Source organism: Varanus komodoensis, unplaced genomic scaffold (assembly GCF_004798865.1).
Source record: "Varanus komodoensis strain SLA01 unplaced genomic scaffold, ASM479886v1 scaffold80, whole genome shotgun sequence".
NCBI lineage: Eukaryota > Metazoa > Chordata > Lepidosauria > Squamata > Varanidae > Varanus > Varanus komodoensis.
Window position 1 is genome coordinate 955,708 of NW_025336482.1, and position 53,058 is coordinate 1,008,765.

General features: G+C 49.6%; 2 protein-coding genes and 1 non-coding gene across 11 annotated transcripts in view; 2 read left to right on the forward strand and 1 right to left on the reverse strand.

Moving 5' to 3' along the window:
* The first annotated feature begins 11,016 nt into the window (after positions 1-11,016).
* LOC123036589 (cartilage oligomeric matrix protein) lies at positions 11,017-37,510 on the forward strand. Its single transcript, XM_044455920.1, has 19 exons — positions 11,017-11,092; positions 14,782-14,867; positions 17,958-18,009; positions 19,415-19,587; positions 20,089-20,226; positions 20,821-20,898; positions 23,362-23,520; positions 24,235-24,339; positions 25,369-25,476; positions 26,221-26,380; positions 28,350-28,468; positions 29,783-29,835; positions 30,324-30,517; positions 31,318-31,496; positions 33,247-33,295; positions 34,361-34,557; positions 34,968-35,140; positions 36,654-36,793; positions 37,411-37,510. The coding sequence occupies exons 1-19, from the start codon at positions 11,017-11,019 to the stop codon at positions 37,458-37,460; spliced, it is 2,289 nt and encodes a 762-aa protein (XP_044311855.1). The 3' UTR covers positions 37,461-37,510.
* On the forward strand, positions 25,656-25,814 carry LOC123036649. The gene has a single exon (XR_006417177.1). It is a non-coding gene; the product is annotated as a U1 spliceosomal RNA (small nuclear RNA).
* An 8,906-nt stretch (positions 37,511-46,416) lies between the features above and the next one.
* The window catches only part of CRTC1 (CREB regulated transcription coactivator 1), a 37,128-nt gene continuing 30,486 nt past the window's right edge, over positions 46,417-53,058 (reverse strand). For 5 of the 9 annotated variants that reach the window (XM_044455872.1, XM_044455868.1, XM_044455869.1 and 2 more), the window contains 3 exons: positions 48,979-49,065; positions 48,229-48,409; positions 46,417-48,114 (listed from right to left, as the gene is read on the reverse strand). In XM_044455872.1, the coding sequence (XP_044311807.1) occupies positions 47,903-48,114; positions 48,229-48,409; positions 48,979-49,065 (480 nt within the window). In that variant the 3' untranslated portion in view covers positions 46,417-47,902. Of the gene's footprint in view, positions 48,115-48,228; positions 48,410-48,978; positions 49,066-50,841; positions 50,956-53,058 lie in introns of all 9 variants that reach the window. The other 4 variants (XM_044455865.1, XM_044455864.1, XM_044455866.1 and 1 more) reach the window with 1 other exon arrangement.

Sequence of the window (53,058 nt, forward strand, 5' to 3'; positions counted from 1 at the left end):
GGGGGGGGGGGGGCAAGGAAGCTGCCAAGCCGAAGAGGGAGTGCAAATAATATTTGCTTTTTCTATCCCCTTTTTTCCTTTCGAACTCAAGGCAGCTTAGATATTTATATATTAGATTTATATCCCACCCTGTTTCTTCCAAGAAACTTAAAGCGCCTTACATCATTCTCCCCCCCACCCCGCTCTCCACTGTATCCCCACAACAACAACCCTGTGAGGCAGGAACTAGCCCAAAGCCACCCCATGTGCTCCAAGGCTGAGTGGAGAATAGCACTCAGAGCTCCCAGGCAAATGGAAACATAGAAACAGAGCGAGTCAGAAGGGGCCTCCCGGGCCATCTAGTCTGACCCCCGGCTCCAGCTGGCTCCACTCACGACATGCCCACCATGGACAGCCGCACCGAAGGGGCCTCCACCACCTCCCCTGGAAGCCCATTCCACACCCTGGGGGTCCTAACTGTCAGAAAGTGCTTCCTGGCATCCAAACTGAACCTAAATTAATCTAAATCTAAATTAATTAAATCTAAGTCAATACTCTAACCACTACTCCACACTGTCTCTCAGTGCCTAAGAAATGCCCCATAAGCTGCTGCGTTTAACATCTGAGTCCGTGTGGCAGCAGGGAAGCTGAAACAATTTCCTCACTGCCTTGCTACACCGGGCAATTCAAGGGTGCTTCAGGATGACGGTTTTCCCCTGCCCTCGTTGTTCCTGCATCCATTCCAGCTGGAATTATGGGAACTGAAGATCAGAGGATGGGCAACTTGATTGGTAAGGCTGGAAACCCCTCCAGGGCTAAACCAGGTTATACCCGGCTGTTGACCAGCTCTTCACAATGCCAGTTCAGTCAGAAAAAAGCACCAGCTTTGGCTGGCTGGGATTCGCTGCAGTCACAGGACCCTTTTCTGCCGAAACATGCAGAGAATTCTGTCCTGAGCTGCTCCTGAGTAGCAATCGGAGCAGCGCAGGCCCCGAGCGAGTCTTCCCTGGGGAGATGGGCTCCATAAACAAGGTGCCACGACTTCAAAGTCTCCAGTGCGGCCATCACTGGTCTCAGAGCTTGGTGGGTTGGCGTTCCGACAACATTAGTGGGGTTAACGCTGGCATCACCCCCAAGGATTGTGGCCGATTCCACCTGAAGCAACCGAGGACCGGCTGGACCAGCTGCAGAGCAGAAAAAAACCGCCACAAGCCGAAAAAGGAAAACAGAGAAAGGGGCTCAGAGGCATCAGATGGTGGCGTGCAGCCGTCTGGCATTTGGATTCTGCTTTGCCACGAGCGAGCTGGAGGCCTCAGCCCTGCGGAAAGCGGCCAGTGTGGCCGGCCGGCGTCGTGGAAGTCGCAGCCACGAGCAAGTCCGCACGGGCGCAGAGAAATGGAAAGGTAAGCGAGACCACCTCCGGCTGGCTTCGAGAAGCCCAGGCGGCCGCACAAAGAGATCCCTTGTGTCTGTCTCTTTCTTGGGCAGCCAAGGATCAATGGAAACATTGGGTAGGAAAGTGAGAGAGAGAGAGAGAGAGAGCAACCTTCGTGCAGGCTTGGAACTCGTCGGATCTGCCCATCTTTACTGAATTAACAATGCTGGGTTTATGCTCAGCAAATGGCTTTCCGAGCTGGCCCTCAGGCTGAACAAGTGAGCTGCTGGGAGCCCTTAAAAATATCATTTCATAGATGAAGGTCGTTTTCTGCACCCTGGAGCCACTTCCTTAGGGAAAAGCCCCTGTGGGATCTATTTTGGGACATTCACATGGCTGTTCTGACAGCATCATAAACATTATTATTCTGCTCTCCTTCCAGTTCAAACTTTCTCCTCCTGCTGTGTTCATCTTACCTACAACCCTGCAAGGTAGAACTGGGTGAGAAAGATCCTGGCCCAGGAGCACCCAGTAAGTCTTTCATGGGTTTAGATCAGCTATTTTTACTCCTGAAAATTAGAAGAGACTGTACAATCCTGGATTAGGAGAGGCCATTCAAGCCCTGACTCAGAGCCTGTACTCTGTGAATGAGGGCCAATACAGCGAAGGAAGACGGAGTCCTTGTGGGTGAGCGCTTCCGGATTCCAGGGGATCGACTCACTGCCAGTCCTGGATGGGATTCAACTCCCTCTGAAACATCAGGTTTCAGTGTCTGGGGGGACTCCAAGACCCATTGTCCAGAAGTCCCCATGGCAATCATTATGCTTTCTAGTACTGGCATCCAAAACTCTGCACAACTCCGGAACAGGAGAGAGGGACCGAGTTCACACAAAACACTGACCCCGGAAGGGGCCAAACCTGTGCAAACCTGGGACAGGTTTGATAGGGTGGCTTATTCCAGAGACTTCTTTTTAATGTACAGTTTTTATTCTTTTATTTCAGCTTTATTATTCACCACCCTCTTGAAATGGAGCTGAACAGTGATGCGATGCGTAGGTAATAAAATGGAAGACCTCCTTCTTATTTGGGGCTGCCTGTCCCATGGAAGCTTGTTTTTAAAGCAGTAGAGGCCTTCACAGGTGTACGACTACAGCACCCATCACGCTGTCACTGTTGTGGCCACCTGTCTTGGGGTGTCCCTTCCAGAGAGATCCCCTGGAGTCTTCACAGCACACCTCCAGGTCTAGGTTAGGGCATGACATCCCTAGCAGGCTTCCATCTGTCCATTTATCCCATTGTTTTTCCATCCCACCCATTTCATTCCCAACACAGCACTGTTATTAGACAACACCTGCCATATTCTAATCGATTGCTTTTTTATTTTTGGAGAGAGGGGCTAGGAGTAGAAAACCCGCCAAGGCCATTTGCTAGCTGGGTGATATTTTATTTATTTATATTTATTTATATTGTGATTTATATCCTGCCTTTTCCCTACAAAGGGCTCAAGGCAGCTTACATCATCTCTCCTCCTCTCATCTCATCCCCACAACAACAACCCTGTGAGGTAGGTTGGGCTGAGAGTCTGTGACTGGCCCAGAGTCACCCAGTTGGCTCCATGGCTGAGCGGGGACTAGAACCCAGATCCTCTGAGTCCCAGTCCCATGCTCTTAACCACGGCACCACACTGGCTCTCACATATATATCAGCTGAATCAGTGAAACGAGGGGCTAATTGGCACCCTGCTTCCCAAGCACCCCAAAAGCCAACATGCCACGAAACCTTCCACTAGCCAGTCCTAAGCTGGGCGGGCTCCTAGAGCAAGGGCGTTAAACCTCTTCCAAGGCCCAAAGGTTGTTGCAGAGCGATTCTTGCGAGCTGGGGTGGGCAGGGGGTGGAGCCAAATCAAAAGGGGTGGGTCCGGCATATAGAAAAACATCCACCTATTTTAGCTCCAGGCTGTTCTTGCCAGTAACTAAGTCATGGGACAGACATTCAGTCTTGTACAAAGGGGGCTAAAGCCAGGAAAACACACACAATATTTTGGTGAAATGGAGACTGACCTGGGGGTGTGGGTGGGGCAGGGGGGTGTGGCTCATAGAGTATGGATTCTGCACCCCTGCTTTTTTGGAGGTGTGAATCCCTTGGCTTATTTCCCCACAGCTGGACTGTGGGATGCTTCCTTGCCGATCTTCCGGTGGGCTGTTTTGCTTTGGCCCCGGAGGATGCTGACGGTTGTGTTTGTCTGCTCGCTTTCCCACTTTCCAGAAGGTCTGTCCTGATGAGCTTTGCAGAGGCCAACGTTTGCCAGGACTTGCCTTCCCTACCGCCACCCAGGGCTCTGAGCGGTGTAATGGCTTGCCCAGAGGAGCCGTTAGAGAAGGGCCTGGCAGGAAACGTCAGGCATTTTTTCCACTGCTATTCATGCCGTTTTCGATTAAAAGACAATCGCTTTTTTCTCAGAACTGGACTGAACGCCCCGGCGGCTGCTCAGCTACTGCTTGGATGGCGGGAACGCAACGCCCCGTGGGGCTGAGAGGTGGGTTGCGAAGCAGGTGGCAATGAGATCACCACATGGGCTGACCCTGGACAAAAGAAGAGGAAGTCTGGAGCAAGCAAAGATGGCCGAATCTTGCGGTGGATGCTTGATTTTCTTGGCCTCTCCGCTCTACACACACTTCTGGGCTTCTGACCGAATTCGATCAGGTCATAAGCACACACTTCAGCATTGCGTTACACCTTCTGGATCCCAGCTTTAACCAGAATGCACACACAGAAACAACAACACAGCATTCCATTCCTGCCCAGCTTTCCAACTGACTCAGTTTTCCCGTCCTTGCCCACTGTCCTGAGTTTAAAGAATGCAGGTTGGCATTTGGATTTAAGTCTTTATTCACTTTTTCCCCATGCATTTAATTGATAAAACACCCAGGGGCTGAAGAGCAGCGCATGGAATATGATCAGAAGGTGTATTATATAAGGAAACAATGCAACCACAAAATTGCAGGCCTAAAAATGATTCGGCATCCAGCCATGAATGTGCAAATCAATGAATTCAGAGCATGTCACTTTTCACATCTCGCAACAAGAATGTACACCAATGTTCTCATGGCATTTTAGTAAATAACATCAGCTCCCACACCTCTGTTCCAGGAAAAGTATCATCCATCTCCCCAGGACTCAGGTGTCTAGAGCATCTCAGACCCGTGCATTCAGAAGACATTACTGTCCTGGGACTCAGAAGTCCTGGGTCATGTGGACACGTGCTAGCAGAGCCATTCCTAAGCTGTGCTACGACTGCACAGGATAGCACCTGTCTTCTTCTTCAGGAGAAGGCTTGGTTGGTTCAGAGAGGGTGCAAACCAGCCAAAAGCAACCTCACTCTATTTAAGGCTCAGTCTTGCTTTTCTGCTTGTTGGAGCAACACAGAGACAAGCCGGGCGGCCTTCAGGTCCCACTCGGAGTTTTCCGTGGTGCTGGAACCCGAGCTTGTGGGAAAACCCCAGTTTGGAGGAGACCCTGCCCTTGGAGCGGTCCTCTCCACTCCTCTGAAACCTCCAAGTTCCTCTGTCTCCCGCTGGCTATTCCATGCGTCTCCTGTTCCCAGCACCTGCCTGGTCCACCACTGCTGACCGTGTTGCATTGACCGTAGCCCAGGCTGTAGCAACCAGCCCACCGTTCAGACAAGCCACCAGGCAAAGCGGGAGGGGTTCTTGTTGAGAGACTGCCGTGAATGCAAAAAGAGAGAAATGTAGTTCGAGGTGGTTTGAAGAGGCCCCTGAAGGAGACAGCCTAACAGGCACACCATGCCCCTCTTCAGTCAGACGGCTGTTTTAATGCAGCTGTGACAAGCCCTAACAACGCACTAGCTTGGACTGGCAAATAACAACAGCAAAACTATGCTTGGTCTATGCAGGTTCACGTTGTACACTTTCTTACATCATAAAGTTCATCTTGCTCTTTCTGCCACCAATTCCTGGGGGACGCACAGCACGAATCCATGGAGAAGGGTCATGGCTTCTGAAAAGCAGAATACTAATACCAACATCATCCTCAAGGATTGTTCCAGCAGACGGGTGTCCTGGGACTGAGAAGCAGGCTGCTTCCATGTGCCAGAGCACCAAGCTCTGCTGGAAAGCGGCACCCTGCGGCCTCACAGAATAAACATCCCAGCGAGGGGTAGGCCAGTGGGAGAAGGAACAGCTGCCGGGAGACTGCTTTGCCCTTTCAGGGTGGAAAGAATACATAACTAACAATTGTTGGCCAAATCTTGCGCTCTTCCCCCACTCCGGATCCATTACCCGTTCACGTCTCGTGGTCTCTGAAGTTCAAAGGCATGGCGGGTCTTAATTTTCATCTTGGTAAGCCATTTTGGGACGAAGAGCAGTGCTGTAAGATAAATAAAATGTCATCCCCCCGGTGTCTTGGCTTGCTTGGCGCGGTCTCCCGCTTCCTGAGGGCCTTTGGGCAAGGCATCCTTGATGGAGCCCTTCCTCAGTAGTCTGACCCTCTCACAAGCTGCTTCGGCCCTTCATCTTCATCATGGCTGGGCGGACAAAGAGCCCAGCGGGTGAAGTCGCACCATGGCACCTCCTGCTGTGCAAGAAGCTGTGATACAGGAAAAGTCCAGGGAACAATTCTCAGTTGTCCATGCCAATGCCAGCTGTGGGCACCGCGGCCCCTTCGGCCGTTGCTCTCTGGGTGGTCGTTCAAGGACAGAAAACTCCCAGAGCTTGGATATCGGACAAGGGTACACTCAGCTCTGGAATGCAACAGCAGAACTGTTCGGAAACGACAAATGATCCTCAGCGTGGTGGGAGGGGGGAATTGATCCGACCATTTCGCGGAAACCTCACATTCACAGACATCACACGCCAAAACAAGAACAAAATACCATACCCCTGAGCAGAGGCTCCTTGAGGATGGATGACTCAACTTACCAAAAATTGAATTAAAAGACAATGTTTTGTGTCCAGGCGTAGCTACACTTTTAGTAGGCCTGCTAGCATCACTGAGACTTGTGCTGGTCATGGCTAACGTACAGGGTTTCTGTGGGTTTATGCTAAGTTGAGTTAAAACTGGGTACAAGCCAGGGTTTAATACCAAGTTAACCGATTGTACTACTACATTCTACTTTACAGATTTCCCAAATGCAAGTCATTTTCCTGCACTTCTTTGTCTTTTCTCCCTGCTCCACCCATATTATTTTTAGTGCCCTTCAGTTGCTCCTCCGGCAGTGTTGTCTTCACAACAGCCTTGTGAGGTAGGCCATCAATGGATGCCCTGTCTCGCGTTCTGCTCGAAATGTGGCCAGGGTGGGCTTTGCCTCTTATGCTGCATGTTGCAGCCCCCACCTTGCCCACAGCCAGGAGACCCTTCTGGGGTATCACAAAAACTCAGCCAATGGCTGGGGGAAAGGGAGTCTCACTGGTGGATAATGGGAAGCCGGTTATATGGACACCCTCCCTCCTTTTGCGCCTGTAAGTTCTGGCTTTGTCTGGAATCAGTGGCTCAGGAGAGATCTTCAAGTTCCTTGACCCGACAGAAGAACGATGCAGGGTGAGTTTTTTTCCAAGGAAAATAAAACAGGGAGTGATCTCACCCTGCTGAGACGCCGCATGTTCCGAAAGGCCGTCCACGGGGGCTCTGCGTTGGCTACCCAGCCTTGATGGTGCTCTGCCCCCAAAAAAAGGGAGAGAGCAAATAGCTTCCAGACCCCTTGTCCTGGAGGCAGGAGCAAAATCACCTCCCTGTTACTGAAAACCTACATCTTGGAAGCTTTGCTTATCCTGTTTCCTGGCGTGGTGATTCTGGCTCTCACGCACCTCCTATTCCAGCCGGGTTTGTCACTTCAGATTGGGCAACCGGGGGTGGGGGGGGGTTTAAATTGCCCCACAACAAAGAGAGTTCCGAGAAAATTGAAAAATTTGGGGTCCGGGCTCCCTGGCTCCAATCTGCAATCTCTCAGGCTAAACCTTTCTGTACATATGACCACTCAGAGACACTTGGTAAGATCGATTTCCACCCCGAAGGAGCTTGTGACGAGAATCTCAAATACGACTGAAGCTTCCTCGAAGGGGTCCCTTGCCCCCTTGGCCCATCCCAGTGGAAAAGAGGGTGTCTTATTTTACACAGATGCCCCCCATTTCCTTCCACAAGGGCTTCCAAGGTGCTCCTCCAGTCTGTTTCGTTCTCACAACAACCTGTGAGGTAAGCTTGGCAAGTCCGTGGCTTGCCCAAAGTCATCCTCTAGCCTACATGGCTGAGGGGGGATTAGAACCCAGATCTTTCAGGTCCCTCGTCCCACACTCCGCCCACTATACCGCACTGCCTTTCCTCATTTTCTTCCCCTTCGAAGCTTACTTGCTAGGTAGAAGGGCATTTCCAGGGATGGTCTGGCAGGGGCAACTTAACAATTAAGCAGCACTTTAAAGAACATCCTTTCCTGCCAAACTGGCTTGCAGAATCCCCTTCTCCGTTTTATCTTTCGGTGTCAGCGTTGCTGGCCCTCCTGTCCACTTTCGGGATTGCCCGATGCCTTCTACTAGCGGGACCACATCGCAAGGGCAAGCGAGGTCCGTGGAAGCATGGGTAAGCAAGGCCAACGTAAGCAAGCAAACTCTTTCTTCAAGGAAAGAAAGACCCCTGCCATGCGGGCAGCTTTTAGCGGCCCTAAGAAAACACATATGGCTCGTTTCCATTTAGTCCCTTGCCCTCTTGAAAGAGGTGCTTGGCCCTGCCAGGTTGTCCCAGCCCAGACTTCTATACCAAGCCAGACCTACTGAAATGTCTCAGCAAGCGAAGAATGCTTGCTGTCTTTTAAAAACCCATCCGTGGACAACAGCTCAGGTGTTGTCCTGGGGGCTGACTTCAGGAAGGGTCACTGCCATGCCTGGAGAAACTCCATTTTTCCTTTCCAGAATCGGGAACAAGCTGGGCCATGCCTTTCTAGCAGCGAGAGTTTTAAACTAAAGCAAGCTGGGATTTCTCGAATGTTGCGCCCTGTCCAGTTTTGTCCACCCCACAAATGCAGCCCCTGAGACTTTCTCCAGAACAGAATTCAGCCCTCAGGCTGAAAGGTTCAACACCCTTGGGGGAGACTGTCAAGAGCTCCCCAGGCCAGTTAAGAGCACCCTGAGCTGGCCTTTGCTGTGGATGATGGGTCACCAAGTGCTTTTGCAGTTCCCGCTCCTCCACATGTACTATCAGTGTGGTGCAGATACATTTAGCAAGGGGATGTACATACCACTTCATCTGCTGCATTTCGGCCAAAATTCCTGTTAAAACCACAGGAGCCGTTATGGTTGGGATAGTGTGAAGACACACCGACCTAAGCCAGATGCAGCTGTCTGCACTGGGGGGGGGGGGGGGGGGGGTTGGACAGCACAGAGCCTCATCACCCCCCCTCCTTTTACGAGGTGCCTGACCTTTAAGATTTCAGGGGGGCTTTCCCCCACCAAACAATCAATTAACACCTCACTTGGACGAAGAAAGTCCCTCTTTCCACATGGCCCCATTTTTACTGGCGTCAGGTCGGATGATTCCAGATTGTCGCGTTTTTGGGTTTTTCTAAGCCGGGCTTTGGGGTTGGCCCGTCGGTTCGTACGGATGCCTGTGACAAGACGCTGTTGTGAGCCCTGGCCATGCGGCCTCCCTTCTCCGTCTTGACAACAAGCTAAGTTTTTAAGACACACATATATCTAGACACCTTGTGAAAATGACGTGCCCGTCGGCAAAGCCGGCAGCTGGCGGGACGGCATTTGTCAAACACGGACGGCTGAGCCGGGGAAGCACAAGGCCAGAGGCGGGGCGGCTGGGTTTTCTCTCCCACTCCCCAAAATAACCCGCAACTTTGGCAGAAGTGAAGATGAAGAGGGTGAGGCAGGCTGTGAAGGTTTGGCTCTGAGTGCAGAGAGGCAAGAAGGACCGGCGGGGTCTGGCTTGGCCAGCTTGCCCAAGCAACCAAGTGGCAGCCATTTTGAAGAGGAGGACGAAGAGCCCTTGGTGACAGTGGAGGAGCAAAAGCCATCTTGCGGCTGCAGGGGTCCTCTCCCAGGGCCCCCCATACTCCAGAGCCAGCACAGATCAGAGCTGTCCTGCTCAACCAGACCCTAAGTGCCCATCCAACCCCAGCATCCTGCTTCCAACAGAGGCCAGTCAGATCACTCAGCAAAGCCCACAAGCAGGACATTAGGGAGTGGTGGGAGGCAGCAGCCGGTTCGCTAAGGTAGACTGCCTCTGAGTGAAGAGGTTCCATTAACGATGGCCTCAGCAGCATCTCTGGGCATTTGTGCAGCTCTTTCTAAGTCAGAGCATTAAAAAACCTCACTGGATCAAACCAAAGGTCCTGCTAGTCCATAATTCTGTTCACCACGAGCAGCTGGGCACTTCCTGGAAATCCCTAATCAAGCTCGCCTCAAAAAACTGAGATTCAACCCTTCACTTGAATCTCCTCCCCTGGGTGTTTATCTTCAAAATTTCTGGCATTTGCAGATTGAGTACTCCTGGACATGGAAGCTCTACTTAGCTTGCTACACCTCCAAAATGCCCTTCTCAGCACAGCTGTTGCAAGTACGGAATTCCACTCTCCTTTGCACCCAGTGAGATCTTGGAACGCTAATCATGAATATAAAAAGTCCTTCAGCAGCAATTCATTACGAAAAGTCGAAACTTGCCCCTGTGGCTGGCCTGGGCATCTTTGGTAGAACAAATTGGTTTAATTACCCCTTCTGAGCAAAGCTAGCCCAATATACGTTGCACTGCAACAGAGTTCACTCATGTGCTTGCTGGGAAAAGCAGTTTTCACTCAGTTCCTGGAAAAAGTTGCAGCCAAACTGAGAGGGACCAGGGAGGCCAGGAGGGGTGGCAGATTGTGCCAGAGATCAAAAAGTCCTGGAATTTCGGCCCTGCATGCTCTGGGTACAGTACACCCCTGAGCTGTAGGATGTAAGCAGACCCTCGGTTCAGCCAAGCATGTGGCACCTCGTAAGAGAGAGTGAGAACAAAGCAATGCTTCTCTGCCCCACAGAACTTAGCCTAAACTTTGCAAACTAGGTAAGGGTAGAGAAATGCTAACCTGGGAGGGAATTGTGGCGCATGCACTTGGCCAAAGGTTTCCCGGCCAGGGCTAAGCAGCCTGGTGCGCTCCAGAAGGTTTGCTGCCGCAACATCCTTCATCCCCCGCAAGCAGGACCCTGAGAGTTGCAGGACCAGAAAACTTGAGAACGGCCTATTCCCATTTTACAGGGTCTAAGGAGGGTGCAAAGGGAATCCTTCCATAAAAAAAGCAATCCCTTTTAATACCAGACAGCTTCCCCCCATAGGCGGCTTGCATATTTTTTCCTTGTTTGTTTATTTGCACAACGCAGTCCTATTAAGTCGTTATCCTGGTTATTTTCTCACTCTGTTTATTTTTCTAATTCAGTTTCTCTCCCCCCACCCCACCCCCTGCACCCCCCACTCCCTGGACCAGGGCTAGAAGTGACGTGTCTAGCATCCAGAAGCGAACCAAAACTTCAGCGGCTGGAATGTGGTTTCATAAATAGCAAACCGCAAACCCTCACTCATGGGGGGGCGGAGAGGAGGCGAACCTTTCAAAAGAGACGTGCAGAGAACGATTGCTTCAGAAGGTAACACGGCCAGGCGCACATCCTCAGGTCTTGAGAATGGCTGTCCTTCAGAGTTTGCTTTTTCTGCTGAGCTTCTGTTCCTTTGCATCATGTCAGATGCCTGGTGGAAGAGGTAAGCTAAATCGGCTTTGCTGTCTTGCATCTTCTTAAGGTCTGTGGAATGTAAAAATTATCACTGATTTATTTCATGCAACAGCCAAAGTTTGCTGGGCAGCACACCAACAAGGAGAAAACTAAATTTCACACATGAATTTAAAACAATTGTCCAGGGTGGGAGGCAATGGCGGATTTGTCCTGTCCTGGTCTTTTTTCTACCCACCCACCCTGTGCCTCCAATATCCTGGTTTTCCCATTAAATTTCTGATTAAATGCTTGCTAAAATTGGCTGCGTGGAAGCAAACGGGAAGGGTTTCTCCAGACTGGGGGGACTGACACGGAATTGGCAAGTGTGGTTCAATCTAAGCAGGAGTGAAGTATTAGAAGCCGGGGCTAAGAAATCCCGCTGCAGGTATGAGTGGACGGGGTGTGCGTTCACAGAGGCTGATCAAGACAGGGGTCTTGGGGTGGGTGGACAGACCCATGGAAATGTTGACCCCGTACGCAGCTGCCGTGGAAAAGGCAAAGTCCAGGCAATGCACAATTAATGAAAGGGGCTGGAAATGAAACAGCCGAGCGCATCCTTGTCTTCATTGGAATCTGGGATGTGCCGGCACCTGGAATGCCGCATACCATTCCTGTCAAGACACCTAAAAGGCGTCTTGTAGGCTTGGAAACAGAACCCAAAAAGGCAACTTAGACAATTGAGGAGTTGGAGCGGCTCTGCTGCAGAACTTCAGGGATTATTTAGCCTTGAAAAAGCTGAGGAAGTGGAAACAAGACAGAAATTTGGGAGGGGAACTTCTCCCTTTCTCCGAATACTGGACCCCAAGGAGCCCATCCCATGAAGCTGCTTGATGGGACGTTTGGGAGAGCCAAGGAATGTCTTTGCTGCCCAGCCCAGAGCTGAACTACAGAATTCACTTCCACAAGATACACTGATTGGCACCCATGTGGAGAGCTTAAAAAAAGCGTCGAACAAATTCATGGTGGAGCAAACAGGTATTGAAAGCTACTAGTCCTCATGGTTTTGTGCTCCCTCCAATATCAGAGGCAGGATGTTGCTGGGGAACGTGGGCGGGAGGGAGCTGGACCCAAGGTCTCATCCTGCACTGCTTTTCTGACATTCATTTCGTTCCGTTTGCACCTGGTGTCATATTCCAAGAGTCACAATCTGTCTTAGGGGCAGATTGTGTGTTTGGTGGGATGGCCACATAGGCAGGGTCCAGGGCACTTCTCAATCTCTGGAGGCCCCCTACTCAAACACCCTGCTGTAATTAGCTACAGTCACTCCAGAAATGCGAACTCCTGCGTGCTTCCGATCCCACCGAGCTGCCTCCATTCAACGAAGCGCCATGCAAATATTTTGGATTCCTCCTCTCAGCATCCCGGCGACTGAGCATGGGCTGAGTGCACATACGTGGTTGTGGAAATGTGGGTGTACATCCATCCCCCAAAGTTCACCGCAAGCAGGTTGAAGCGATAATGTTTTCCCCGGGCTGGGCCACTTGCAAACACAGGGTGTGCGCGTGGGTGTGCATTTGTGTCCTCCCCAAAGAAACCATCTTAGGGAGGCACACATGGAAAAAACTGAGCTGAACCTTCTTCCTGAAAGGCTAGCTTTCTGCATGTGGGGAGTTTGGTTCACAGGGAGCCCTCCAAGAAGCAAAACCCAAGGGCGCTGTACCGTTTGATTTCTCAAGCTCATGACATAAACATGAGTTGGGGGGATCGGAAACAGCCTGACTCCTGACTGCGAGCAGGGGAAACGGGATTGTGAATTAATTTGGAGACTACCCAAACACCAGAGAAAGCAATCTAGTCAAGTCAAGGCAGGAGGAGAGAGAGAGGCAGAGAGAGCGCGATTCCATAAACGGTGCCACAAGAGCTGAGCAGGGTAGTCCAGGACAGGAAATTTCGGAAAACCCCTATTCATATGGCCACTATAAGCTGGAGACAGCTTGATGGCAACACTAACCAACTGATTTTTTAAGGCATACCTCAAAGGAAAAAAGCAGAGGCAGAGGGCGGGAGGAGACACAGAACAGTCACTGCTCCTGTTTGAAACTGGGAACCGTTTTTGGCACGTTGTAAGAAATTTCCCTTGAAGGGCAGATTTGAAAGGCCTTTATTTATAAATTGATGTACAAGCCTTTATAAACAGCTTACATATGTATGGGGCAAAGAGAGGAGGCATTTTCTATTCTCAGCTCCCCTCCTGGGGGAAGTGGTGACCTTGGAAGGCTTTGGCCCAACTTGCAAAATGAGCAACAGAGCAAAACAGAGCAAACTTGCAAAATGAGCTTCTGGGCGATTTACCTTGCTGGCAGGGTGGATGAAAGATGCCCAGTGAAAGGTTTAATTGCAGCGAGACTTGCGTAATTGCAAACACACGTGCCATGTAATCCCCAAATTATAGCCACACAGAACATACCACAAGAGACCTGTGGTTGTACAGTCACAGGGTTTAGGACCTGCTTGCATTGGCCGTGATAACCAGCAAGGATGGAAACTGTTCTCCAACACTTTGGAGCGATCTTTAAAGCATACTAGTTTGTGGGGGAAGGTAAATAAGAGAGGGCGTAAGAAATGGGTTATGGATTCAAGCATGGTTTGGAGATGGAAGAGAGATTTCCCGCAGTGCGGCTCCAGCACTCCCCTTTGAATCCATTGGCAGCCAATTCAGGCCAGATCGAAGGAAGTCATCTTTCACATGACATATCTTATTTTATTTACTGTATATATAAAGAAGGCTTGTGAAATGGATTGCATACAATCAGTAAAAACAAGGCTGCCCCTGCCCCTGCCCCTGCCCCTGCCGGCTCATCACCTAAAAAAGCCACAGCACACAAGGAAAATTGGTGAGGAGGGTAGAGGGGGAAAAAAAGTAAGCAGAGCAGGTAGAATGGCAGTCACTGGCAGAAGATACAGTGATAGCAACAGATCAGATGACTTTGAAATAGGCATTGGGGAGGAGGAGATCTATCTCTGAGGAATCACCAGGAAGGGTCAATAGAACCTCCTTGTTTGGAGCAGTCTACCAGAGGAGAGGGGAGAGCTTATTCCTGCTTGTGGTCTCTCTGAGAGGTACATGACAGGCCTTTGAGGAAGAGAACAACATGTAAATCTCTGATGAGGGGTAATTAATTAATCACCACATTTTGTAGCTAGTTGCATTAGATTTAAACTGGCCCATGCCTGGTTGGGGGACTTCCTAGCTGCAACCCCACCCTCTGCTTTTAGTGCCATCTAGCCAAAAAAATGCCAACTTCAGGTATCAACTAGCTTGCAGGAACTGACTAAGAAAGCAATTTGGAGGTCATGGCTGACGGCCTGGTTTTAAAATTTCTATTTCGCTTGAATTTCTTGAAGAAGCACTTTCGTGAGATTTCAGCACCATTGAAATTTTCACTGATTCACCCATTTGGAATGATTCCTGGCCAGTTTGGGTCTCTGCCCCAGCAGGGTACTTCAACTTCCTTTTTGGGCTGATGCATTTTAACCATTTCCCAAACAAGAAGGCAAACAAAAGAAAAGAAATTTGCATCAAGTGTAAGTTGAGTTGATGGAGGGTAGCATATTTCATATATCCACCCCCTTCTCCTGGACTGATCGCTTTTATTTCATGGTTAAAACAGTTGGCTGGTTGGAAATTTTCTCAACAGATCTTTGCCATAAGATATTCTGGTGTTTTTCTTGCTGCAGGGGGAGACCTTTCACCCCAAATGTTGTCAGAGATGAGAGAGACGAACAAGGTGCTGCGAGAAATTACAGAACTCCTGAAACAGCAGGTAAAGACCAGAGCACACACCTCACATCCTTAGGAAGGCCCTGTGCCCTTTTTTCCAACTAAAAACCTCAGCTTCAAAACCACCCAAGATTTCAAAACACAAAACGCAATTCTCTCCCTGCTCCCCTTTCACAATCCCCTGAATTAGTTACGGAAATGCTGCTTGAATTGGTTTTTTTTATTTTTTGCACATTTTTATTAAGATTTTAAACTAAAAAAACTAAAAAATAATCAATCATCAAATACATCGGACGTACTGGGTCACCCCCTATAACATATCTTTTTAACATTCTATAATCATATTCAAATCAATTTATAAAAACTTAAAGACATCTTTAAATCTAAGCCAAGTCCCATTTCTCCAGCCAGTCGTAAAAAAGGTCCCAAGTTTGACAGAAGTCAGTATCTTCTTTCTCCTTCAATAATAGAGTCAATCTGTCCATTTCTGCACAGTCCAGAATCTTTTTAAAAATCAGTTCCTCAGTAGGTAGTTCCTCACTCTTCCAGTATTGAATAGTTTGAATTGCTAAAAGTCAGCACTCCATAAATGTTGGATAAGAGTTTCCATTTGGAGCCTCACAGAGGTTATTCGGGTGTTTGGCAATTCAGTGGCGCCTCCCCAGCCAGAGGTAGGATATCTTGCAATAATCAAGCCTTGATTTGTTACCCATATATAAGCAACTTCTGACATTCCCAACTGGTACAACCTTGTGTCTACTTTACCCCTTCAGTAAGAACTGGGATGGAGTCTGAGGGCAATGGGATACCTGGGTAGCAGAACTACTTCATTTAGAGCCCTGAGGACTAGAACCTTACTTTATCTATTTAGAACCCTGAGGGAAAGGACAGAACACTTTTTCTGCATGTCGGAAAGTCCTGGGTTTGATCCCCAGCAGCACCTCCCGTTATGGCTGGGAAATAAACTCCAGTTGGCAACTCTGGCCTGGACAAACCAGCATAAAACAAGATCCTAGGTTTCAGTGACCCATTTGGAGGCACAGTGGCGACCACAGGGAAGCAGAACGGGTGGAGCGCTGGCTCGGTCTGCCAGTGCCGCTCCGCGTTCCCACTGCTTCGGCAGCTCCTGGCTCTGTTCGGGCGCTTGTGGTGGCGGTTTCGCTCCAGGCCCAGGTTGCGTCTGCTTTGCTCGGCCGGCTCTTGTGTAACACCAAGTTCCCGTCTTCTGTTCCACCCTCCCCCGTTCTCTGCCTCCGACTGCCAGCTAAACTGGAAAACCAGACTTGACCGGCCCTCGGTGCCAGGACAAACTGTGGAGGGAGATCGGGGGCCCCGGGGGACGAGGGAATGGCTTTCTGCACATTCCTACAGGCCTCCTGTTTGCTCGGGATGAAGTCAGACCTTCCGCTGCCCTTGATCTTGGGCTGCCGGGTTGCCTCCGCTTGGCCAGCCGCCACCGGAGACAGAATGCTAGGTTCCAGCAAGAGATCCTCGGATGTCTCTTTCAGAAAGACCAGGCAGAATTCACAGCAGTCTGGGCTGCTTTCCCAACTACAAATCCCATCTGCCCCAGCCAACACTGGGTGTGTAAACATTAAAAACCCCTCCTCTCCATTCCTTTCCAACCACACTTCCCTTCTCTTCCAGTCTCTGGCCTTGTACAAATTACTTTTAAAAACATTTTTCTTAAATTAAAGCACATCCCTCGGTTGCCAGAAGACGCAGGTAATTTTCTTGTGGAAGAGACCGAGTTTTCCATCCAGCAACCCCTTGCTTGGATACCGCCCCCAGCAAAATGATTTTGGCAGGGGACGCAAGGCACTGGTCCCCGCAGGTCCCTTCTGCCCAGGTTTATGGCGAAGTCTGGATTAGATTAAAAGCCACTGCAGTTGTTGAAATGCAGTCTGGAAAGTCACGGCAACGCTTGGGTTTCCCATCGGCTAAGAGACGGCCGCGAGCACGGGGCCTTTTCTCGTGCTGCCGGACGGCTGATTCCTACCGCCACGGGGAGAATCGAGTTGCACCCGGAGCCATGCAAGTCCCTCCGTGCTCTGGCCCCATTCCCTCTCCAGGGCCCCCCAGCTTTTGGGCAGCTCCCCCTTGCCCTGTCCCGAGCGGTGATACACCTCTCACAGTGAGGAAGCTGAGGGAAACGACGCTGCTATTTCTGGAATTTTGGGTGCACCCACCACTCAAAGGCAGCCCCAAAGCATCTTCAAAATGGCCGAAAGTTTCCACATCTTTGTAGCTCCAGCCCCTTCCTGAGGGTACCCTGGAGAGTTGTTAAAGAGGGAATCTCCTCTTTCTGCAGCGATAAAACTTCAGTTGCTAGAGCTGGAGGGCCAACCGTGAGGGATCGCTTCTGCCACCATCCCTTGTTTGTGAACTTCTGGTAGGGTGTGGACATTTCAAAGTTTTTCTGATGGAGGACGATTATATTAGTCCAACAGAACCTCCAGGTATACAAGCAGTCTACCTTTGGCCTGCACAGCCTGGCAGTTAGCAGGGGCCAGAATCTTGTCCTCATTTTACTTATTTATTAATTTATTTACTCGTGAACCTGGATGCCATCTGAATCCAGATGAATTATCTAGGCTACTTACTGTAAAATACTAAAACAACAACAACAACAACAATAAAACCAATTAAAATCACAGTGAAAAGTTAAATAAATAAATGTCATAATTATGCCAAGTAAGGAGACCGGCAGATGCCGGCCTAAATACCAAGTTTCAAGACTGTTTTTGGAAATATTCAGAGGAAAGGAATGTCTTTGGTGCCGAAAGGAAAACAAGGTTGGCGCCAGGCGAATTTCTTTGGGGAGCCTATTCCATAGTTGTGGGGCGCCCCTTCTTCTATTGACTGTCTGCTTTATTTCCGTTAGGCATGGCTCTTTTGGAAGGCAGGAGGGGCTTCCAAAAGAGCCATGCCTAAAGCAGACAGCCCAGATCTTAATGGGCAGGTAGACGCAGACAGGAGAAGACGGTGCTTTAGGTAAGCTTTAGGTCCTAAGGCGCTGAGGGCTTCATATGTCAAAACAAGCACTTTGAATTTGCCTGGGCCACAACTGGCATCCAGTCCAGGTTATACAAATATGGACCCACATGTTGCTGTTGTTGATGTGATTTTCTAGATGAAGGAAATCATCTTTCTGAAGAACACCGTGATGGAATGCGATGCCTGCGGTAAGTCCATTGATGGGACAAAATTCATGCATTTAATCTGGACGGGCAAAAGTGTGGGCCCTTTTCAGTGAGCCCCGCTGCCCCACTGGGATGCAAAATCCACCATCTGGCAGGCAGTTCTGTGCAAACAAACCCCATTGAACCAAATAGGATTCATGGAAGAGAGGTATGATCATTCCTGCTCTTTGCAAGGGGTCTGATGTGGGATGAATGGTCCTTGTGATGGGTCCCATGCTAATCGGTCTGAATTCCACCTTGGGGCTGAAATGACCTCTTCCACCTAGTCCAGTCACATTTCCTCCTCCTCCTCCTTATATTTATTCATATCTTGCCAATTCCCAGACTTTCTTTTCTTTTCCCCCGCTCAGCACAGGTTTCTTGAGCAAATGCATGCATAAACATCTATATACCTCGGTGGGGCGGCGTGGCTGCCACAGGGGAAGGGGAGCAGGTCTGTTTTGTAACCCCGTTTTGCCCCACTGCCCAGGTGCATCAGGCCAGCTGTGACAAGCTGGGGCCACCGCCTGAGAGCTCCACCCAAGGCGCGGCCGATAATTGCCCAACAATGCGGAACTCGATTCACACAGAGCTTCCAGCTGGATGCAGTGGCAGCTTAAGCCTTGCAGTGTGCTGTTCTGCTTCAGCTTCTTGGTGCAGCCGCTGCTCTTTTGCACTGAATCTTAGCCCGCAGGACACCCTCACCAGCACACAAGCACAAGTCCCTCTTTCACTGACTAATGCGGGCATCTGCGTACTTACCAAGTCCCGAAAGGGTTAACTCTGTTTGTCCACTGAGGAAATGGAGGAATTGAGGAAATCGTGGCACATTAGACAGGCATTACGGTTGGTCTTGAAAGTGCCACGGGACGGTATAAAGTGCCAGGAAATGCTACAAGATGCATCAAAGTGTTACGTGACTCTTTAAACTTCCACGCAACTAATTAATCCATTAATCTTTAAAGTGCCACGCAACACCTCAAAGTGCCACGCAATGCTTTTATATTGCCACAAGATGTTTTAAAGTGCCACGTGACACTTAAAAGCGCCACATGACGCTTCAAAGTGCCATGTGATGCTTTCAAAGTGCCACGTGACACTTCAAAGTACCACGCGACACTTCATAGTACCACATGATGCTTCAAAGTACCACATGATGCTTTTAAAGTGCCACACGATGTTTCAAAGTGCCACGTGAAGCTTTAAAGTGCCACAGACTCTCTTGAAGTGCCAGGAGATTCTTCTAAGTAATTATGTGAGCTGCCCTGAGTTCTTTGTAAGAAAAAAGGTAGGGTATAAATCTAATAAATAAGTTTGATAGAACGGAACTCACACGAGGAGACCCGTTTGCCTGCGGAGGCCGAAATGAGTTGGCTCATCTTTCCTTTCTCTCTCTCCACTTTCCCAGGAATGGGCACAGGTGCCACGGGCCCCGCCATCAGCGTGACAGCTCTGAACCGGTGCTTCCCCAACCCTTGCTTCCCGGGGGTCACCTGTACGGACACCCCGACCGGCTTCCGCTGTGGGGCCTGTCCTTTGGGTTACACAGGCAACGGGACCTATTGCACTGATATCAACGAGGTCAGTTTCTCTCTCTGCCTCCAGCTCATGACACACCCGCACGTGGCTGAAATACCAATTTGCTCCTTCTGTAACAATAGCTGAAAACGTGTCTGTCTGTCCATCCATCAGCCCCGTTGCACCAAGACCTAAGAACCTACGCAGCTGAACCTTGGCATGGATGCTAAGGGGAACCTGGAAGGATGTGCCTTAGATTACCATGTTGAAAATGCACAAATTAGTGCTGATTAATTTAAGTAAGGCCACGAGGGAGGCCGAAGGTTGCAGTAACATCTTCACTGGAGGACTAAACAACACATTTTCCAAAAAATATATATATACCCATTTCCACTAATAATCAATAAATTTCTGCATCCCTGTTTTGAGTGGGGAACTCCCTTACAGAACTGAGAGAGGTGGGAATTTCACGGGGTAACTATGTTTTGATTCTCATGTGCCTTCCCAATTGCATGCATTACAAACACATTTTTCCCCATCCGTAAGTGAGACTTCTTTTTCTAGTGCACAGCAAATCCGTGTTTCCCCCGAGTCCAATGTATCAACACGGTTCCCGGTTTCCGCTGTGAGTCCTGCCCTCCCGGCTACACTGGGCCAGTTCTTGAAGGAGTTGGCTTGTCATTTGCCAGGACCCATAAGCAGGTAAGCCCCAGAGGAATGGGTTTTCTTCTGTTAGGGATGGCAACTCTAACATGGCCCTTCTGGGTTTTACTGGGAGTGGGAGAGAGATCTCCTCTCTCATATTCATCTATATCTATATATGATTCTCTTAATAAAAGAGGCGAGCAAAGCCCGGCAATGCACTTCAATGCACCCCCCTGTGTTCAGCTAACTCCAAGGAACTTTAGAGAGCTGAGTGCTATGGCAGTTGGGGGCTTTAGTCCGGTACTGCAGTATTAAGTAGGAAAATCTAGAGAATATGATCTGATGGGAATGTTGCACAGTGACTTAGTGTGTAGTTGCCGATGGAGCCCCAATTTCCAAAGTTCAGTGAAGATCCCCAAACTGCACAAGCTCACAATGTAGCAGGATTTTCCCATTCCTAGCAGCAGGGAGAAACAATTTATCGCAAAGTCAACAGAGATGTTCCATTCCACATAGGCACCTTATTTGCCCACAGAAAACCAAAATACTTTGCATTGCAAAAAGGAACCTTCTCAACAGAACCTTTTGTTGCTGGGAAAATCCATCCCCAAGTGAGTGTGATGATCTGCACACACTCTGTTTTCCATACAGGTGTGCAATGACATCAATGAATGTGAGACAGGAGCGGCCAGGACCTGCGTCCCGAATTCCATCTGCATCAACACCAGGGTGAGCATGACTTCTGAAGTTATTTCAGGATGGAAGGGACTTGGGAACTCAGAGTCTGACTCTCCCAGACTGCTCAGGTGAAGATTCGAACAGCATCTGCAGCAGCTCCTTTCTATGAGAGGAAAGCTGTCCAGATTCAGCTTAATAGAAAGATTTTATGATATTAAATTCCTTTTGGAGTGGGACATTTTTATAGATGGACTTTGGTCCTTCAGGAGCGCGAAAGACTGTCTGAATTGTTTGGCCACCTGCTTCGATAATTAATGTTAAGAGTTAGAGGAAGAGAAACTAAAAGGGGAAGCAGAGACCAAAACGGTTGAAAAACCCATAGCGGTTCTGGCAAGCAAAGAACTGGATTTATCCTAATGGTGCCGCTATTCTCAACATTCCTTTTGGAAGATTCATTAACCAAATACATTTTGCTGCATTAAAAGAAATCTTCACATTTTACTGGAGTTTGTACTGAGGTCTATTTTGAGTTTTAGGGAACAGGGGCTGAGTATTGAGGCACTCGGATGAGGAGGGTTGGTGTAGTATAAAGCAAAAGACTTAGTTTTGGTATGATTACCTGGAATAATAAAATATGTGGCTGGGGAACCATATTTACCTACCTTACACCAGGCCGAGGTCTGGGCCCATTCAACAGCTATACCTGAGAAACTCCATCTTGTTCCGTACCTATGTTTGGAATTCACCTTCCATCCGACTTTCATCCCAACAGAGGTTGGTTGGCAATATTTGGCAGTCAAATAAATTTAGCAAAAGTGTGGATAAAGTTAGATAAGCTCTGGAAGAATTTGCACCACACGAGCGGCGATAAAAGGTGTCTACATTTAGCTGAGCCGCCCACCTGGGAAAGTTCCTGGTTTTGGAGGCACGGCAAAAAAAAAAAAAAAAAACAGCAGACAGTTTTCTTGCTGAGACAAAGACCCCATTGCTGTTCACAATGTCATCCAAGAATTTAGGATAGAAATAAAGCAGGGTATTTATTTATTTATTTATTTATTTAAAACTTTTATAGGCTGTCCCATTACCGAAGTCTCAGGATGGTTTAACAATACAAAATGTAAAAAAAAAAAAAATTAGAACACAGCAGCCTAACATTTGGCTAATAATAAAACTCCAATTAAAACAATCAGGTCTTAAAACATTGGGAAAATAAAAAGGGTTTGGTCTTTGTTCTTGTTGTGGTTAGTCGCAAAGTTGTGCCCAATCCATCACAAGCCCATGGACAACCTTCCTCCAGGCTCTCTTGCCCTCAACCATCCCCCGGTGTCCACCCCATCCAGCCACCTCGTTCTCTGCCATCCCCTTCCCCTTTTCCAGTCAATCGTTCCCAGCATCAGGCTCTTCTCCAGGGAGTCCTTCCTTCTCATTAGGTGGCCAAAGTATCTGAGCTTCATCTTCAGGATGTGGCCTTCTAAAGAGCAGTCAGGGTTGATCTCCTCTAGGATTGACTGGTTTGATCTCCTTGCGGTCCAAGGGACTCGCAGAGTCTCCTCCAGCACCACAATTCAAAGGCCTCAATTCTCCAGCGCTCAGCCTTCCTTATGGTCCAGCTTTCACAGCCATACATTGTTGTTGTTAGTTGCAAAGTTGTGCCCGACCCATCGCGACCCCACGGACAACACTTCTCCAGGCCCTCCTGTCCTCCACCATCCCTCGGAGTCCACCCAAGCTCAGGCCGACTGCTCCAGTGACCCCATCCAGCCACTTCATCCTCTGCCGTGCCCTTCTTCTTTTGCCCTCCATCATCCCCAGCATCAGGGTCTTCTCCAGGGAGTCCTTCCTTCTCAGGTGGCCAAAGTATTTGAGCTTCATCTTCAGGATCTGGCCTTCTAAAGAGCAGTCAGGGTTGATCTCCTCCAGGACTGACCGGTTTGATCGCCTTGCGGTGCAAGGGACTCGCAGGAGTCTCCTCCAGCACCACAGTCCAAAGGCCTCAATCCTTTGGCACTCAGCCTTCCTTATGGTCCAGCTTTCACAGCCATAAACTGCAACTGGGAAGACCATCGCCTTGACTATACGCACTTTTGTTGGCAGGGTGATGTCTCTGCTTTTTAGTATGCTGTCTAGGTTTGCCATAGCTTTCCTCCCCAGGAGCAAGCGTCTTTTAATTTCTTGGCTGCAGTCCCCATTTGCGGTGATCCTGGAGCCCAGGAAAATAAAATCTGTCACTACCTCCATCTCTTCCTCATCTATTTGCCAGAAAGTGATAGGCCTGGATGCCACAGATTCATAAGGATAAAAGACAGGGCAGGGGGAAATACTGGGGCAGGTTTCCCGGATCACAGCGGTGGTGCATGAGAGCGGAGAACAGAAACCCCTTTGGCTCTTCAGACCCTCCCTCTGGGCACCAACCGACTCTCAATAGCTTTGAGGAGCAGATCTGAGGCCCTGGGAAATGGATTTGGGGCTGGCTAAAGGCACGGGCGTGGGATGACACGACTTCTCTTCTGGCAGGGCTCCTACAAATGTGGGGCGTGCAAGAGTGGCTTTGTTGGAGACCAGGTTTCTGGCTGCCGGAGCAAGACTGAGCGGCGGTGCCCCAACGGAGAGCTGAGCCCGTGCCACGAAAAAGCAGAGTGTATCATTGAGCGCGATGGGACGCTTGCCTGTGTGGTGAGTCCATAGATTTATCTGGCTTCTCTCCAAAAGAGCCAGGGATCCGGAAATGAGGGTGGCGTGGGTTTGAGCGGCAGAGCCTGCTGGTCTCCCTTTCAGTGTTGCCTTCTGCTCCAGAAAGGCCTTCGAAATTTGAAAGGCAGCGCTCAGGTGCAGAGTGAAAAGGGAAGCGTCCCTCCAGACACCTTGGGCTGAGGGCTGGTGTCGAGGGCCCCTTTAGAGTCGCTGTCCTTCTTGCAAGTTCAGCCTCCTGGCTCACCTGCCTCTTCTTCTGGCCCAGGTCATGGAGGTGGGGAGGGACAGGAGATGCCCAGCATGGCCCTGCTGGCTGGGAATGATGGGAGATGCCATCAAACCCATCTCCGCTTTTGGATCTAGTGGTGGGCTCTCTCTCTCACTTGGTTTGAGGGCAGGCGGGGTGGTAAACCTGAAATTTATCCCCTTCAAGAACAGAGAACAATTTGTAGACCTTTCAAAGACAGAGTTATAGTCGGTTTGGCAATTGCTTGAAAATAAAAATAAAGTGGGGAACAGAAAATTGAGGAATCGGTCCCCCTTAGCCCTCCCTGGCTTCAGGCCCAGAGGCAGGGCTATGCAAATACTTGCACCTGATTTCCTCCAGTGGGGGCAGCCCACCCTGGTCCCAATCCTCCAGGGGCTTCTCTCACCTGGACTGGGAATTATTACTCACGAGCAGCTTTCTTTGCCCAGTGCAACGTTGGATGGGCTGGAAACGGCTACATCTGTGGGAAAGACACGGACATTGACGGCTTTCCGGACGAGAAGCTTCGTTGCAGTGACAGGAAGTGCCACAAGGTAAGAGTTCTTCTCTGCCACACCACAAGCCCTCCACCCACGGGCCAAGTCAGACTGTGGGTCTTTTCCGGCCTCCCCGGTTCTGCTGGCCGACTTCAGGCTCCCTGTTAATGCAGCAGGCTAAGAACATAGGCAGCCGGATGGATGCAGGTCCTAGGACAACCAGCATGCCTGAGTGGGCAGAAAAAACCCTAAAATTCCCAGGATTCCCAAGCTGGGAAAAAAGCCCCAGTGTGCCCTATATATCCCACTATGCTGGGACATCAGAAACAAATTTATTTTGTGAATAACTGCCAGGTTACAAAGCTGAAGAACCGAATCATAATCGGTTCCAACGATGCGAACCCTTTTTTAAAAATAGCATTTCTACACCAGTTTTGCTGCCATCACAGCAGTGAAATGAAAACCCTAAGAAGGTAAAACAGGATAAAACAGCAAAACTGACACATTCCAATGTTAATCTCGTGTTTTTCCAACTGATTTTGTGATCTTTCTTCTTTTCTTGCACCCTCACAAAAAAACAAAACAAAAACGATTTAAGGTGCAATCCAGTGCAAATTTAGAGAAAAAAGCCCTACATTTCCCCTTATGCAACAGGACTAGCAGGAAAAGGCTTGGAGTTTTAAAATGTTCTGTTCTTTTGAAAAACAAACATCTCAGTAATATAATATCTTTATTTAATTAGGCATCTTCTGCTGCCAAAGCTCCCTGGGCTATTCACAACAATTAAAACCATAACATACCATGAAAGAGACAACAAAAGTTTAAAGCTGCAGCCTAACCTGAAAAGAAAATAAAGCCAAATCTAAGAGCAATGCAAAGATTTAAAACGCAGGAACAGGTTTCGAGCGATGAACTGGAGGAGCAAAAAATGCCTGGGGAAATCAAAGGGCTTGCGTGGCTGCTCCAAAGGGCATGAAGTGGGTGCCCAGCTGGCTTGCTCATCTCCTTTCTTGGCCTCCTCCAGTGCGAAATGAAAAGGTTATTTCCTTTCTGCTCCTAACATTTGGCCCTCGGTTGGCCCTTCAGGATAACTGCGTGACCGTTCCCAACTCCGGCCAGGAGGATGCCGACCGAGATGGGATCGGGGATGCCTGTGACGACGACGCTGACGGGGACGGGATCAAAAACACCGAGGTCAGGCCTCATGTCCCCACCCCGTGCGCTACAGAGCCACCCACCTCCCTCCAGTTCTATTCCCAGGATCTCAGAAAACAGCCATGTCCCATCATCCTTCCATCGTGCCGTGCTTGGATCCAAGGAAGAATGTGATCCAGTGGGATAATTTATCTTTTTTTAACCATTTAAATGGGATCAGACAAGCAGGGGAGACACCTTGATCACGACGGAGGTTTTCCCAGGGTGGGGCTCATTCCTTGCACCCCGGGTGCGCTGACCCCTGTGATTTCCCCAAATGCGGGAAACTCGACTGCATAATTTGTGCTACTGGGGGACTGCATTCACGCTTATTTTTAGGGACTGCAGGTGGCGCAGTGGGTTAAAGTGCTGTGCTGCTGGGCTGGTAGATCGAAAGGTTGCCAGTTCGAATCTGCAGAACGGGGCGAGTCCTGTAGGTCCGTCTCAGCTCCTGCCAAACATAACGTCAAGGGGAAACCTTTATCGAGCCGGCTGGAGCCGGGGGTCAGACTAGATGGCCCGGGAGACCCCTTCTGACTCGCTCTGTTTCTATGCTTCTATGTTTCTAAGCTGGCACAAAAGTTTGGCCAGCTATGGGACAGCTCGCCCTAAACCGCCGGTTTTGACATCCTGGGAATAGGGCAGGGATGGGGTGTGTGGTCTGACGCCGACCTCCGGCAACAGCCCTTTTCTCATCTCTGTGGCTCCTTCCTCATGGCCACTTGTGTCTCCTCCGTGCACCAGGACAATTGTGTCTTTGTGCGCAACACGGACCAGCGCAATGCCGACCAGGACAACTTCGGGGACGCCTGTGACAACTGCCGGCACGTGAAGAACAACGGGCAGCGAGACAGCGATGGGGATGGGAAGGGGGACCTGTGTGACGACGACATGGACGGAGACAGTGAGTGCCCTCCGGCCACCTGTTTATTTATGGATTTATTTATTTAGGGAACTTCTATGCCGCCCCATTTGCCGAAGCCTCGGGGAGGCTCACAATCATAAATAAATAACGTAACCTAAAACAATATAATTTGACAGTATAAATTACTGTTTTAAGCCTTTTAAGCCTCCCAACACTCAGGTCCTGAGCAGAGAGGATAAGAAGATGGAAATAACGGCAGTGGGGTGGGAGAGAAATAGAGTTGTCATCATTAATGACAGCTTCATTTCTGTCCTATGTGGGCAAGCCGTCCTGAGATGCCACGCATCGAGGATGGCATATAAAAGTTTTAAATAAATACATAAATAAATAAAATATCCTGCCTAATGGTAACAGTTTTGTTTCTGTACTGCCCGTTATTAATATCATTTATTTATTAGTACAATATTTATTTATTATTTTATTTATTAAAAGCTTTTGTATGCCGTCCTATTATACAGGATCTCCAGATGGCTTACAATATTTAAAAACAATTAAAACAACAATTTCAATAAATAATAGAACAAAAGAATAAATCACAAAACAAACAGAGCGACTAAACTTAAAAGCTGTTAAATTTTAAAATACTGTTTAAATACTAAGGTTTTGGCCCGGCACCGAAAAGAGTATAATGAAATAATATTAACATAATAAGTCTCAGCAGCAGAACATAATCACCTAATAATCACATAATCAGGTATTCATTCATTCGTCTATCATGTTTATATACCAAAGATAAATAAATAACCAAACCTCTGTAGGCAGTTTAAGAAGATTAAACAGCTTAGGACCTGGATATTTGGGGGAGTGTCTCCTTCCCTATGTGCTCGCCCACCCCATAAGAGCTGCTTCGGAGGTCCTTCTTCGGGAGCCCTCTTTGAAAGAGAGCAGGAGAGCGGCTACCCGGAGCGGGGCCTCCTCTGCAGTGGCACCCCAGCTGCGGAATACACTCCCCAGAGAGGTTTGCCTGACACCAGCCCTATTTCCATTTTTGTGCCCAGCCAAAACCTGTTCATATTCCTGCTACTTAAGTGCTAACGTTGTTTTAAAGATGTGATTTCCCTTGCTCTATTTGATGTTGATGCTTACTTTTATTTTATTTTATTGTATCACCATCCTGGGACCTAGTGGAGGATGGCATATAAAAGCGTTAAATAAATGAATAAAATCCATAGAAAACGAATTATCAAAACCATATGCCTGCAGGCATACAAATGGACAGTACACACAGAGGCACACTCATCTGTCCAAACCATTTTAAAGCTATGTTCAGATGTTCTCCAGAACTATTTAAATGATATTCCAGGAAAGCCAAACTGCCCCAACCCGGCATCACAAACACATCCCGAGAGCACAATTTTAGTAAAGACTCGGGACGGTCTTATTATTTGTGATTCTATGCTATCCCGCCTTTGTTCACCTTGCAAGGAGTCTAAGGCAATTCTTGTGATCCTCTGTAATTTATCCATACAACAGTCCTGCAAGGTAGGTCAGGCTGAGTGACCAGGCCGGTCCTAAGTCCCCCAGTGAGTTACTCAGCCAAGTGGGGACTAGAACCCGGATTGCCAAGGCCCAGTCTGCTCTGCACCGGCTCACCTAGAGAAGTTTTAAAAGGAAAAATTCATGAGGATATCCATGGTGACTAGTCCTCATGTCTCTACGCTGTCCTCAGTATCAGAGGCTGTGTGCTGGGAAACATGGCAGGAGGGAGCTGTTGCAATCCCGTCATTGGAATAGAATGTGAGATCAGATGGACCCCTGGGCCTGATCCAGTGGGGTTGCTCTTAAGGGCTCAAGTCCACTCCCCGAGCAGGGCATGCCACGCTCTTTTCAAGGGGAGAATGCGAAGCGGAAGGGGATGCTTTTTTAAATATCACTGGAAGACGCAGTTCAGACTAAATAACGCACACAGCTTGGCTGCTGGTCTTGACTTCCATTTGCGCCTCTGCAGAGATCAAGAATGTTCTGGACAACTGCGTGAGGATCCCGAACCCAGACCAGAAGGACAGCGATGGCGACGGTGTGGGCGACGTTTGCGACAGCTGCCCGTTGATCAGCAACCCAGATCAGGTAACTGCCGATCCAAGTGGGAAGGAGACGGCAGCGGTGTCTTGGGTCTTTTCCTGAGTGGTAGCCGCTCTCTTACCAATCTGTAGAATCCCGATATTTCTCATGCGTCTAGGTAGAAAAAAAGAAAAAAAATTCCTCCACTGGTTTGGTTTTTCCATCAACATCTGGGCTTGCAAAAGAGCGATCGCGAGGCGTTTCTTTAATTAGACAGAGAATTCGGGATGCAGACGGGATCCGTTGGCACGGGCTGCAGCCGTGCCTGTTTTCTCGTGGGCTATCGGCTCTCATTTTCTAACATGTTGCAAAGTATTTAGGGAAAGCAACTAACTTCCAAAGTACTGAGTGGTTTTCACATTAGCTAAATTTCATGTGACGCCATGCTGTTGTTAGAAGGCCAATATGGAGGCGAAACCTTTGCTATTAAGTCTCCATCCTTGATGCTCTGGGGGTATTTGTGGCATTGAGAAGTTCTAAATTTTAGGGCACAACTGAAGCCTTCTGTGGCAATTGTGGGATGAGGGGGCCGAGGGGAAATCTCTGAGCTCGGACCCCCAGCTCTGAGGTCTTTTCCAACCTGGTATCTGGGGAACTGAAGTCTTCTACGGCCTTCCAGGTGCATCCAGGGGAGAATAGGGTCACCCAAGAGCTGCAAAATTTATTAGGGACCAGAGCAATTTTGATTCGGCTAACTCAAACATCCTTGTTTAGATGCATTTCTGCTTCCAGGGTCTCGTGTCAACAGTTGTCTTGTTTTTAAGTTTTAAACTTTTGACTTCACACCCTTGCCCGTACCTGAAGCCGACTGTTCTAGCATTAACATACACAATACACGTGACAAGCATATGTGAACAGTTCACATGTGCATTTTCTTTTGATCCACAAAGCTGTCTTGGGAAAGTGCAAACGCATTGCCTGGACGGCACCATCTTCCTTTGAGGAAATGCAGCGTACACATCTTTAAATTAAAAAATCAGGATGGCTACAGACTTGAAGGCCCAGTGCTTGAAAATCACAGATTTTCTAGAGACTTGCACTAGGGAGTTGAGGTAGCTTGTAAGATTTCGAACTTTTAAGAAAAGAGATATTGTAAGCCGTCCAGAGACGAAAGTGGTGAATGGCATATTAATGTCCTAAATAATAAATAAATAAATAAATAAATTTAAAATAGGAGGTGAGGTTAAAATGTGTACTCTTCTCAGTCAACAGTCAAGAAATGCAGGGCCTAGAGTTTCTCAAAACACTGTAGGATATTACTTCCTAAAATGTATTTTCCTTTTTAAAAAATGTAACTCGGTGGTGCTTCTTCTTGTTTAGAAAGACACAGACCACGATCTCGTCGGCGACCCCTGCGACACCAACCAGGACCGGTGAGTTGTGCAAACAGGTTGGCCTCGTTCTGCTTGCCACTGGTTTGGGGTTCCAGACAGATCCCTGGGTAACTGCATTACAAATCCAGAAAGCAACCACTGCAGCCATGGGTGTGTGTCTTTGGGGAGGTAGAGGAAGCAACCCCAGAGCAGCAAGTCCTACAGAGATGCGACAGGCAGACTCCTCCAAGGGAAGGTCATACTCTAATCCTGAACCATCCAAAGGCACTCAGTGTAGAGACTTGGTAGAGCAGCAAGCTGACTGGAGGGGAAGGGACAAAGGAGAGGAGTGACTCATACATAATTGCAACAGGCATCCTCCCATGTGGGCAAAAATGCCTTAGACTCTCCAAATTTTAAATGGAATAAAAGACACCATAATGGCTCTGAGTGGAAACCTCACTGGTTTCCTTTGGGCTGGGTTGTCCTAAATTGACATTCACTTCACCTCAGGCAAATTCCCTCCTCTGTCTGTCCCCGAACCCTAGAGATGGAGATGGTCTGCAGGATTCCCAGGACAACTGCCCGTCGGTGCCCAACAGCTCCCAGCTGGACTCAGACCAGGATGGAATCGGAGATGAGTGTGATGACGACGACGACAACGACGGCATTCCTGATAAGAGGGCCCCAGGCCCGGACAACTGTCGCTTGGTCCCCAACCCTGGTCAGCAAGATACAGACGGTGAGGACTAGGCGCATGCTCTGCCTCCAGTCGGCCCAACAATCCAGCACAAAGTGCAGCGTAATATTTCAACATCCAGCATTTTGACAAGTTTAGACTCCTGCAGGCAGCTGACCTGTTCCACTGTGGGCTGTCCAATGGCCAGGAGACGAGGGCAGCCCTAATCTGGCATCCCAAAGATGACAGAGGTGGCTCCAGAACCTGCCACAGTCAGGGAGCCACCACAGCGAAGGCTCCGCACTTCCTCTCCTGGAAGAGGTGCTGGGGAAGGCCTGCAATGTCCAGGCAGATTCAGCTCGGGAGAGGTGTTCCACCAGCAACCGCATCTCCCACCGTGTAGGGCAGCGGTCCTGTGCCGTCAGGTCACCTCCGCTGTCCGTGAAGCCCTCCAAAATGTTCCGTCCACGGCAGCCCTGCTCGGCTCTTGCCGATTCTGGGCTGCGTCTGCCTTGATGGACCCCACCCCTCTCCTGTTTGGCCTCGTCCCCTTCTTCTGCCTTCGACTTTCCCCAGCAAGGGAGGAAACCTAGACACAGAAACCCGTAAGCTGCTGGCAGACTCAGTCTGTCCGGAGCAGATTCCCCCGACAAAGAGGATCACTGCCCATATGCCACAGGCACTCAGAGCAGAGACTTGGTAGAGCGGCAAGCTGACTGGAGGGGAAGGGACAAAGGAGAGGAGTGACTCATACATAATTGCAACAGGCATCCTCCCATGTGGGCAAAAATGCCTTAAACTCCCCAAATTTTAAAAGGAATAAAAGACACCACAATGGCTCTTTCACAGTCCTCTTGTTGCAGGCGACGGCATCGGGGACGCCTGCGAGGATGACTTCGACAGGGATCAAGTCATCGACCGGATTGACGTCTGCCCCGAGAACGCCCAGGTGACCCTGACCGACTTCCGTGCCTTCCAGACCGTGGTGCTCGACCCCGAGGGGGATGCCCAGATAGACCCCAACTGGATAGTCCTCAACCAGGTGAGGCCGCGAGGCAGGTTTATTTATTTATTTCGGAAGCTTCTATGCCGCCCCATTTGCCGAAGCCTCGGGGTGGCTCACAACAATAAATAAATAATCATAATATTTGCCCAGCCCTGCATGGGGATGGGGGGCTCCTGCGCCCCACACTTTCTTTGCACGCTTGGGAGTGCAGGACCCCTCTTCCTGCTACTGTGGTGGGGACAGCAGCAAAGTCCCGGGCAGAATATTCAGCAATGGGCAGAGCAGAAATGTTAATAATTAGTTTCTAAAAAAGATCTTGGACTGTGCAGAAATGGATAGACTGACTTTATCATTGAAGAAAGAAGATACTGACTTCTGTCAAACGTGAGACTCTTTTTATTACTGGCTAGAGAAACGGGACTTGGCTTAGATTTAAATATATTTTTAAGTTATCATAAATGGAAAAAGAAGGGTGTGGGGGCTGACCCGGCAGGCTCGATGTTTTTGATGACTGATGTTGTTTGTAGTTTTCTTTTTGTTTTTTAGGATTATAATTTCAAATAAAACTTACTATAAAAAAAGAAATGTTAATAATTAGTAATGGTGACCCGCGCTCTGGTAACCTCCTGTTTGGGCTACAGCAATGGTGTTTTATGTGGGGCTGCCCTTGAAGGTGGTCCGAATATTTCCACTGGTCCAAAATACAGCTGCCAAGTTATTAATGGCAGATATTAATTCCCATATCACGCCAGTCCTGTATCGCTTACACTGGCTGCCAATTGAAGTCCGGGCCCAATTCCTATAAAGCTTGGGTCCTGGATACCTGAGCGAGCGCCTGCTTCCCTACGTGCCGGCCCACCCCCCTGAGATCGGAGGCGGAGGCCCTTCTCCGGGAACCATCTTTGAAGGAGGTCGGGAGGGCGGCTACTCAGAGAAGGGCCTTCTCAGCAGTGGCACCCCGACTGTGGAACACGCTCCCCAGGGAGGTTTGCCTGGCGCCGTCGCTCTCTTCTTTTTGGCATAACCTTTTTATTTTCGCGGTATTTTATCAATTAATTGGATTTATTCTTGTTTTTATCATTATTTATTGGGTGAGGGTGTTGCATGTTGTTCTTATGGGTTTTTTGTCCTTTTGTTCTTTATAAGCTGCCCAGAAACTTTGAGCAATGGGACGGCATAGAAAAACTTTAAATAAATAAAAATAAAAATAAATTACCAGGCTTCTTTCCTCCCTGTGCCCCCTTGCTTATCTGGGGGATGCTGAGCCTCAGCTCCCTGCCTGACAAGGAGCCCACCTTGTCTTTGGCCCACTTTCCTCCCTAAAAGGGAAGGGCCAAACGGCCCTCAGACGGACGAGCGACAGCTTGGAAGAGCTTTAATCAGAAATAACGCTGGCACTGTGCCCCTTCCATCTCTGGGAGGCGGCCCCTGAAAGCTCCTCCATAGTGGAACTCAGCCCTTGCTTGGAGAAGGCCCCAAACTTCATGACTGTATCACGTGCTGGGGGCTTGGAGGCAAAGCGTTGTCAGTTCAGAGACCCAAAGTCTGGAGATGCCTCCGTTAGCCACAACCTGCAGCTAACATGAGGAAAGGCCCAAACAAACCTTGCTCGTGGGGTCTCTTGGAAATTCCAGGGTAGACTGCTCTTGAACATGGAGGTTAGCCATGGATAGTCCTGCTCTGTCTAGGCCCAAGGATATTGCGTGCCAATCCAATATCCTCTCTTGTGAGATGTGCTTAGAGCTTCCATACCACCGGCCTTCTTTAAAAATGCTGTTTTTCTCAGGGTATGGAGATCGTCCAAACTATGAACAGTGACCCAGGCCTGGCTGTCGGTAAGCGAGCCTTTCTTCTTAACCAGAAGTGCTCCTTGCTTATTTCTGCTTTAAAAACACATGTGCCTTTCAATACCTACAAATGCACTAATGTTGCGCTGTCTGAAATTTAATTTCTCTGACCGTCCTTAAACAAAGATGGATTTTGACTAACTTGGTTACCTTGCTGGCTTTATATGGCAATGGCTGCCCAGAAAGGATGTTGCTTAATGGGCAGCTTTTAAACTAATTTAATAAATAAATATTGCTTTGTAGCCAGGAATAATTAATAGGCCAGTTCTGATTAAAAAAGTAAATGTGTCTGTTTCATGGGTTTGTTGAAGGATGAGTAGAAACCGTGGTTGCTTTTCAAAACAGATGCTATTGATTCCGTTCAGCCACCACCCTTAACCCCCACTATAGAGGCCACGACCAACCCAAATTGTGGACTTCCAGATGTTTTGGCCCCAGGTTGGCCACCCTGAGCTACCTTGTTAAAAACCCCAAAATGTGCCCATGCAGAACCAGAACCCGCTGCTTGTTTTGTTTTGTTAAACCAAGTATCTAGCCCTCATGATTGTGAAAACAGGCTTAGAAGTGTGCTGGCAATGCTATGCTGGCTGGAGTATTCTGGGAGTTGTAATCCCACACACCTGGAAGGCATGTTAAGTCCAAGGGCCAAATCCACTGGAGAGAAGCCCTCCGAGGGCCACATCCCAGGAGCGTGTGAGGCTGAAGACAAAAGCCACAGAGCCAGAAATAACAGATGCTCTAGTTTAAAGCACTTCTTCCCAGGAACTGTGCCTCTGGAGCGGCATTTACGCTTCAGAATGGAGGAACAAGGCTGGATCTGATCGGTGCAGGGCGAGGAGAGACGGTTTGGCTGGGGAAGGGGGTGTTATCTGAGCTCCTGCGCCCCTGCTTTAGCGGCTGCTCTGTGGATGGAGGCCTGAAGCCCCCCCCCCAACACACACACACACACACACACACACACACACACACACACTCCAGCCCGGAGAGATCGAAGCACCCAGTCGGGTTGCTGAGCACTGTGTGACGTCTCCTCTGCTTTCTCCCCCGGTTGAGGGTACACGGCTTTTAATGGGGTGGACTTCGAGGGCACCTTCCACGTGAACACGGCCACGGACGACGACTATGCCGGCTTCATCTTCGGCTATCAGGACAGCTCCAGCTTCTATGTGGTCATGTGGAAGCAGATGGAGCAAACGTACTGGCAGGCAAATCCGTTCCGGGCAGTGGCGGAGCCCGGGATTCAGCTCAAGGTATAGAAGCCAGCTCCCGGGAAGCTCCGAGGGGCCGTGAGAATGGGGAGAGCCCCACTTCCAGGCACAAGGACCTCCCCGCTCCAAGACCCACAGCTTGGGGTGTGTGTGGGCTTGTTCCTTCCACACACCAGGCCTTCCCGGCGTGGTGCATGGTGGGCCGTGTAAATGGGGGCGTGGTCCTGCAGGTCAGGGGCAATTCCCGCCTCACCTCAGCTGTCGGCATCCTTAATCCAACAAGCTTTGCCAAACCTCACACTTTCCTGAATTGCGAAGCCCTAAGGGTGTGTACAGGAGAGAATCCCCAGATGATGACGAGGCCGCTAGGGTGTCGTGGCCCCACAACAATGAGAAGGTTACAAGCTGCACTTCCTAAATGTGTCCTTTGCATCGCTTGCCCTCCACCCCAGGCGGTGAAGTCCAGGACGGGCCCCGGGGAGTATCTCCGAAACTCGCTGTGGCACACAGGGGACACGGCTGACCAGGTCAAGCTGTTGTGGAAAGACCCCCGGAACGTGGGGTGGAAAGACAAGACCTCCTACCGCTGGTTCCTGCAGCACCGGCCCCAGGTGGGCTACATCAGGTAAGCACCGATCCCGACAGAGCCGGCTGGTATTGTTCTTGGTCCACCCACAGCTGACGTCCTGCCTGGATTCGGGAAAGGGCCTTTTTGGTGGTGGCACTGCTGTTCAGGATTCTTCTCCAGACAAACCCAACTGCTTCTTTCTCTTCCCATTTTTATATGGTGAAGAGTTTTTTATAAATTTCAAGAGGCACTTGATGGATTCTGGTGTTCTTAAATGGTTTTTTATTCTCTTTTAGTGCTGCAGTTTGCTTTTAATTTGCTCATGTGAGTTTTAGATGGCATTCTTAGGAGATTTTCCCATTTTTAAATATAAGAAGCTCTGCCAAATCTGACTGAAAAGGTAAAAATAAGAAATTCAATGAAGTGAGCTCAGGATAGCCTTAGTCTTGGCCGTTAATGAAAGATGTTTGAAAACTTCAGTAAGCATTCGGAATGAACGAACAGGAGGAGTTTAAAGCAATGCAGAGGTAGGAAAAGAGGCAGCTGAGATGTCCCTGGGAATCCTGAAGCGGACTGGGAAGGAATGACTCCCATCCAATCCCGCATCATCCAGTTAAAACGAGGAAAGATTTAGGAGACTGGGGGTAGCTTATTTTGTGAGTTCTGCTCATTTCTGGTACACAAGATCCTCAAGTTCACAATTCTGTAAATTCTAGGTGTGAATCTTTTGCACCAAGTTTTGGTAGGTGCCTCTCCAAACTGTCGGAAAACATTAAAGCTGTTGATTTTGCAAGCCTGGAGTCCGTAAAGCCCCAGCTTTTGGGAGCTTGGCTCTTCCTTTCCAAAACTAAAGACAATGCCCATTTGATTTCATTATACAAAATTTGCCTGGGCTTAACTCTAGGTTTGCTTGTTTGGGGTTTTTTTATTAATAAGCTACTAAGATCTAGAACAGTGATGGCAAACCTTTTAGAGTCCGAGTGCCCGAACTGCAACTCAGAACCCACTTACTTATCGCAAAGTATTTGTTTTTTGGCGCCAGGCGAAGACCTTTTTATTTAAGCGTCATTTTAATTGTTAATATTATTTGCTTATTTTATCTGGCCAGGGCGACTTATTTTATATTGTTATTTCTTGTATTTTAATTTATGTTGTGAGCCGCCCCGAGGCTTCGGCGAATGGGGAGGCATAGAACTGTTTTAATAAATAAATAAATACGTAAAAGTGCCAACACGACAATAAACCTGAATTTGCTGGCCACCAGCACAAGGGGGCAATGTTCCGCTGGCCACCAGCTTTTGGCGGGCCCTGAAAAAGGCATCTGAACGTATTTCCTACCTGAGTGTATTTCCTACCTTCTGCTAAAATCACAGTCCAAGCAAAACCCTGGCAGCTCACTGCCGGCCATGTGAAATCTCGGAGAGTCGTGGCTAATGAGTGCTTGTATGCTGTCAGAGAGGGCTGTGTGTGCCCCTTTGGGATCACCATCACTGACCTAGGCCAACCAAGGCTAAAGCTTGTGCTGGCCAGAAATGAGGTCCACCCATCCTCCTTCCTCCTTCCTTTCCAGAGCTCGCTTCTACGAGGGCCCCGAGGTGGTGGCGGACACAGGTGTCGTCCTTGACACAACCATGCGTGGAGGCCGGCTGGGCGTGTTCTGCTTCTCTCAGGAGAACATCATCTGGTCCAATTTGCGGTATCGCTGCAACGGTAAGCAGGTCGTATTCCCTCTGGGTTCCCCGTCTGGCTACATTCACATGCTTACCATCTCAGAGAAGCAACACAAAAGGAAGCGGGATGAGGAGGGAAGAGGAAAACATAGCTGCCCAAATGCTACAGAGAGATTGCTTGGATATCCCAAAGCAATTGCTGCACCAACCACAATGGGTTACATGCACCATTGTGGCACTTAAGGAACGGTGCTAGTCCCGGATGTCCGTGACCATGATGCTCACACTGACCCCCAAAGCTCCTCCTCCACGTTCTCCCCTTGCAGATAGTTCTTAGCGGGAAGGTGCGGGTGAGCCATCAAGTCACAGAAAACAGCCGGCAACGCTGCTTCTGCACATCTGGCTCTCCAGCAGAGCTTGGACACCTGAGAAAATGGCTGGTTTGGGGATCTTTAGGCCTGCCACCAGGAGCCGAAGCTCTTGGCTGCTTGTAGCCACAGGGCTGAGCACAGCTTGAGCCCCTCTGGGATTCCTGGAAAGGCAAACATCACAGGCACCGTGCCCGTTTGGCTCCGGTTCCTCTTCACTGGAAATGCTTCCCTTGCCTCTCCTTGTCAGCCACACCTTTCAATCACTCCTTTCCCCTTTCAATTGCAGACACGATCCCCGAAGACTACGCGTCTTATCGGAACCAGCAAGACTACTAAATGCCGTTGCCCAAGCTGCACAGATTTAGCTTGAGAGAGACAGCCCAATGCAGGCGCGCAAAGCTTTTTGCTCTTACGATATTACTGCGTTGTGCCGCACACAACGCCTCGCAAGCACCCCCGTCTTCAAATGCACCTTGCCCCCACCCCCCTCCAGCCGGTGGCCTGGCTCTCTCTCTCACAAGCCTCCCTGGAGCTGCCTGGGTGTGGACAGAGACTGGCTTAAAGCGCATTCCTGCCCACGTTTCCTGTTACGCGCACTCTGGAAGAGCGGTGAATGCATTCACCGCTTGGAACACTGCTAGCAAAAGAAGGGAAATTACATCGCCGAAGACTCTGGAATGCCCAAGCACGGATGAATTTGTCAAGTCTTTTCTTCTGCATTTGCATTTTTAAAATCTCGCGTTCCCTCTCTTCTCACATTTCAGTAAATCCATATTAAAAGCCCCTGAATAGAAGCCCCCCAAAGTTCTCTAGGGAGGAAAGGAAGCCCTTCCGTACCAGCTCAGTTCACAACATCACCTTATGTATTCGAGAAAACTGTCCAGGGGGGAAAGATGGCAATGCCATATTGGCTGAAGACACAGGGATTCCAGCCCAGACTTTTAAGAGCTGAGCACCCAATGTCCTGGGTCTGGATAGAGTATCAGTCAGCTTTGCTTTCAGCCATATTTGATTCGGCTTTTTATAAACCTCAAGTTCTTTTGTGGCCAAGATAGCTTTGCGAAGGTCAATAAATGCTTATCAAAGTCAAGCTGAAATAAAAAGCTCACCCTCCCCTCAGTCACCCACAGAAAGGGTCTGCTTCCTGTATTTTGGCTTCAGCAAGGACTGTGAGATTTGCTGGCCCTGGGCCAGGCTAGATTAGTCCTTCAGCCTGTCTGGCATCACTAGGCACCACTGCCCTGGGCTCAGCCCCATCCGGTCAGGATTCAAGTGCTGATTGGTGTCTTTCACAAAAAGAAGAGGCACAGTTTCCAGTGAGGGTGGCCCCTTTGTGATCTCAAAGAAAAGCTTTCTGGGAACGCAAAATCAAGCTGGGCCTTTGCAAGTGGGAACTGATTGTCCCAAGACCCGAGACTGCACTGGATTCAGCCTGAAAACTTTAAGCACCCTTGGAAAGTGCCCAGCTTGGCGCTTCAGGGCAAAGCCAGTGCTGGGGCCCAATACCTTGCAGGCGGAAGCCCCGCTTTCCTCCAAAAATAGTGCCAGATGGGAAGACTTTCCAGAGGCATGCCGGCTGGGGCTGATGGGAGCCGGAGCTCTACTCGACTGGGGGGGAGCCCTCTTGCGGGGGGGGGGGGGGGGGATGGTACAGGGCTGCAAAAACTCGTTGATGGCAGTTCAGCATCTTATGTTGATCTGACTGCAGCTCCATGCGAGACCAGCCTTGCCCAAGTGGCCGCCCTTGAGATGTGTTGGACTACAACTCCCCTGGGGCTGGCTGGAGGATGATGGGAGCTGTAGTCCAGCACATCTGGAACGCAGCAAGTTGGGAAAGTTGAGCCTCAGTAAGGCAGATTTTTAACGCCCACCTTGGGAACAGGAAGGAGAAATATAGGGAGTGCACAAAAATATTTAACAAAAATATAGAAGATTTGGATAATAAATTTACTCGTCTAACCAGTGGCCTCGTATTTATTGTCCGTTGATATTCGTAGGGCAGAATTCTGGCGTGCAGGAAAAGTTTGGGATATTTGAGGCCAAGGTAGCAGGGGAAATATAAGACACGTCACAAGGAAACTTTGTCTTCAGAAATCATTGTTGGTATTCAAAGAAGCAGAAGGCTCCCAGAGAGAAAAACAGCCGAACTTTTATTACATTTCATTTACAAATAATGCAAAGATACAAAGACAAAAAAAGCCTTCACAGGAAAAAAGGAAACAAACAAAAAGAAAAAAGATTGAAAAAAGGTACACAGTTTTGCTGCTTTTTTTCACATCATTGTCATGTTCTTAGTTTGCAAAAAGAAGAACAAACACAAACACGCTTACAAGCCACCTTCAGGTTCCATTTTTTGTAGGTTTTTTTTGTTTTTGTTTTTTGATTCGCCAAGAGAGAAAAGCCACAATAAATTAAGCTTCTACGTTTGAGTTCCTGTGCTCCTGCTAAGTTCCCCTAAGTTCTTCCCCCTCCCTCCCCAGAAAACCTGTAGCTCAGTGGTAGGATTTGCATATATCAGTGAAGTCATTCCACTAGTCCTCACAGTTTAAAAAATGACCTGCAAAGAACAGGATGTTACATAGTCCAAACTACAGAAAAGTGACATCTGATCTCTTGCCTGCCTTCTACTTACCCAGTTTTTTTAGCTGTCTTTCTGTAAGAGAAGCTGCTCCATCCAGCTGAATTTAAATCACCCAGGTAACCTCCGCCCCCCTCCCCACTTCAATTTTATGCTTTCCAGGTGTCCCACTGAACTCTTGGAAAGGACATTAATTGCCTTGCCCAAAGAAAGCCATGTCTCAAACGCTACCACCGTACTAACTAAAAGTAACTACATTTGTACTGTCTAAGTTGTTTAAGTCAAACATTTTGGATGTCTCTAGCAATATATCTCAAAATGTTAATGAGAAATATGGATCATTATGTTAAATGCACATTGCTCATTCCCATAAAGAGTTTGGAACTATTTAAGATGAAAATAATATGTATGTTTGAACAGGTCTTATTCCCCCCTCCCCGCCCCCAAAAAAGAAACCCATCAAGTCTTCAGAATTAATACTGACATCGAGCTGCAAAGATGAGTGCTGAACCCTTTCCCTGCCCATCTTGCAGTTTTTAAAAATGCAAGTTTGCAATTTTACCCATTGTAAAGAAGAGATTTAAACAGGAATTACTGTGGGGCACTGAACTGGAGAAGGTCACCTCAATGCCAGCTTCTATCCAAAACCAACAACTTTACGGAGCAACGAACTAGAGGGATGATTCCCCTTCACAGCAAAGAGTTCACCAGAAATTGCCATGACAGGCTAATGGATGAGAAAAGTGAAATGCTGAAGCCACAAACTGAAGCTCAGACATTCCACAGGGCCTTTTAAGCAGACCTTAACAAAATACGTTGATCTCTACCAAATAATCTGGATACATCCCTCCCTCTTTTCAGGAAGATGCAGCTAGTCCTCATGATCTTTAAAACAGGCAAACAAAGAAACAAACAAAAAAGATAATTTTTCAACAAAACCCTTGAAACAAGATAGGTTATCTGCAACTTTCAGATATTCATAGACAACACTATACAGCCAGCAAATCCCCAGACTTAGCCCTCCCTCACTCCCAAAACAATGACTCACTACTTATATTACATTAAAATGTGTGTATATGCACCCAATGTCCTTAGGGTAGGGCAGAGGGGAAAGGAGGCAAGATATTCTAAACTTTCTATCAGTTACAAAGCAGTACAAAGGCAAAAAAAAGTATGATGACTTATTCAGGTTTCTAACTCTCCAAATATTCCTCGTTCTATGCTAAAAGGGAGCTGTGCCCTTTGGATGGCAGGGAAGGGGTGTACTAAGCTCCTGCAGGGAAAAAACCCCCCGAGACTTCCACCCAAAGATGTCTGAAGAGGGGGGAAGCCACAAACCCAATGCTCCCTGCTTTTTTGAGGGGAATGTGGGGCTGCCTCCAACTCCAGATTTCTGGAGAATGAGGAACCCCCTCGTGATCTGTCCTCATCGCAGTCACACCCCTCCCCAACCTGGGGGCCTCTAGATGTATCGGACTGTGGGTCCTAGCATCCCCGGGTCAAGTGTGCTGTAGGGGGTCGCAGCAAGCTCCCTCGTTCATCCGAGAGGTGCCACTTTCAGCACTCCAGCTGTTTATCCATGTGAGCTTCTACAGCGCTCAGCCAAAATCCACTATCCTTAAATTCTCCACCTGGAGCTTCTAGTTTTGCCCCTGGGCAGCAGAGAACACCTTTGCTTCACCTTCTGTATGGCTCTTAGCTCTTTAGTAGCACGGCCGACCAGCCTGAGCAACTGCTTCCCCAGAGGGTGACGGGCTCCTTTGGCTCATGAAGATTGCATTCGTTTCTCAGGTGCTGCAGCACACACCTGGCTCCAGAGAGCCTGGGGGTGGGGCTGGAGCAACCTGGCTGTGTTCACAGGTCCTGTGCACCTTGGAACCAGCACCTGCCAGGAAGCTGAATTCTGGACACCTCTTTCTTCCGTGTCCTCTTAGCCCGACATGTCAAAAAGCGAGATGCCAGTCTAGAAGAGAATGCATCCAGTCCTTAAAGATTACCTAAGGCCATCCTGTAAATCATTACCTGCCCCATGGCAATGGGCATGCTAGAAATGGAGGGCTACTGTGCGTTTCGCCGCAAAAGAACAAAGAAAGCATTACCAAGTGACAGCAGGTGCCGAAGCAAGCACATGCCCTCTTTAGCAGTAGAAACTGGCCAAACGGATGTTGATGTTTGTGTGTGTGTGTCCGTGCACCCACACGTGTACAGATATGCACAATGCACCTTTCGCTCCCCTAAGTAAAATATAAACACACCAAAAAGAGTTCTAAAAGATTGACAGGTTACTTAACTTAGTGTTGGTTACTGCCCCTCTCCGCCTGGTCACGTCTTGCAGTCTTAGAAATTCCATGCAAAATCGTTAAGACCACATCCAGCTTCATTTGTTAGAAAAGTAGAAATGATTTATAATACACTATTCAATGTCACTATGAAGTTTGCGTAAGGGGAATAAAATGCAGACTCATGCCTACTTCTGCCACCACATAAATATACAACTAAAATAACAATAAGAGTAATTATAATATTAATTACAGTAATAAAACACAGAAACACTTATTTTTTCGTCTTTCTCCCCCCTTTTTGAAGAATGCACACGTAAATATTAAATTGCTCTTTCACAATGTTATCACAGTGACCTAGGGAGAATTTTAGAAAAATAAAATTAAAGCGCCTTCATTGTTACAAAGCATAGTGTTGTTGGCTCTTTTACCTTCCTGAACACTCTGTGGAGGGTTTCGTCAAAGGGGTGGGGGCGGGGGCTGATGAAGCCAGCCTTAAAAAGAGGAAAGGAAAAGCTATCTTCCTAGAAGTGCTAAGTCTCTTGGCCCACTGCTTTTAAAATGCAGACGGAAAAGCAGTTAAAACCAGCATTTGTTTTGCCCATACAATGTGCGTTTTCAAGGTGCACTTGCCCACATGCAGAAAGCTGGAGGATTAATTACTAGGACGCTTTAACCCTGCACATGCAACGGTCGGAGGTGAGCTCAGGTTTGGCCTTTTGCAGGGGGTGGGTGGGCTGCCTCTTGCCCCCCCCCACTCCTCAGTTGGACGACAGACAGCTGTCGGATGCCTTCATGAAGCCCCCAAAGCAGGGTTGTGAAGGCAGAAGACAGGCCTGGCCCTAGACGTCTGGCACGGGAGGTCCCAATCCGGCTCCTGTCCTGCACCTAAAACAAAACGGGAGACTGGGGCACTGCTTTGTCTCTCGAAACTGGCATCCCTTTAAAATTTCAGCTTGTTGCACAGAGACAAAGAGTTTGCTTTCTCGCATTCTTACCTGCTTGTTCGGTACCTTGGTACTGGCCTTGGCGAGGCGAACGGAGGGGTTATATATTTAAGCCCATCCTATCGCACCCTTCAAATGTGGCTCCCATTTCGACAACGAAGGTGGGAACACACTCAGAGGGAAAGAACCGGAGCCATGGGGCTGAGGCTATTTCAGCCCAATGGCCGGATTAATTTTTCGTGACAGGTGGGGCTGAAAGGAAAAGGCTGGGGGACAAAGGTGGAAGGAGAGGGGACAAAATCCCAAACAAGGGTTAGCTTAAAGCTCGGCCCGCCAGTCTTGCAGTCTTAGGAAAGACTCTGCAACCTTTTGGAACAGGCGGGAAGCCACTGAGAGGTTTGGGGGTTGAGGGAAAGGGGGCTAGGTGTCAGCAAGGCTTGGGTGGCCATCTAAGCAACCCTTTGGGGGCTTTTTGGGCAGGCAGGCCAGTTCAACCCCCCCCCCCCCCCCCATTACCCGCTTGCTGCTGGAACTGCAGTTCCTGTAAAGAGCAGAAACTTGCATGGGAAGACGAGCAAAAAGAAAAAGGAAAACAAACAAACAAACAGAGGAGGGTCGGAGAGGAGGCAGCCACCTGGCTGCGGAAGCTGGAAAGGAACTGCTTTTGCACTTCTTCCAAAAGAGATTGTTTTGATCCTGGTAAGTCCCCAGAGCCCGAAAGTCAGGGTGGACCCGCTGGGCTGGCTGGCTGGCTGGCTGGAGATACGTCAGGCTGGCAGTGAAAGTGGGGCAGGCCAGCCAGGGCCCCTGGGGCTGGCCGGGCAGTGGGTACGCCAGCGATGCCACGGGGAGACCCCAGTGCTGCTCAGAGCTCGCAAGGGGGGCGGCTGGAGAGGCCTGCAAGCTGCCCTGGTGCTGAAGGGGGCAGACCTGCTTTGCCCTGGGACCCTACGGGTATGACGGAACGGTCTCTACAAAGTTAGCAAGATGCACTAACGGGAGACTTTGAAATGAAGGGTGACACGTCCTTTTACCCTGGCTGTCCGTTCCAAATAAAACAGGGCTGGTATACGAAACACAACGGCTACGTTTCAGGTAGGAATCTCAGTCCCGTCACAAACACCCTGTAAGGGAGGGAGGCTGCACTGCTCTCTGTGTTCACACCCTATCCAACAGACCGATCCAGACGCAACAATTGCACCTATCTTATGCTGGTGTTGCCAACAGCCACAGAGGCTTTGGGCAGAAAAGGGCACTCTGCACATGCTTACAGTCATCTCCCCACCCAGGGGTGCTACGGATTGGAAATGGCTTGGGCACCCCTCGCCCTTCCCGTAATTTCAGCAAGCAGTGATGTCAGCATTTTCAAAGGTGTTCTGCAAAAGCACCTAAGAGCTTGGAACGGGAAAAAGGCCGAATTAAGGCCCGTTCCAGACTCGGAACCTTTTCAAGGCCCTGTTCTGCATGGTCCCTGGAGCACCTGCCCCCACCGGGGGAGGAGCAATTTTGGTCGCTTTCACACAGCCCCATTTCTCTTACAGGGTTACTGAGGCCGAGAGAAGAGCCAGAAACGAGGGTGGCATTACACTGATGCAGGTGACGGGGCCGAGATCGGAAGTGCGGGTTCAAATCCCCCTGCGGCCAAAGAAGCAGGCCTAGTGACATCAGCCAGCCGAACCCTCGGAGTCTACCTCGCAGGGCTGTTGCAGGAGAGCGCTTATGTAGAGCTGAGCTTTGTGGATGCCCGGAAAGCGCAGAGGACAGCGAATGAGGCAAATGCACAGCTGCGCCTTTCTGGGGCGAAAGCTTGACAAAACATTTAACAATTTTAGAACAGGACTCTCTTAATCTGGCTCCTGTGCTAAGCTAAGAAACAGAAATCATCCCTTTTTGGAATGGAGGGGAATTTCTCTCCACTCAGCAGAGCCAACCGCAACAAAGCTTTGCCTCTTCCCACGGGACACCGCCTTTCTCAAAGGCTGCGCAGAATGCAGAGTCAGTCCTCACCCACGCACCCCACAGATGTGGATTGCAATTCCTAGCATTCCCAGGATGCTGGGAATTCTACTCCAACACATCCAGAGGACTGAGTAAAACACAGAGGAAATTGCAAAAGGCTTTGCTACTGCCCAGTTTCTCAGCTGGTAAAATGGGAAGGGCAACACTGCCCCCTGCTGGAGAGAGACGGACCTCCCCCCACCCCCCAGTATCTGGTTCTAAAGCCCCACCACCTTTAAACTTTGCTTGCAGCACATCATCGGAAATATAAGCAATATTCTTCCAAAGAGAATGGTCCCTAATCCCCAACCACCCCAAAACGAATTACTTCTGGATAGGGTTTCCTCTATACATATATCTACCTATATATATCACTACATAGAGATCTCTAGATAGATATATATGTATTAAATTAAGGCCATTTTGTAAAACTACTTACAGTTTATCAATACACAAGCTCTTCTATGTACATGTGTAGTTTTAAAAAAAAGAAAGAAAGTGAAAATAGCAATTTATATCTCCCCCGTAAAATTATCCAGCTTTAAGGGTCGTGAATTCTCCCCCGAACTGGATGCTGCATCTTTAAAGTTTTGTCTACAGCCAATGAAAAAACAACAAACCAAACAGGATTTTTGACATGCATAGGAGCTGATAAAGTAAGAGAAGAGATGGAGATCCAGATGAGAAACACATGAATTTCAGCAGTGTTGCTGAGGACCAGGGAACGGGTTTCTTTTCTGGGCTGCCCCTGCCTGTGTTTATGATGCAGAATATATGCTTTTGCCTTTAATGAAAGGGGCTTCCTTCTCTGTAAGAGAAGCTTCCATAGCAAACTTGAAATAAATAGACCAGCAAGATTGATAGAGGTGGATCGGGTTAAAATACTGACAAGGGTTGTGAAAACCAGGAGGGGGGAAGTTGGGGGCAGGCAGGACGGAGAACGTTGCGTTCAAGTGCTACAAAAAGCATCTACGAGACTGTACACTTAAAAAAAATCCATCTCTCTTTTTAGTGCAAAAATTATAAGCCAAAGATGGCAAACAAAAGACACAAGCATCCAGAACAAGATTCCTCACAACACACACATACAGAAATCCGGCTGCAACTCATGGGAGGGGGTGTCCAAGAAAGCATGGGTGGGACGGGCCCAGGAGACTGGGGAAGGAAAGAATGGCCGGATGGTTGGACTTGAACCCAGAACCTGTGGGACACAGCACAGGGATTTGACCTGGGTACCGCTTGGGCAAATTTGGCTCAAATGGGAGACTGCCACATCATCTGGGCCAGCCCTCCTCTCCGGGGAATATGGGTCATCCAACTTGACTGTCCGATGGACCAATTTCATCCTCCCAGCTTGACAGAACTGGTGAGAAGGACTTTAACATGGTGTTAGGGCCCTTCTGGGAGAAGCAGACACGGTCCCAACCTGGCATTTTCCTGATGTGTTTCACCACCACTCCTAGCCATCTGCCCCCCCACCCCCCCCAGCAGCCAATTTTTGAAAAGAAACACGCACAGGAAGTAACCCTGTACGTGTCCCAGGGTACCTCCTTTGAGCTTCAGAGGAGTTCTCGGGCACTCAACACAGCCCGCAGGCCTTGGTCTGATGGAAACTGGAGCGCTCCAGATTAAGCAAAAAAGCATACCGGGATTTTTTTAGAGCTGGGGGTGCTCCTTGAAACTGTCCCAGCCCTGTCAATTTCCTTCATGCCAGGCATGCAGTAAACAAGCATCTCTTTGACCTGGTAGCACACCAAATCAGCAGACCTCTAAAATTTTCCCCAGGAGGCCCAGGGTTAACCCCTCTCGGTCAACTTGGGAGTCCTAGGATTTGGCCCATGGTGCTCCCTGGGCTGGCCCATGCCCTGGACCGAGGGGATCTCGCTCCCTTTCCCTGCTTGACACATACTTGGTGTGCAAGAAAGAGACCTGTATTAAAAATACAGAACAAGGACCATCTCTTCCAAGCAACAGAAAAAGAAAAGACCGCATGTTTCAAAAGCACTTCTTAAAAAAAAAAAAAACCCTCGAGGAGACGTCTGGTCCCACTGCTTCGGGGCACGAAATGGTAGGCTTGCAAGCGCAGCTAGAAAAGTCCGCTCTTGCTTTTTCCCTATGGGCGCCTCCCTCCTCAGAAATAACACTTTTTTTTACACCCTGGGTGGTGCAAACAGGGGGGGCACATGGTCTCTGCAGATGGTGCTTCGGAGGAGCCGCTGAGGCGGCCTGCTGAGCGCGCGAGGAGATGAGCGAACTGGGCCAGGGGTGGGTTTCTGGAGGACTGACAAGACGCCAGGCCTGGAAGAGGCATGCACTTGGAAGCCACTCCAGCGCCCCCAGGCCCCCCGGGGCAGCTGCCTCAAGACACTTATCTGAAGAAGCACTCTCGGACGGCCCTCTCCAGGGCTTCGTCTCGCCTCATCCACCCTCCGTTTCCGCAGGGAAGGCCGTGACTTTGACCCGGGCCCGGCTCCGCAAGGCAAGGGGCTGCTTCGGGCCGGGCAAAATCCGTCGAGGTCTCCCCTGCCCCCCACTTCGCGTGGAGGTGGCTGGTTCTGTAACAGAAGCCGTGAACTGGGTGGGTTACAGAGAAATGGCAAAAACAAGAAAACACCAGTTGGTCTGCCGGACAACTCCACCCTCCCGCCGAATGAAGAAAACTTTTAGTGCAAAGGATAAAAAAAGGACCCAACGCTGGAACTTTGGTGACAAGCGGAGGGAGGGGAGGGGAGGGGAGGGGGGGGAGACGCTACGGGAGAAACGCCCTCTCCCATGGCAAGGCGAACAGAGGGGGAGACAGATGGCACCACGGAGGGGCAGCGGGCAGGTGGGGCGGGGGCAGGACGGCCACCCGGCGAGTGGATGACAAGCCCTGCGAAAGGCCTACCCTGGGGCAGGCTGGACCCCTCTTCGGAGTGGCAGAGGCGCCCCGGGACTTGGTGGTTCCACGCGGCCCCCTCCCCATGGCCCGCCCCCCTACAGCCGGTCCATCCGGAAGGTGTCCTCGGTGGCGGGATCGGCGAGGACCATGTCGGGGTCATTGAGCATGTGCAGCCCGTCCAGGGTCAACGGGTCGATTTTGAGTTCGTCCAGCGGAAAGTGGGAATCCGAGTCGAAGCTGATGTCACCTGCCCCGGCCAGGGAGCTGGTCAGGTCCTTCGACAGACTGGGGGGCGACTCCCCGGTCACTGCAGGGGGTGAGAAAGCGGACGGCGCGTCTGGTCAGCCGGGCCCGCTCCCCCACCTGCACTGGCCGGCTTCCCTCCCACGGCCCCGCCGCAGGTGCCCCGGAGGCTGCCCACCTGTCAGGATGATGTTGGGGATGTTCCCGTGACTGGCATAGCTCAGCTGCTGGGTGTCCTGCATGCTCCCGGGGGTCCCGGTGAGCCCCATCATGGCTGCCTGGGAGTAGTTGAGGGTAGAGCAGGGGCTGTACAGGCTGTTGGAGCTGATGGCGTTCTCGATCATGTTGAACTGCTCGAGCTGCAGGAAGAACCCCGGAGGTGAGCGCCTGGGAGGAGGACCCCCACAGGCCGGCCAGCGGCTTCTCGGGGTGGCTGCCCGGGCACGGGGCCGGAGAGCAGCAGAGCCGCTGCACTGCGATGGGACGGGGCAAGCCAGGCCAGCCGGGAGGCAGAGGCCTCCCCCAAGCCCTCCAAGACGAAGAGCACCGGGGCTCCAGCCCCCACCGGGAGCTCTTTGGAGAGGGCTCCTCTCGTTCACGCCCACGTTCTGCTTTGCGCTCTTAACTGAGTCCTGTGAAGCTGCGGAGGGTCCTCCGCAGGCCACCCAACACCGTTTGGAGCAGGGGAGCCGGGGGGAGGGCCTCTCCACTGGGTGTCTTGGAGGACGGCCAGAGGCCTGAGTGCGGGCGGGGGCACGCAGACACGGATGGCCGCTGCGCCCAGCCCAGCACCCTCTGGACGGCCGTGGGCACACGTTCCGTGTAGGATCATCGGGGCTGGAGTCCCACGAAAAATCAGGAGGGTGCCAGGCTGGGGAGGCAGGTGCAGAGAGCCGTGCGGGCGGCAGAATGACGGGCACGCACTCACCTGATGGGACAAAGCGTTGGCCTGCCTGGCCATCATCTGCTGGTCGTAAGACGTGTCAGCAAAAACGCTTCCCAGGATGGAGGTTTGCTGCAAGCCGAGAGAGGAAAAGGGGCATAGAGTGGAGCAAAGCCCAAGCGCTGCTCGGGCTGAAAAGCCGGTGAAGGCCAGATGGATGATGCCTCTGCCGCCCACCGCCCCGGGCCTCCTCCCAAAAGCTCGCCGGACAGAACTTCTGGCGCCCATCTGGCCAACTCCGTGGCCAACGAGCCCGTGCCATTGGAGTTAATGGGCGAAATGGTTCTGGGCGAGAGAAGTAATTCAGAAGACAGAGAGAAGGGTCAGGGTCAAGAGAACAGTGCTCCTTCCAGGATCCCTCCAATAAAGTCTACGCTGTTACGGCCCCGGAAACACACCAGTGGGAAGGCGTGTGAGACCATGGCAGACTCCTGACTTTCTCTACAAGCCTAGGAGAGCTTTATGAATAACCATAAGAAGCCAGAATAAGCAGGTGGTCAAAAAGAGACCCCACACGTGTCTTGTAAGAAACAAGTCCGACGGTACAATGGAGCTTACTGGCTGAGGACTGATGCCCAAAATCAACCTTGTCTTTTTCTTTCATAGCAATGAACGAAATTCTTTCAAAATGCAAGTGTTTTAAAACAATATTGCCATGCCCTGTTCAGGCCACCGCTGACCTTCAGAAATCCAAGACTCAAGGCTGGGTCCGAGGATACCAAGCCGAGCTTGCATCTGCCCCACATTTGTTATTAATCAGGCAGCGCGGTTAAGATTCAAAGCTTGCGAAGTGCTTCGACAGAATGATGCAGAATGCAGAGGCAGCCTTGGTCCAAATTAGGAGAGTGTCAAGGATAACGTTCCTTTAACATGGCTGTGAGACCAGGGCCAAAAGATACAGATGTACTGCCGCTCCTGAATTGCAATAGAGGTTTTCTGCGCCTAGTTGTGTACCCTAGTCACACACGATAACACTGCGGCCTCCATATCCAGATGATAAAGCCTTCCTTTTGTAAAAAGTACAAGAGGTTTTGGTTTTACAGTACAGCTGTGTATGTGAAATTGGATTTATTTTGAAGACTGAACAGGAGGTTGGATTAAATGACCTCCCAATTCTCTTGTAATTTTAGAAGACTGTGAATTATTCCTTCACAATACATATAAAATCATTATGAAGTAATTTTTAAACACACGTTTTAGGGCCAAGGCCATTATTACAATAGAATAAAGATGCAAGTGATCCATACAAAAGCATCAGATTAACAAGGGGCGAGATGGGAATTCGCTTTGGCGAAAGGTGTGGATAGAACTAAAGGCCTGTTTGACAATCAAACAAGGCCTGCCTGGGAAGGGTGGGAGACACACCCCTGCGACGTCAGAGCGCAACAGGTTGGGGAAAGCCGTCCTACGCAAGCTATTTCTCATTTTTAGCATAAATACCGGCTTCACAGCCAAGATAGCTGTGTCCCAGCTTTCCCTGGTGTTTCAGCATCCTGTCCCTTCCCCAAGCCGGTTTCAATTTGCAGTCATGTAGCAGCTCTGCCACTCCAGGACTACCCACCCCATCCTCCTCCCTACTGGGCATCGGAGCTTGAGGGCTTTCATTCGAGCTCACAGCCAGTGGCAGACCAATTAAAGTTTAAGGCTATGGCGCTGCTTGTCCCCGTGCTTGGATCCAGAAAAGGACTGCGGCATTATTTCGAACGCCACCTCTGATAAGTGCAGCGGGGACGAGGGCTGAGGAAGGGGTGCTCTGAAATTGGAAAAGGGGGCATTGCAACCCCCACCACCTGGGATCCAGGTGCCCGGGGGTTCTTCCTGCAAGGGCCTCTTTCCGAGCGGACCCACCTGTTCCGGAGCTGCAGTAAATCTGCTTTGATATTCCGCCTGCTGGTGAGGATTCTGACAATAAGCCAAGGCCGGGCACGCTGCATTTTGCATTAGACTGCCAAAGACTTCGAACTTTTAAAAGCAGAAGGAAAAAAATATTCTTTTAGGCTGCTCTGATGAAGAACACTTTGGGGGCAAGGCAGGGCAGGGCAACCAGGCATGGATTTGTATGGTTCTGGAGCTAAGCAAGCATTCTTGGGCAAGGTAAGGAAGCCGAGGGCCTCTGACCCTTACCTGCACAGGTGTATCCCTTGCCCCCCTCCCCCCAACACACACCTCCACCAAACCACCATTTGGTACCCATCCCTTTTACTCCTTTTCTCATTTAGGAACTGCTCTTTACTGAATGGCTTCCAGGGAGGCTAGAAAAGATATAAACGGTTAAGCAAAACACAAACAAAGCAATATCCTTCCGCATTTGCACAGACAGCCAAGCGCTATTAAAAGCCCTGAAGGCAGACTGAGGTGGCACGGACTTTGATGCGGCATCAGGTCAAACAGAAATCATGCAAGGGCGCAATCCTAAGTCAGTGCAGACAGAAAAAGAGCCCGTAACTTCCAGCACTTCCTGTCCAAACTGACCTAAGACAGCACACTCTCAGTTTCCTAGGGAAGGAGCCTGTTTCCAACAGATACGTTTAACATCACACGGAAAATGCGGTCATGTTGCTGGCAGTTGTCCCTCTTTCTAGAACGGGGGCACCCACCTCTCTTGCTGGTAAACCCCAGGTTTGTTTGTTTTTTTTGGTTTGTTTGTTTTTATAAAGCAAAATGTCGTACCAACTAAGTTGCATCAGCACAGCTGTGGTGAGCAATTGTTCACTCAGGAAACCTGTCTTGTGACTCAGAAACCTTTGGATTCTGTGGACACCATTTGGAAATCATTCCTCCACCTTTAATAATCTGTTTGATTATTAAAATGTGACTGCCTCCCACACCCACATGGCTATTATAAAATATTTTAATTTATAACTGTGCAGTCAAATAAGACCGTGTACGCTGCACACCGACACAACCCAGTGGACCTCCAAGAACGGATACAGATATACAAAATTTTCCCCCGGGGAATCTTAAGTGTGCTGGTTTTAATAACTTCGCCGGCAGCAAAAACTGCTCTGAAGATATTAAAGGGGAGGTTTTTCTGTGCTTCAGCACTTTAGGATTCAAGATTGGTCTCTCCACTGGTGCTGCTGGGAGAGGTTCCCCGCAGAACTCCAGGGCGGGGGCGGGGATAGGTTTGCTCCATCGACAGTTTGCTCTCCTCTTACTAAAAATCTTGGCCTTGCAATGCTGCAAGCCGGGTGCCAGGTAGCTGCCGGGTGATGTGGCCCGGAAGCGACTAGCACCTCCAATTCCTGGGCCTGCAGTGGCCCAGCTGCATCTCATCCTTCCTGTTCCACCACGAACGGTCGTGGTCAGGCACAGGGGGTACCCTCCCGGCCGTGCCGACAGCCACCTTCTTGCCAACACGTGCCGGCAAGTTGCTTTTGGAACCACAAAAGCAGGGCATGGAAACTACAGACGTGCCCGGCGTGTTCCCACAATGCGGAGTTCTGTGGGGAGGGCAGCTAAGAGACCTTCCTCTGTGAGGGTGCTGCTCTCCCCCAGCCATCCGAGGTGCTTGGCCTCTGGACACGGCACGGAACGATTGTGCCAAAAGCACGCGCTGTGCCTTCCCCTCCTACCAGACACGCTTAGACAAGTTTTAAGCTAAACTAGGGAACCACACCTTGTGGCGGTGAGTTCCACAGGGTAATACGAAACCCTCCATGAAAGAAATTAGGAGAGTAAGTATTCGGAGGAGGGCTTTCTCTGCGGTGGTGCCCAACCTATGGAATTCACTCCCCAAAGAGGTCCGCCTGGCACCGAAAAACAAATAACGACGGCGCCAGGCAAAGACCTTTTTATTTAAACATCATTTTAATTGTTAAAATATATGATCTGGCCAGGGCAACTTCTTCTTCCTTCTCTTTTCTCCTCCTATAGTATTTATTTACTTATTTTATACTGTTATTTTTAATTTTATATTATTATGTTTGAAACTCAGTGTATTTTTGTATTTAATGGTAATTTTATTATGTTCTGTTGTATTTCAATGTATTTTATTGTGTTGTAAGCCGCCCCGAGGCTTCGGCAAGGGGTGGCATAGAAATGTAATAATAATAATAATAATAA

What these genes read in the sequence shown, in the direction of transcription:
- LOC123036589 (XM_044455920.1), top strand. Translation starts at nt 11,017, where the DNA reads ATGGCTGTCCTTCAGAGTTTGCTTTTTCTGCTGAGCTTCTGTTCCTTT. An exon ending in CAGAACTCCTGAAACAGCAG is followed by an intron (nt 14,868 to 17,957) that starts GTAAAGACCAGA and finishes GTGATTTTCTAG; the next exon opens with ATGAAGGAAATCATCTTTCT. An exon ending in ACGGGATCAAAAACACCGAG is followed by an intron (nt 25,477 to 26,220) that starts GTCAGGCCTCAT and finishes TCCGTGCACCAG; the next exon opens with GACAATTGTGTCTTTGTGCG.